Here is a 68,269-nt window from a genome sequence, read left to right as displayed (position 1 = left end):
CCTGGCTCCACGGGCGGACTCTTCTTACCTGAGATGCCGAGGATCCCCAGGCCCAGGACAGCCCAGAGGCCGAGGAGCGCTCGGCGCAGCCCTGGCGAAGGCCCCGGCATCGCCGCCGCTGCCAGGGAGGGGAGAACGCAGGAGGCGAGGGGAGCGCGAGTGATGGAGAACCGGGCTGGGAGGACGGCGCAGCGCAGCGGGTGGAGTGTGGGGGTGGTAGAGTTGCGCCCAGGGATTGGTTTAAACGTTGGTAACTTGGTTTCCAAGGAGGAGGCGGTGGCAGAGGCGGTGATGGGGGGCGAACTGGCGGGAGGCAAGCACGCACTGGGCTGCTCCCGGCCTTAACGCAGACGAGCTGACCAGGCAAGAGCAGTCCCCCGTGGGGGGACGTGGAGGTCGGCCTAATGGTCTAAAGCCTTCCGGGGGCGACCGTGGTCTCCCGCGTCATCTGTGGCGAAGGATGGGAGGGATGCTGTGAAGCCCTGCCCAAACTCCACCATCCTAGGTATAGATTCTGGGATAACGCGCTAGGGCTCCAAGCCACGCCCATCTTCGGCCTCTCCCAGCAGCGCCCCTTGGAGCAAGTGGGGTTGATTCTTCTTGGGGAGTCGTAGTATGCCGAAAGGGTAGTTTTAATTGGAGGGTGTGGGGATTCCTTCCTTAACTGATGCTTCGCTTTGACCTCCAGCAGATTGAGGATGGGAGCCACGCCCCTAAGACCTCCTCCGCGGAGGAGGGGATCAAGTGCCTGCGAGTCGAGGGCACGTGTGCGTGTGCGCAGCGTTCGCGGGCGTCTTCTAAATTAGAGTCGGCTCCGGCACCTGATCTGTATTTACCCAGGGTGCAGCGGGAATGTGTCTACAATGCTGTTGTGAACCGAGTCTCAGATCATCCTCGCCATGGGCACTGCAGCCTCTGCTGGATAACCAGAGCGAGATTCTGCCATCCAAGCTGGACCTGAGATCAACTGGTGACACTTGTGACCTCGCACATGTCCGCAATCTTTGACACCCCTCCCCACATGCATACCTGGCTCGGTGACTACAAACACGTTGCCAGGATGGACGTCTACATGGACGTCGCCCCATGTAGCCCGAGCAATCATCCTTAACTTGTTGCTATGCTGGATTTCCTATCTGGGCATCCGCTTCCTCTACTCCGCGCAGGAGGCCCCGCCCAATCCTTTTTTCCCCCTCCCTCTTCATTAATGGTAACCCCGGGGTATCGGGTCTAGCTCCACCCACTGGTCTCCGTTAGTAACGCGCAAGATCTGTAGTGGAAAAGGAGGTAGGCGAAGGAAAACTTAGCTTCCAATCAGCGCTGTGGTGTGAATCCACGGAGCCAATCAGGAAAAGCCATACCAAGAGCCAGCCCTCCCCCCCAGCCCAGGGCCTGGAGAGGAGGCCAGTTTAGCCCTTCTGACCCGCGGGGATAAATCCAGGGAAAACACTATGTGGAGAGGAACTCCGGTTCTGGGACTCCAGGCCGGTCTGGTAGGAGAAACGTCAGGTGCCTTGAGACACACAAGTGTTGTTTGGAGTGCCGGTTTTTGGAACCAAGGCCAGGCAAACGGACTATCCCCGAGCTACAAATCTTCAGACCCTAGACAAGGAATTTGGAGAAAGCGGAGTCCCCTAAAAGTAAGCCACTTCCTCCAAGAAACGTAGGACAGAGACTGAGGAAGAAGGCTTTATTGATCCAACAAGAGTATCTGAATTAGTTGCTCCGGGCTTCTTTTTTCTCCCTCTTGTCAGGCATCAACACCCGTTTATAACTGAGTCTGCACGGCCTGGTACTTGCGCACGTAGACAACCCCCACAGCCAGGAGGATCCCAACCATGGCTGCGATGGAGGCAGAAGCCAAGGCTTTGGAGGCTGGGCTCAAAGCTGGGAGCGGAAGTGAAAATCAGGAATGAGGAGGTCTGAGGACCTCCAAGAGTAGTGCCCACACCTGTTCTGTGGGCCCTCTTGGAATGGCAGCATCCCCTCTCCCGCACCAATTCCCCGAGGTTGCAGGGTGCCTCACCGAGGACCGTCAACATAACAGGTGCAGAACTGCTGCGCACTACTAGCCCGTCGAGATTGAGACGAGCATGACAGGTGATTGGTTGCCAGAGGTCGTTGGGTCCTGCCCGCATCACGTAGGTCAAAGTGACATTAGCCAGATCTGAACCAGTGAAGCGCTCCAGACTTTCAAAATAAATCACCCGGCCACCTCTCCTTAGGCTCACCACCAAGAACCCCACGGGGAACACGTGTGTCACATAGCAGCGTAGAGTGTACTTGTGGCCCACTAGGACAGGAGGCTCCATGATCACGCTTCTCGGCCGTTCTAAGGCAAGGAGGGTAAGACCTGCAGGCACCTCCTACAACAACTGCAAACTACCCCCTTCCTCCACCCTTTTCCCTTACCCCACCCCGGCCTGAGCCCCCATTTCCCTCACTGTAAGCGGTGATCCTGGCGGTGGCTTCGCGCGTTTCTCCTGCGCAAGTGACGACGCAGCGCACCTTGGAATTCCAGGCCCTCACATCCAGTAGCTGGTAAGATACCCAACCCGAGCCATGGAGTGTCTTTCCCTGCCTCAGCTGAGTGCGCAGGCTGGAACGCACCGGCAGGGGGCAGCTGTGGCTGCAGTTAAGCCACACGGAGCCCCCGGGAGGCACAGCCTCCAGCTCTGGGCTTAAACGCACTGAGAAAGGCGTTGAGGTCCCGGAAGGCATGGGAGGGCTTTGCATCCACTCATGCTGGGGGCTCCCACTCCTCGGATAGGCGGCTACCAGCAAAAGCGACGGGAACAGGACAGACTCCATGGCACAAAGCCCGCGCTGAGGTGCGGAGGCCAGGGAGCTTCAGCTGGCCCCGGAGATAAGGCTCCCTGGCCACGCCCCAGAGTGGGCCCAGAAGCCCCGTTGAAGACACCGCCTCCCCTGGACTCCAGAATGACACATCAGACCCCACAGCCAACCAGAAGTCACTGAACTTTTCTGAACGGGGCTTTCGTTTTCACTTAAGCCCCAAAAGGTCATTAAATAAATTTCAGTGGGTGTAGTAGTGGCTCAGGCCTTTAATCCAAGCATTCAGGAGACAGGCAGGCAGATCTCTGCGAGTTAGAGGCCAGTCCATTCCACACAGCATGTTCCAGGACAGCCAGGGTTACAAAGAGACTTTGTCTTAAAAAAAACAAAGACCGCCGGGCATTGGTGGCGCATGCCTTTAATCCCAGCACTCGGGAAGCAGAGGCTGGTGGATCTCTGTGAGTTCGAGGCCAGCCTGGTCTCCAGAGTGAGTGCCAGGATAGGCTCCAAAGCTAGACAGAGAAACCCTGTCTCGAAAAACAAAAAAAAAAAAAAAAAAAAAAAAACAAGAATTAGTTTGCAGACTCAGGGTTAGGATAACGGCAGCCCTTCAAGGAAGCAGGGGAGTCAGGAATAGGGCTCACTGATGTGATGCCTATCCTCAAACTCACAGGAGGCTGAGAACATAACACTTTATTGACTCAAATGAAAGTCTTCTGAGCTGGGAGTGTTGTACCCCCCACCCCCCAGCTTGCAGGACCCTCCTAAGTAGTTGCAGCATCTTCTTGCAGGCTTTGTTTGAGGTGGAACCAGGCAGGGATTGACCACGATTTCATGAGCATGAGACTCCCCTGTTTAGCTGCCAAGGGTGGGCATCCATATTTGGGTATGGTGGTTGACACGGGGAGCAAAGGTAGGAATGTATGTAGGTGGGGAAGTGGTTACTCCTGATGGTGCTGGAGTCAGGACTCCAAGAGAGGCCTACGAGCAGGGAGCCACTGTTAGATCACTTAGTATTCTTGTGATGGCTCTTTTGGGAAAAGCATCCTGACCAACAGAGGCACCCCTAGCCCTATGTGAACCTCTCTCCGGGCTCTGTTGTATATACAGTCCCTGCAACACTATCCTGACAAGAACCTGCTTGCTGCTCTAGTATCAAGGTACTCAATAAATAGCAGGTAAAACTTTTTTTCTCTTTTTGGAGCTGAGGACCAACCCCAGGGCCTTGCTAAGGGCTCTACCACTGAGCTACATCCCCAACCTCCAGGTAAAACTTTAATAAATACATCATCATGAAGAGTTGGGGACAATGTCCCAGCGTTCCTGAGTCAGAGGAAGTATACTCTTGTGTTCCAACTTTTGCTTGTATCTATTGGATATCACTCCTCCTTAGGCAGAGGCTCCAGCATGGGCAATAGGTAATGAGGTCAGCATTTCCTGACTGGAGGCCCACAGGCTGTGGGTGTGTCCAGTTCACAGAAACACACCCTTGATCTTGTCAGGTCCTCTCCTCACAGTCCTGAGGCCACAAGTGTGAGGCCAAGGAGGTCTGATTGGGTGCATCCCCAGGCCACATCTTGTCTTGTCACAGCCTGAGGTGGTGAGGGTAAACACTGTTTGTCTACCTTTCTGTTCAAAAGCAGCACTAGCTGCTGCCCGCAGGGGACGCCCAGGGAGGTGTTGGTGTTCTTGTGGCTCAGTGAGGCGGGACCTTGAGTTTCATGGCCTCTTCCTGGGCCCTCTGTAGCTTGTATATCCTGATCTTTCTCTGGCGGTTATAAATGTAAATGGTCAGGACCCCCACAAAGACCACAGTAGCCAGTATTACCACAATGATGATGATGGGCCATATCGGAGATTTTGCTGGTGGGGTAGAGACAGAAGGGGATGGTAAGAATGAGGACCTGGCACCCTGCCCACCAGTCACCCTGCCCTATACCCTGGGGCACTCACGAAGCACTTTCAGGAACACTTCCCTGGTGATATTTCCATGGGAGCTCACGGCATGGCACACGTAGGTACCGTTCATGGCCCATGTGACAGTCTTCACTTCCCCGATGGGCAGCAGGGCTCCATCTGTTTTCCGGCTGCAGGTTAGCTTGGGGGGTGGGTTCCCAAAAGCCTGGCAACTCAGATTCTGCTGAGACCCCTCGGGCCAGGTCCAGTTCCCCGGGCAGTCGTTCTCATCCAGCCGGGGCCCATCTGGAGAAATGATAGTGTGAGGACACAGATCAGGGAGGGTTCAGAGGGCACCTGGGTCTTTAGGGGACCACGATCACCACCCCGCAGCCCCACTCACACAGCACGTGGAGTTTCAGGGTCTGATTTTTTAACAGCTCCTGCCCAGCCACCCTCAGGGCCGCAGAGCAAGTGAAGATTCGCTCGTGATCCTCAGAGCTGGCATTCAGCGTGAACTGGACCTGCCCGGGCGGAGCACCACTCAGCCGCACCTGGGCCCCTCCTTGAGCTTCACACTTCACAGTCACCTGGCTCCCTTCTGAGACCTCTTGCTGGCTCAGGGTCAGGACCGGAGCTGAAAAATCTGTGGGCGGTACACACCGTAAGCCCCTCCCAGTGCAAGCCCCGCCCTTGATGGCTCAGCTTTAAATGTGGGTGGGCCTGATTCCAAGGTTCCCTCCAGTGTCAGCCCCAACCTCCAGCATTGGCCATCCCTGGAGTGGGCTCCTCCTTTAGGAAAGCCTAGCGTATTTTTGTTGTTTTTTTTTTGAGACAGGGTTTCACTGTGTAGCTCTGGCTGGCCTCGAACTCATAAGAATCCCAGCGGCCTCTTCCACCCCTGCGCTGGGATTAAAAGCATTTGTCACTACTCCCTGCCGCACTTCTTCCTCGTGAAAGTGCCTTCACTGGCATTAGTCGTGCCCCTGGTGCCAGTCCTGACTCCTGCATGGGCTACCCCACAGTAGGCCACGGCCCCCTGAAGCCCACCCCTGTTCCCCTATACTGGGTCCCTCCCTGCACTGGGCCCTACCCTTTTTTTTTTTTAAGATTTTATTTATTTATTATGTATACAACATTCTGCTTCCATGTATATCTGCACACCAGAAGAGGGCACCAGATCTCATAAGGGATGGTTGTGAGCCACCATGTGGTTGCTGGGAATTGAACTCAGGACCACTGGAAGAGCACTCAGTGCTCTTAACCTCTGAGCCATCTCTCCAGCCCCGGCCCTACCCTTTTAATACCCTTCCTTGGTATCAATCAAGTCTTCATCGATCTCTGAACCAGGCCCCGCCCCTTCTTACTGTAGATGCTCAAAGTCCTCTCTGCCTTCAGGATCTGGTCTGCCAGCTCCAAGACACAGCGCAGCTGCTGAGTTCCCTCCATCTCCGCAGTCACCAAGGCGGTGGCTGACACCAAGTCTCTGTGGTTTGTGCTCTTGGAGGTCAGTGTGTGGCCTCCCAGCTCCAGAGTTATCCGGGCTTCAGCGGCAGGAAACAGGCCTCCGAGGGAGCACATCACTTTCTGCACCGTGCCCACCTCCAGGAGGTCTGGGGTGTCAAGCTTCGGCTCGGTCACAGGAAGGTCTTAAGAGAGAAGGCAGGCATGAGTAAGAGCAATGGCCACCCACAAACCCCTTTTTTTCTTTCTATTCATTTAATGTATTTTCTGTGTATACGTGTACAAGACTCACTTGTGAAGGTCAAAGGACAACTTTCAGGAGTCAGTTTACTCCTTTGGAAGTTGGAAATTGAACTCACATCATCTAGCTTGGATGCAAGCCCTTTACCCAACGAGCCATCTCACCGGTCCCAAAACTTCCACTACCAAGATGACCATTTTCTCAGCACCTCGCCCCCATTACAGGGGTCAGCTTCGTCCCAAAATCCCACCCTCACCTGCATACATTCCCAAGGTATGTAGGACTACCTTGGTTCCTAGTGCCTCACCAAAAGTCCAGAGCTGCCTAATCACAGAGACATTCGGGAACAGTGCTAGCCCTTGTGGCCTGAGGTCCAGTTCTGTGCGACATGAGAAATTGGCTCCGTGGTCATCTCTGCTTGCCAGCACCGTGACTGTGACCTCCTTGGGGTTCCTGGAGTCCACACCCACTGGCTCCTGGTGCAGCACCTCCCCACCTCGGAGCAGCTTGACGGAGAGTTGGCTCCGTGGTGTCCCACCATCCACCAGGCAGCGCAGGGTGAGGTTCTTGCCCACAGGTTGCCAGGTGGGCAGACGGTCCAGCTCCACTCGCTCCGGGAATGCTGCAGGAAGACAGGGGGTTGGGGATCCTGTAAATAGGACCCCTGCAGACAGACCACACCTCTCTGATACCCTCAGTCTCACCAAAACACACCCCACCACCTAAGCAGCCAGGAATGCAGAAGCTTTGGGGAATGCTAGGGAGGAGGCCAGGAGTGTTTGCACAGGGACCACAACCATTCCCAGAGCAATATATGAGAGATGGAAATAAATTCCAAATTCTATCAGCAGAACACTGGGCAAATAAGTAGAATTCTAAGCTCCTGGGTGTGTTAAAGGTTGATCTGACCCCTCAGGAAAGAGGGGGTGGTAGCCCAGTCTTAGAGGCCTTGTCTACCAGGAGAAAGTCCCTGGATTCCATTCCCCAGTCCCACAAATAAAATATGATTAATTTAAATGAAAATGGGTCAGTGATACGGCCCAGTGGGTAAAAGTGTTTGCCACATAAGCTTGAATCCTTGAGTCCAATCCCTGGATCCCATGTAAAGTTGAATAAAAAGAATCAACTCCACAGAGGACAAAGCATCTACTTTGTGGCTCACAATCCCATGGAATCTGGCGCCCTCTTCTGACCTTCTCAGGCACCGGGTAGACACACAGATAAAATAATGAATCTTTTTGTAAAAGTTAACATCTGACATCCACACACATACTGTGCCACCCCATTCACATGCAAAATAAATAAAAGTTAAAAAAAATACAACTTGAGACTGGAGAGATGGCTCTGCAGTTAAAAGAGCACTAGCTGTTCTTCCAGAGGACCTGGGTTCAATTCCCAGCACCCACTCACAGCTGTCTGTAACTTCAGTTTCAGGGTACCCCACACCCTTACAAGGACATAAATGCAGACAAGCACCAATGCTCATAAAAAATAAAAGAAAGGAAAAAATACAACTTGTCTAATTTGAGGTCCTTTCAAACCTAAGTCCCCAAACAGCTGCAGAGCTGCCTCCCTGTCTTAAAACACAGGCCCATGGGGGAGGGCATGGTTCTTCATCGTCCTTCTTGACTCTGAGCTGCAGTCTCTCACCAAGTCCTGGTTGCTCCATTCTTCAAATATTTGTCTGCCCTTCCCATCTTGGATGCTGCAATCACAAACAGCAAGTGCAGACGGGCTATGGCTGGGTGCCAATTGCTGTCCAGCGTCTGGTAATCCAGCTTTCTGTTACCCAGATCTGGGGACTATTCCATACCCTTCATGGCTCCTTGACTCCAAAGGGAGAAAATGTTAGCACCTGAGTCACCATGTGCAGCCTTCTGTCTTCCAGTAGGAAATTCCAGTCTTGCTCTGGTCTGTCCCTTCTGCCTGGAGCACCCCCCCCAGTTGGGGTTTTTTGTTTTGTTTTGCCTTTTGGTTTTTCGAGACAGGGTTCCTCTGTGGCTTTGGAGGCTGTCCTGGAACTAGCTCTTGTAGACCAGGCTGGTCTCAAACTCACAAAGATCCAACGCCTCTGCCTCCCACCTGCTGGGATTAAAGGTGTGTGCCACCACTGCCTGGCACCCCAGTAGGATTTTTGGTTGTTGTTTTTGTGCCCTCCCTACCCCTGCTGACCTGGAAATCACTATGTAGAACAGGCTGGCCTTGAACTCTGCCTCCCAAGCACTGGGATTAAAGACTTGCAACCACCACACCTGGCTCAGGTTCATTGTGTTCATAGGGTAGAAATTAAGGCACAGCTGAACAGCCAAAGTGTCAGATGCAGAAATGCAGCAAAGACAGAGTTCCAGCCATAGCCTGGGCTCCCAAGATCAGGTACCCTGGAAAAGGTCTTCAGAGGCACTTCCTAAGGCCACCAGGAATGCCTGGGGACTTCCCTCCCTCCAGGGCAGCAGTGGCACATAAGCCCACATCCTCCAAACCACATAAGGCTTTTATCCTGACACCAGTAACATTGGCTGCCATTAGGCTTCCCTGTATCAGAACAATCTGAGGAGAGCCGACACAGTGAACAAATAAACCAAGATGCCAAGTGCCCAATGGCTACCCAGTTCCTCGGTGCCAATTCCAAAGCTAAAGCCAGCTGGGTAGAGCCTCTGCCTGGAATTCCCCAGTTAGGGGGTAGAGGCATAGTTCCAGGGAAGAACCCCTGCCTAGAAAACCCAGAGAAGCCGGGAGGTGGGTGGGTTGGTGGTTAGTGCCAGCCCAGCAGGTGAAGCCCTGGGTTCCATGTGCAAATGTAGCCTCCCTCATTCTACCCACACTGCTCCTGAATACAGGACACTGTCACAGCAATTCTCCTCAGCACCCTTTTCCTTCTGAGGTATAACATTCCTCAGTGCTTCTGCTTCTGCTTGCTTTTATACAGTCGAATACCATTCCACGGTATGTCCAAACCAAACTTTATCTTGCCATCTCTCTGGTCCACTATCTTTGAGTGGTTTGTAAATGTTTGACCTTTAAATACAGCTGCACTGCAGATTGGGGGTAGACCTCAGTGGCAAAATGCATACCTGACCAAGTGCCAAGCCCTGATGACTCTATCCTCAACCCAAAGGGACAGAACAACCCTAGAGCCTGACCCATTCCCTGTGGGAAAGGTCCATGCATCAAGGATTTCCAAGACTGTGGAGGTCACAGGACACATATATATCGTTTGTAAAGAACTGATGTGCAGGGCAGTGGTGGCACACACCTTTCATCCCAGCACTCGGGAGGCAGACACAGCCTGGTCTACAAGAGTGAGCTTCCAAAGCCACAGAGAAACCCTGTCTCGAAAAACCAAATAAATAAATAAATAAATAAATAAATAAATAAATAAATAAAATAAAAAGAAAGAAAAATAAAAAAGAACTGATGTTCAACCCAGGCTTGGAAGCACACACCTATGGTCTTGGTGCTTGGAAGGCAGATACATGAAGAGCAAGATGCTGGATGCTTGCAGAAATGGGCTTAGTGGTTAAGAGCACTGACTGCTCTTCCAGAGGATCCAGGTTCAATTCCCAGCACCCACATAGCAGCTCACAACTGTCTGTAACCCCAGTTCTAGCCGAGCGGTGGTGGTGCATGCCTTTCTTCCCAGCACTCGGGAGGCAGTGGCAGATGGATCTCTGTGAGTTTGAGACCAGCCTGGTCTACAAGAGCAAGTTCCAGGAAAGACTCCATCCAAAGCTACACAGAGAAACCCTGTCTCAACAAAACAAACAAACAAACAAAAAAACAGTTCTAGGAGATCCAATATCCTCACACACACATGCAGATAAAACACCAATGCACATAAGATAAAAATAAATAAATAAATTTTAAAAAGACTAAAAAAATAAGTACAAGATGTCAAAGCCAGTTTTTTGTTTTGTTTTGTTTTACGAGACAGGGTTTCCCTGTGTAGCTTTGGAGCCTGTCCTGGAACTATCTCTTGTAGACCAGGTTGGCCTTGAACTCAGAAAGATCCACCTGCCTCTACCGCCCAAGTGCTGGGATTAAAGATGTGTGCCACCACTGCTCGGTGTCAAAGCCAGTTAACCTTAAAAAAAATAAAATAAACATAAAGAAACTGTCTCAAAAAGCAAAATAAATAAATAAATATGGGGGTTGAAGAGACAGCTGCTTACTGTAGAGGACTGCGGTTTGGTTCCCAGCACCTGCGAGATGTCTCACAACCACCTGTAACTCCAGTTCCTGAGGTTTTAATTCATTTTTCTGTCCTCCACATGTCGGTACATTCATACATGCAGCCCTAAATGTTCATACACACAAATTAAAAAAAAATCTAAAAATAAATTAACAGCAGGGCAGGCAAGAGGGTTCAGAGAATGAAGGCACTGCCACCAACTGTGATAACCTGAGTTCCAGTTCTCTGGGAGCTACCTGGTGTAAGGAGAGAAACGATCCCTGCAAGTTGTCCTCTGACCTTGGCACCTGTGCATACACACACAGTCTCACTGTGTAGCCTGGATGGTCTGGAACTCACTATGTAGACTAGGCTGGACTTCAACTCACAAAGATCCTCCTGCCTCTGCCTTTCAGGAGCTAGGATTACAGGCATGTGCCACCTTGCCCAGCAGAATTTTAAAAAATAAACTAAAACTTACAAAGTGCACTGGACAGTGGTGGCACAGGCCTTTAATCCCAGCATTCAGGAGGCAGAGGCAGGCTGATCTCTGTGAGTTCAAGGCCAGCCTGGTCTACAGAGTGAGTTCCAGGACAGGCTCCAGAGCTACACAGAGAAACCCTGTCTTAGGAAATAAATAAATGAATAAATAAAAGGATCAGATCTAGGGCCTCTTGTTTAAAAATGTGGCAAAGGGTGGGCTACAATTCAGGGGCAGAGTCCTTGCCTTGAATCTACTAAGTCCTGTGTTCAATCCCCAACACTGTGCAAAATAGCTAGGGGTATAAACCTATAATCCCAGCCCCCAGCAAGTGGATCAGTTCAAAGCCATTCTCAGTTATGTGTGACCCTGTCTTAAAACAAATAAGCAAACAAACAACAACAAAAACAAAAGACTGTGGCTGGAGAGAAGGCTCAGCAGTTAAGAACACTGACTGCTCTTCCAGAGGACCTGTCCTATTCCCAGCACCACATGGTAGCTCACAACTGTCTGTAACTCAAGTTCCTGGGCACTGACACCCTAACACAGACATACATAAAGGCAAAACACCAATTTGTATAAAATAACAAATACATTTCTTTTGTTTTTTGAGACAGGGTTTCTCTGTGTAGCCCTGGCTATTCTGGAACTTACGTTGTAGACCGGGCTGGCCTTGATTTCACAGAGATCTGCCTGCATCTGCCTCCTGGGTGCTGGAATTAAAAGCCTTTATACCAACCACCACTGCCTGGCTTAAATACATTATTTTTAAACCCAAAACATTAGAAATAAGCAATAATAAATAGAGTACAGTTAAAAGGGTAAACAAAACAGAACAATCCAGGCATCAGATGGTGGCATTCTGGAATGTTCTAAATTCCTGTGGTACATCCTCCTGACAAAAGTTTAAAGAGATCTCTAAGTGACAGTGGGACTTTCCAAGGCTGGCTCCTGGTCCCAGCTGCCATATCCCCTTGGGTCTCCCTATACCCCACCCTTGGCCCTGTCACTTACAGTACAAGACAATGGTGGCAGAGGCTGAGGACTGGATAGGGCCACAGTTCTCAAAGCACAGTGGCTTGCTGTCGTCTCCAATGTCACTCAGTTCAAACAGCTTCCAATTGTGTCCATGATCCAGCTCTACTTTGGGCCACTGAGTCTCCAAGCCCAGGCTGAGGTTCTCGCTGCAGGAGGAAGAGCAGTTCACCTGCATGGATGCACCCCGAGGCAGGAAGGCTTCTTTGGGGTGGATGGATACTTGAGCACTACCAGGCCCTGGAACAGAAAGGAGAGATAAGAGGCCGGTTCAGCCATGTGACTTCAGAGCTAGGTGCTGGGCACGCAGCCTTGAGCTAGGCAGGATGTTGCTCTCGATGCAGGAGGCAGCCATGCTTGAGTACACAAGAGGGGTTGAGGGGGTGCTGGGCATAGTGGACAGAGCACCTGCCTAGCATGCCTGAAGCCCAAGTTTCATCCTCAGCACCCCATAAAATGAGTATAGCGGCATACATCTATCATTCCAACACTCAGGAGGTAGAGGCAGGAGGATCAGGAGTTGAACATTATCCTGGACTAGATATAGAGTTTGAGAGTATTGCCCTCCCCAAACACCAAGTACTGTGTTTTTCTTTCTTTTAAAAAAATATGTATTGCCCAGTGTTGGTGGTGCACGCCTTTAATCCCAGCACTCGGGAGGCAGAGGCAGGTGGATCTCTTTGAGTTCGAGGCCAGCCTGGTCTACACAGCAAGTTCCAGGACAGCCTCTAAAGCCACAGAGAAACCCTGTCTGGAAAAACAAAACAAGACAAAAATATTATTGCTGGAAGGTGGTGGTGTATGCCTTTAATCCCAGGACTTGAAAGGCAGAGGCAGGCAGATCTCTGTGAGTTCAAGGCCATCCTGGTCTACAAATGGAGTTCCAGGACAGCCAGAACTGTTACACTGAGAAACCCTGTCTTGAAAAACCAATAAATAAACACATATTTTAGTGTGTGTGTGAGTGTGTGGGGTGTGTGTGTATGTGTGTGTGAGAGAGAGACATGCATGCAGGTGCCAGAGAGAATTGCATGATGCATGCAGAGAGAGAGAGAGAGAGAGAGAGAGAGAGAGAGAGAGAGAGAGAGAGAGAGAGAGAGAGAGGCAGGCATGCAGGTGCCAGAAGAGATCAGAAGGCTATCTTAACCTCGGGAACTGGAGTTATAGGCGTTGTGAGCTACCATGTGGTCCTGGGATCAGAACCCTGGTACTGCTTAACTGTTGAGCCACTCTCCAGCCAGACACACTACCACACTCAGTTTTAGTTTTAACACAGTGCTAGGGATGGGACCCAGGGTTCCACACCTGCTAAGCAAAGGCTCTGCCCACTAAGGCCAGCCCCAGATACTAGCTGTTGGGTTTTTGTCGTTACTTTGTTTTTGCTTTGGTTTTTCTTCTTTTTTGGTTTTTCCAGACAGGGTTTCTCTGTGGCTTTGGAGTCTGTCCTGGAACTTGCTCTTGTAGACCAGGCTGGTCTCAAACTCACAGAGATCCACCTGCCTCTGCCTCCCAAATGCTGGGATTTAAGGTGTGCACCATCAACGCCCAGCTGTTTGTTTTTTTTCTGACAGGGTCTCATTATGCAGCCCTGGTTGTCCTGGAACTCCCTGTGTAGACCAGGCTGACCTCACACTCACAGAGATCCTCTGCCTCTGCCTCTGGAGTGCTGGAATCAAAGGCATGTGCCACTGCCCAGCTTTAATAGTGGTTTGGTAATAAGAGTTTTGGTAAAACCAAAACAGAGTAGGGTATAGCATATAGTTTTTTGGTGACAGACAGATTTGAGCAGAGATCTGAAGGATAAGAAGACATTGCCTGAACAGGGAAAAAAGAAGCCAATGACGGACAGAAAGAACAGAGAGTGCAAAGGCCCTGAGGCAGGGTGGCAGAGTGGACGGTGGGAGAGAGGAAAGAAAGGAAATGAGAGTATCCTGTGGGTAGGGGTGGGTCACATCCCAAATGTGTCCCTAGGGCTGGAGAGATGGCTCAATGGCTAGGAGCACCTGGGTTCAATTCCCAGCACCCACATGGCAGCTAACAACTGTCTGTAACTCCAAGATCTGACACCCTCACACAGACATACATGCAGGCACAACATCAAGGCACTCAAAATAAGAATAAATTATTTTTTTAAATGTGTCCCTAATGCCAGGTGTGGTGGTGCACACTTTTAATCTCAGCACTCCTCTGCTCCTCTGGCCCATGATCTAGCTAGGAGGTCAGAAGCCTCCTATGAGCAGCTGAGCAAGTTCGGAATCTTCCTCTCATTGGAGGACAGCAGGTGCTGCCCGCAAGCAAGGGAGGGCTCCTGTGGGGAGTCCTCAGCCACCTCACTTCACTTCTCAGCCTCTGACTCCTGAGCACACCAGCCCTGGAATTCCCCAGTGCAGAGCAGCCTGGACTTCCCCCAGGGGTGAGGATGAGGAACAGGCTATCTGTGGGGAGGGAATCGGACCTCAAGACTCAGCTTGGTAGGGGCTGGTCCCCCTACTATCTGCGCCCCCCCCCCCCGCACATTCTGACTGCCCCATGACAATGGCTGTGACCACTGTTCCCATTGAACAGGCCAGGGTCCCAGGTTCTAAACGAATACGTTTATAGAGGAGTAGTGTGTCTCAAGCGGGTGATCCCAGGCTGAAGGGAGAAGGGCGGGGACCATGAGGATGAGAGTTCAAGTCCAGTCTAGGCTAAGTGCCTCAAAACAGGCAAAAAGGGAAGGGAAGAGAGGGAGAAAGGGGGAGAGAGAGAGGGAGAGAAGGAGAGGGGGGAGAGAGAGGGAGGAAGGGAGAGAGAGATGGAGAGGGAGGGAGGAAGAGAGGGGGAGAAAGGGAGAGAGGGAGAAGGGGAGAGGGAGGGAGGGAAAGGGAGGGAGAGGGAGCGGCAGGCAGGCAGACAGGCAGACAGTGTTCTGCAGCCCATCCGCGGGATTTGAACTACTCGGGGCTGATGGTTTTCAACCCTTCGTTTCCACTCCCACTTCCCGTTAACAGACCCCTAAGAACTATCCTCTGCTCCTCTGGCCCGTGCCTGGGTCCACCTGGGGTCCGGAAACTTGTCCCTAAAAGCGACCCCACCTCGGACTCACCTGGAATCACAACGGCCACCAGGGCGAGGAGCAGGGGTGGCGTGGGCCTGGCGCGGGTGGGAGCCATAGCAAGGCCAGCAGAGCGCAGGGAGCACGAGCACCCACGGGGCAAGGGGCACGGAGCACCGGGCGCGGACGGGACGGGACGCGGGCGGCGCGCAGCGCGTCTGACTTTATAGTTGCCGGCCGGCCGCGGGGGGCCGAGGGGCGGTGCTGGCGGGGCCGCTTTCCCGGAAACCTAGCGCCTTCCCCTCCGGAACGCGGACTTCGGTATTTCCGCAAGGAGATCGTGCCCTGGCCTAGAGGGGTGGCCTGCCTCGCTGGGCACCGTGGCCCAGGAATTTCCAGACTGAAGCAATGGCCAATGGGGGCGGGCTGCGTGCGGGAGAGGGTGGGTGAGTTCAGCAGAGGGCTCAGGACCTCTGGAGTCACGTCACGCCTGCAGGGTAATTGGTTAACCGGTGCCTGGTGCCCTGTGCCCTCGGGACTGCCGTCGCCTCGCGGGGTAGCCTCGAACCCCAGCTCCCACAAGCCTCTTTGCCCCCCACGACACGCCTTAGCCAAGCACAACAATTCCCTGGAATCATTCGGGGCGCCATCCGCTCAGAGGGGCCCCTCTCCCAAGGCTCGCACCCCACCCAGTTGACACCAGAGATTTTTGGAGCAGCGGTCCAAGCAGGCCCGGACAGATCCGGCGTGGGCGAGCCCTGCCAGAGAGGCGTCATGCAGTCCCTTCGTCCCTCCTCCCACCCACGAGTGCTCCCGCCCCCGCGGCCTCGCTTCCCCTTTCTACTCTGACCCCTGGGGCGTCTTGACAGCTCCCCAAGAAGGAAGGAAGAGGTCTGTCTGGCCCTGTGGAGCCCTGCGCCACCCTTTCTCAGGCTGGATAAGAAACTGAGGGCAACTCAAGAGAGGCACCTCTCAGAGAGGGGCCTAGCCCCCCACCCCCACCCCCCCCCGCCCCGCCCCTCCCCCGCCTTGAGTCCCCCTCCTTCCTCCCCCGCTCTCTCCCTCCCACCCCCATACCCCCTCCTTTCTGTCTCTCCCTCTTCCCCTCCCATCTCACCCCCACTCCTTCTCTTTTCTGGAGACTGGGTATCAAGTAGCCCAGGCTGGCCTCAAACATTGTGTAGCTAGGGATGACCTTGAACTCCAGATCCTGCCTCGTGCTTCACCAGGCTTGGTTATTTTAACCTTTGCTTTCTTCAGGGAAACTGAGGCAGACCCTGAACTCCAAGGTCGGGCGGAGAGAGATCTCGAACACCGATCTTCTGACCCAGGGGGTTTGGCACCCGAGGCTTCCTGTTGTGGGACGCCCGCACTGTTGCCGTGGAGACCGGTGCTGGGCCAGGAGGTCGTGCTGCAGATGCGGAAGGGAGAGGTTGAGAAGCCTTCTCTCTTCCTCCGGTAGCAGCAGCTCCTGGGACACTCCACAACCCACGCCCCCAGCCTGGACATTCCTAAGGAATTTCCACGGGGATCTTTTGATCTTGGGGGGTCGGGGAGGAGACAATCAGTCCCTGCCCCGGGACGACTTTGGCAGAGTTGCAGGGTGACCACAGGAGGGTCTGGGAAAACCCTCGGAGTGGATCTTTTTAGGGTGTCACTGAGTCTTTTGGTCCCTACTTCATGTGTGGGGAGCCTCCAGCGCCCTAAGTTCCCATTTGCAGCCCTAAGAGCAAAGTTGTTTAAGTGGGTGCCTACTTTGTGCAGGGCACCATCGTTCCCAGAGCTGAATATTGGAAAATCCTGCTGGGATGCTCAGCTGAGCAGTGACACGCAAAACACAACTCTACTGCCACAGAAAAGCTCGGCAGCCTGTGAGAGCGGTACTCAGGAAGTGGGGGTCAGCCTGGGCTACACAGCGAGTGCACGCCAGCCCCACACCAGATGTCTTCAAAAACCATCAAGGAGGCTGAGAGATGGTTTATCAGTTAAAAGCAAGTGCTCTGGTTCAATTCCCATCACCCATATGGCAGCTCACAGCAATCTGTAACTCAAGTACTAGGGATCCACCTGAAGTTCTTTATCTTTTGGCCTCCCTGGGCACCACAGACACACACACACACACACACACACACACACACACACACACACACACTCGAGATACCTTAGCAGTTGATGATCCAAGTTCAGTTACCAGCACCATGTCAAGCAGCAAGCATACATGTGGTACACATGCAGGCAAAGCAATCACATATAAAATAAATTTAACAAAATAATTTAAAAATAATCTTTCTGAGGCTGTAGCTAGTTAGTAGGGTACCTGGTTTTTTTTTTGGGGGGGGAGGGTTGGTTTTTTGAGACAGGGTTTCTCAACAGCATAGAGTGCCTGTTTAACAAGCACAAAGCCCTGGCCAAGTGTGGAGGCACAGACCTTTAGTCCCAGAGGCAGGGAGGCCAGTCTGGTCTATGGAGCTAGTTCCAGGACAGCCAGGGCTACACAAAGAAACCATGTTTCAAAACACACACACACACACACACACACACAAAAAAAAAAAAAAAAAAAAAAAAAAAACAGAAAGAAAGAAAAAGAAAAACAAAAATAAATAAACAAGCACAAAGCCCACATGGAGGACGGAGGATCAGGAATTCAGGGTTATCCTCTGCTACATGTTGAAGGCCAGCCTGGGCTACACGTAGGAGCCGCCCAGATTTAAAAAAGAAAAAGAAAAGTGGAGTATTATTTTGTGACGAGTGGTAAAGTGGAAAGCTAAAGCCAGGGATAGTTTTTGATGGTTAAAAAGAATTGGTGTGGTGACCAAACATTAGCAGGGTGGAGAGACCACCCAGTGGTCAGGAGCACTTGCTTCTCTTCCAGAGGAACTAGGTTTGGCTCCCAGTACTTTTGGAGGCTCACAATTGCTTGTAATCCAAGCTCCAGCAGATCCCATGCTGTCTTCTGGCTTCCACAGACACCTACATGCATGTGGCACACACACAAAGTTTTTTTATTTTATTTTTTTAAAAATTTATTTATCATGTATACAGTGCATGCCAGAAGAGGGCACCAGATCACATTACATACAGATGGTTGTGAGCCACCATGTGGGTGCTGGGAATTGAACTCAGAATCTCTGGAAGAACAGTCAGTGCTCTTAACTCCTGAGCCATCTCTCCAGTCCCACACAAAGTTGTTTTGTTTTTGTTTTTGTTTTTTAATTAAAAGAGGGCCTGGAAAGATGGAGAGAGAAGACTCGGTGGTTAAGAGCACTGACTGCTCTTCCAGAGTTCTTGAGTTCAATTCCCTGCATGGTGAACATGGTGGTTCACAACTATTTACAGTGTGGTCTGATGCCCTCTTCTGGCAAGCAGATGCAATGCATACAGAGCACTCATTTTGAAAAAAAAAACAAAGAAAAAGAAAGCTGGGGGTTGGTGGTGCATGCTTTTACTCCCAGCACTCAGGAGGCAGAGGCAGGCAGATTTCTATGACTTCAAGGCCAGCCTGATCTACCAAGTGAGTTCCAGGACAGCCAAGGCTACACAGAGAAAACCTGTCTCAAAAAAGAAAAAAAAAAAAAAAAAAAAAAGGCTAACCTGGTATATATGAGACCCTGCTTGGGTAGTCCACTGGACATCTCTTAGACTTGGATCCATTCCCAGGCTAGACCCACCGGACTTGTTAAGGCTTGCGTTCAGGTCTGAGATCCTGGGCGGGCCATTTGCTGAGGTGGGAATGGGAAAGTGAGAGGTAGGCAACAGGCACTCAGTGCAGCATGTTCCAGAATTACATTCCTTTGCAGTTCTCCTCCCCTGCCTGTGCTCAGTCTGCAGGAAGGGCATGGCTTCCTCCCTGGTACCAAATGGTCTTACACAAACTAAAGAATGTTCTGAAGCTTCCAGCCTCATTTGCTGTGAGTTCTGGTGGGGACAACTTGCAGCTCCCTCAGCCTGCCCTGCTTTCCCTCTCGTCCCAACATGGGCTTGTCCTCCTTTCAGGAGCCCGAACAGCCTCTGTTTTTATTTCTTTACTTTGAGATATGCTCTTGGTCTCTGTATCCAGGCTGGCCTGGAACTCCCTAGCTTCTGCTCCAGTACACACAAGCTGGGATTGCAGGCATGTGCCACCACACCCTACTAACATTTCCCTTAGCTGTAGGTTGTAGATGAGCACTCTACCAGCTGAGCCACATGCCCAGCCCTGGTGTTTTGGTTTTTGAGACAAAGTCTCATGTAGCTCAGACTAGACTCAGTCTTACTATGTAGCCCAGGGTGACCTTAAACTCCTGGTCCTCCTGCCTCAACTTCCCAAGTGCATTCACCTTGCCTGGCTATGTCCTAATGACTTGAAAGTACATTCCAGATACACTATCACTTTCTTAGGATGCCTTTTGCCCTTGGAGCTGTCGGAGGATCAGTGTGGAGGGACAGGTTCTGGCTTTTTTAAAGATTTATTTATTATGTATATAGTGTTCTGCCTGCATGTATGCTCTGCACACCAGAAGAGACACCAGATCTCCTTAGAGATGGCTGTGATCCACCATGTGGTTGCTGGGAATTGAACTCAGGACCTCTGGAAGAACAGCCTGTACTCTTAACCGCTGAGACATCTCTCCAGCCCTCTGGCTTTTTTTTTTTTTTTTTTTAACCCAGTGGGTGTTGGTGGTCTTACTGCTTCCTTAAAGTTCTGATGTTGGTTGGAACTGCATGTATGTCTAGGTACAACTGTCCCCTTAGGATGGAGCTCCCCAACTCCATGCCTCTAGCTGCACAAGAGGAACAAGAGGAACAGAAACATGTAGTAGTGGCCAGCACACACTGGGCGAACGTCAGCACACCTATAACTTATTCCAGTGGCTTGTTCAATAGGACCTGGGGGGCGGGTTATTGCTGTTGTTTGAGACAGGGTTTCTCTGTGTAACAGCTCTGGCTGTCCTGGAACTTGCTTTGTAGACCAGGCTGACCTTTGTAGACCAGGCTGTCTCTGCTTCCCAAGTGTTAGGATTAAAGGCATGCACCACCACTGCCCGGAAAATTTTTGTGTTTTGTAACCTGGCTGACCTGGAACTCACTTGTAAATCAGATTGGTCTTGAACTCAGAGATTTGCATACCTCTGACTCCTGAGTGCTAGGATTAAGGATGTGTTTACCTTTTTTGTTTTGTTTCTGAGCAGAGGAAACATAGGTTTATTACGGAATAATGAGAAAGAACCCCCAAGGGTGAGAAGGAGTCCACGATAGGAACACTCTTGTTCAGTGTTTGGGTTTTTGTTTTGTTTTTCCTGTTTCAAGCCAGGGCTTCTCTATGTCTTGGAACTCACTGCCTCTGCCTCTTGAGTGTTGGGATTTAAGGTCACTACCCAGCATTGTTTTTGAAATAGGGTCTGTGGCAGCTCAGGCTGGCTTCAAGCTATGTAGCCAAGGGTGACTTTCCCAACCTTCCCTTCTGCTTCTGCCTCAACTACTGGAACGACAGGTGTATACCACCATGCCTACCTGGCCTTACTATGTAGCTCAGGCTATCCTTAAGATTGCGGGCAGTGTTGGTGCATGCCTTTAATCCCAGCACTCGGGAGGTAGAGGCAGGCAGATCTCTGTGAGTTTGAGGCCAGCCTGGTCTACAAGAGCTAGTTCCAGGACAAGCTCCAAAGCCGCACATCCCAGGGTTATTTTCAGCCAGAAGAGGGCTGGTAGCCACAGGGTGTGACTGAGGCTGTCTGGCTGTACATACACCAACAGAAAGCAGTCCTAGTCAACATTGGTCCAAGTACTGAGTGTTCTTTATGGAGCCCCACCCACTCTTATTTTTCCTTTTAAAATATTTTTTATGTGCATTGGTGTTTTTGCCTTTATGTCTGTCTGTGTGAGGGCGTTTGGTGCCCTGCAACTGGAGTTAGACAGTTGTGAGCTGCCATGTGGGTGCTAGGAATTGAACCTAGGTCCTCTGGAATAGCAGCCAGTACTCTTTAACCACTGAACTACCTCTCCAGCCCTCACTTTTCCTTTATAAACCTCTGTTCTTTGCTAAAAATAAGTAACAAACAAACCAGACAGTTATGTGTGTGTGTGCCAGGAGTCTTTGTACTTGGGAGATACAGTTCCTCCCTGGACACCCTAGGAGGGGGGTTCAGGGTTAGAGTGCCTTGACAAGAGACCCTGGACTCTATGCCCAATATCACAGGAAAAAAAATGTTTTTCTTTCAAGCCCCCCCCTCCTTTTGTTTTCCTGTGTCATTTTTGGAGCTTGTCCTGGAACTAGCTCTGTTATCAGGCTGGCCTCAAACTTTGGAGACACCTGCTTGCCTCTGCCCCCCAAGTGCTTAAAAGTGTGTGCCACCATTACCTGGCTTAATTTTTCTCATTTTATGTACTCATGCCTGAGCACCATGTTTGTGCCTGGTGCCAACAGAGGCCAAATGAGGGTGTCTGGCTCTTCTAGAACTGAAGTTGAAGACAGCCATGAGCTGCTGTTAGGTGCTGGGACTCCAACTGTGGTCTTCTGGAGAGTAGCCAGCGCTCTTTACTGCCAAGCCATCTCTCCAGTTCATATTTTTGCTGTTGATTTGTTTCTTAACTGAGAATATAGCCAGGTGGTGGCACACAAGCACTTGGGAGGCAGAGGCAGGTAGATCTCTCCGAGTTTGAAGCCAGTCTGGTCTACAAAGTGACTTCTAGGACAGCCAGGGCTGTTACACAGAGAAACCATGTCTCAGGGAAGATAAATAAATAAATAAATAAATAAATAAATAAATAAAAGCAAAGCTGAGAATACTGGCATGATGTCTTTCAACAAATTTGTTTTATTACAAAAACACAAGATTGTTTGATTCTGGGCCTGAAGAAAGATGTTAGAGTAAGCTTGCATGTCACACAGGTGGCAGACCCTTCCAGAGGGAATACAGGTTGCTGGCTTGGCACCTATGCACACTCCAGCATCTGCCTCAGCAGGAAGAAGGTCCTCTTGGCAACTGGTATTGGCAGCCCCAAGGCTGTCATCAAAGCAGGTTTGAGGCCTGGAGAAGAGGCACCTAGGATCCCCAGCACTAGATGAACAGCCCAAGAGCTGATAGAATCCCATACTCAACGACCAGCTCCATTTTCAAGTCTTGTGAAAAATAGGCTTTATTTTTTTAATGTGACAGGCAGGCAGCCATCTTGGCTCTGTGCAGTTATCCCCTCCTGGCACCAAGGCCCAGCAGCTTCCAGGGAATAGCTTTTTTACAGGAAGGCTGGTATGCTGACTTGGCCCCCAAGTGGGGTGTGCTTCTAGGTGACCAGGGCAGGGTCAGGGGAAGTCATTGTAGGGAAAGCGGAAGGGGTAGAGTGGAGTGTATCTCGAATCCTGCCAGAGTAGCTTGTCCTCCAAGAAGGCGATGGAAGGCAGGGTGAGAACCAGAGTCTGGTGTTTGAGCATGCTGTACACATTCAGGCCTGGGATGTGAGGACATGGTCAGGGTGGGGCTGCCCTCTTCTAGTTCAGGCCAAATCCATGGTATCTGAAGCCTGACCCTTGCCCTCCTCTGAGGTATACTGCTAGTTTTTAGATCCCACATCAACTGCTGAGGAACTACCTGTCTCCACATCTGCCCAGTATGTGACTTTGACCCCCATGAGGAAGACCCCAGGAAGTGATTAAACACACAGTAAGTATCACTGGGAGATCAGAAACAGTGGAAGTTGTTGAGAGGGGAGGACAGACCAGCTTTCACCCAGGTGCTCATGCCTGCCCCCTGCAGGCTACATGTGGAAGAGACTTTAACAGATGTGATCCCAGTGCTTCTTTCAGCTGGGGCAGCTGAAGGCTGGAGGGGTGGCTCTGGGCAGAGCACATGCCTAGCACAGGAGGCTCTGGGCTCTGGCTGCCACCTCAGCACAACTAAATGGTGAATTCTTAGACACGTCATTCAGTCATAGTATGACTGGTACAGGGTTTGAAATGCACAACGGGACTTGTGCTAGTTTGCCCTTCACTTACCAACTGCAGGGATCAGGTTGAAGCTCTTGAGCCTGGAGGTGGCTGCCACAACATTCTTGGGCGCTTCCTCATGTGTCCTGGAACAGATGGAGGCTGAGTGAGCCTGACAGGATACAGGAGACTTGGCCCCCACTTCCCCACCCTGCCCCATGCCCTCACAAGTCTACAAGGAGCACAGAACTCCCCCAGTGTCGGTACTGGGCCAGTTCTGTCAGGTACTGAGGGTCTGCAGTGGGCAGCTCCAGGGAATCCACGATGTGTAGGTCATCCTGTGGAGAAAAACAGGATTTGGGGGTCTGTATTTGGACCCCCAGGCACCAGCTGTTTTCCCTCCCAGCTACACTATACCATACCTGCATCAGCTTGACAGTCAAGGCCGCTTTGAGGCCCAGTGCCCGTACTTTCATGGGCAACATGTAGTAGTAACTTGTAGGACCCCGGGGACCATGGGCTACTCCTCCTGCAGGGACAGTGGTGTGTGAACAGGTGCTGGACACTGCTGAGCTGGGAGGTCAGAGATTAGCCTGATGCCTGAGACAAAGTGGTGGAGCTGGTGATGAACAGTAGCTGGAGGAGCTGGGAGAGGCCAGAGATCTCACTAGGAACCATGGGAAGAGTGGGAAGACTGGACAAGTGGTGGGGAGATGGCCTGTGGACATGCAGGTACAGTCATAGGCATCTAACTCTAGTACAAGAAACTGAAGTAAGAGTTCAAGACCAGCTTGGGATATACAGCAAGACACAATCTCGAAGAAAATAAATGATGAAGTTATCAAAGAGAAGATGAGGGCCAGGGCTGTGGTTCAGTTGGGAATGCTTGCCTAGTGTACACAGAACCTTGGGTCCCACCTCCAACACAGCATCAATAGGCTTGGTGGTGCAAGGTTCCCAATCTCTGTCCCTCACTGGTCAGCATGCTTGAGTGCCAGTGCCACCCAGCCCAGTGGGCTAATAAGCGGGGGACTCGGGTGTCCCTTATTGTGGCAATTGTGGGCACCTGCATGGAAAGGGTCATCTGGGACTCCCTCCCAACTGGGCCCCACTCACCTCCCCGCCATAAGGGGGACCGGATGCTGCCATGCCGGGCACGGCCACTGCCTTTCTGTTGCCAGGGCTTGCGGCCACCACCACTCACCTCAGCCCTGGTCTTGGTTTTAGCATAGCTCTGTGAGTACAAAGAGAGTGGGGGTGGGGTTCAGACAAATGCCAGTGAAGACTGTCTTAGGGAGGGAATGAGAGAGTAAAGGGCCCAGAGTCCCTCCCTTGTGAGGTAGGGCCCTGCTGCCCAGTTCACAGGAGCACCTGCCACTTCTGCGTACGAGCCTGCTGGACTGAGACCAAGGCCTCCCTGTATAGCCCAGGCTGACTCAGAATTTTCAATTTCCCCTCCTCAGCCTCTGCAGTGCTGCAGTTACAGGCATGAGCCATCACACCTGGCTCCCCTGTTGACTCCTCAATGTTCTTGGCACAAAACTCTTTGCTCTCATTGACTAAATGGTAATAGTAGGCCCTGTGTGGTCCTTTCCACAGAGTATTCATACATGCCTTCCCCATCAACCTCCACTCTAGCTGTACTCCCTGTCAGCTAGTTAGGTTAGACTACAGGTAGAGTAAGTTAAATGTCCCTTTATAGATGGAACATGGCTCAACAGTAGAGCACCTATCTAGAATCTCTAATGGGCTGGTGACATGGCTCAATAGCAGAAATTCCCAAGCATGTGTAAGTGTGTGTGTGTGTGTGTGTGTGTGTGTGTGTGTGTGTGTGTGTATTATATATAGAGCAACTGCCCAGCCGCTGAGGCTCTAGGCTCATTACCCTGAACACAGCACTAAGTACCTCTCTCTGAGAGATGATGTGTGCCCAGTCTACCTACTGATTTTTGTTCACTTCTCCCACTAGATTGAGTCCTCAGGACAGGGATCTGCTGACTTGTAAATCCTCTAACATAATACCCACCATGATGAGTGCTGAGATAGGATCTGAGAAGTGACCCTGCCTTTGCATGTACAGGTATACAAGGCCTGAACTGGGCTCTTTCCAGAGCACACTTACAGGCCTCTGAGCCCAGTGGGAAGCTCTGCCATGCTACTCAGGACACTCACAATTCTCTTGAAGTTCTTCTGCCAGGTGGCAACCTGGTGCAGAATGTCCAGCCTGGAAAGAGGGAAGAGAAACCTAAGAGGGACACCCACCCAACTTAAACTCTCCCTCACCTGCATCCCAGTAAAGGAGGCCTGGCTCTCCCATGGATATTCAGGGCCCTATGTCCTCTCTTCCTTGACTACAGCTGACACCTCAACTCAAGCTAGTCTATGCCTGACCTCCTGGTACTCAAGAGGTTAAGGCAAGAGGATGGAAATTTAAAGGCCTGGCTGTGCTTCACGGTAAGAATCTGTCTCTGAAAACCAGAGTGGAGTCGAACATCAGAACCTCTGTACCTGCTCTCTAACTGAAATATTCTTGTCTTGACTGGATCCAGTAGGTTCCAGAGGTGTGTGTATGTGAGGGGAGGGAGGTTGCAGAGATGGCTCAGTGGTTAAGAGTACTTCTGCTTTGGTGGAGGGGCCAGGTCCAATTCCCAGCACCCAAAATAGCTCACAGCTAGTTTTGCTTTGGTGGAGGGGCCAGGTCCAATTCCCAGCACCCAAAATAGCTCACAGCTAGTTTTAACTCCAGTCCTGACCCCTTCCTTCTTTGGGCCTCTGAGAGCACTGCACACAGGTGTACATACACATTCAGAAAAACACTTTACACATAAAATAAAAATCTCTGTGTAGCCCTGGTTGCCCTGGAACTCATTCTACAGACCAGGCTGGCCTCAAACTCATAGACAGCCACCTCATAGACTGCCTCCCCAGTGCTGGGATTAAAGGTGTGTGACACCACAGCCCAGATAAGTCTGGCCTTCTTATCAGTCACTTTTGAAAACGTTAATTCACGATAGTTAATATTTTTACTTTCGCTTATGGTGCCATATAGCCCAGGCTGGCCTGGAACTCACTTTGCAACCTTGACCATTAATTTCCACCTACACAGTGTTGGATTTAGAGGTGTGTGTTCCTAGGACCATGTGTGCAATAGTGGAAGGGAACTAACTCAGGGCCTCACGCACACAAGGCAAGCCCTCCAATCGTGCACATCCACTGCTCTAATAATCAACGTTTCTAGAAAATGTCCTATGTGCCAGAGTAATCTACCTACTTTTCGCCCAACTTCCTGGGGTCTGCTAAAAGGGGGACGAGAGTAAGTAAGGATGTAACAGCCCGGGGTGGCTGTAGTACCCCCGTTCTACGGCACTGCAGCCTGCACTCACCGGGGCGCCGTGGCAAACACATCAGGGTGCAGCTCCGCTAGGCCGACGCGCTCCTGCTCGAAGCCTCGCAGTGACTCGACCCAGGCGTGCACCGGGCGCCGGTGCGCCGGGATTCGGAGCTCGCACTTGCGCACCACGGGATCTAGGAGACCTGGGAGTCGGGGAATGAGTGAACAAGGGTCAGGAACAAAGATCAACGCTCCCGGCGCATCCTCTCCAGCTCTGTGTCTTCAAGGTGCGATCCCCGCCGCCTCACCCGCGGTAGCCCCCGGCTGCGAGCTCTCGGCCGGCCGCGCCGCGCCTTCCGCCAGCGAGCTGAGGACCTGGAAAACGATGGACGTGTGGTTAGGGGTGCTCCCTGAGAGTTCCCAACCTCTGACCTCCGCCCTTGGCCTCAGCTCCGTGCCCTACCCGGGAGCCGGGGGGTCGAACCCAGGCCTGAGAAGCGGCCCGGAACAACCGCAGCATTGCGGGTCACGTCTCCCAGCCGAGAGCCCAAGCCCCTTAGACACTCGCGGCGAGTGCTGATGACGTCGACGGAGACGCAACGTCACCGATGCGACTCCGCGGCCCTCAGCTCCAGAACGCGCAATCTTGCTGATGCGCGCGAGCACCGCTGACAGCGAGAAGCCCCGCCCCAAGGAGCCCCGGAAGCTAACCAATGAGGTTGCTCGGCCCCATAGACGCGCTCTTGCTTCAGCCAATGAACTCAAGGATAGGTTGGGGGCGGGGCGGCAGCCCATATGTGTGCGCTACCTGATCAATAAGCGTTCTTCTCTTTTTCAGTGTTAGGCTTTGGATGAGCCTCCTGCCACACGCTTCTTGTTTTGACTACAACTTTTTCTGCGTCAAACTTTCCCCCCTCTTACCCTTATTGATATGAATTGGTGTTTGTCTCACTCCTGACTAGCTTGGAACTCACTATGTAGCCCAGGGAGGCCTCAAACTCAGAAATCCACCTGATTTTGCTTCCTAAATGCTGAGACGTGTGCCAGAGTGGGTGCAGTGGTGCACGCCTTTAAACCAAGCACTCAGGAGGAAAAGGCAGGCGGATCTCTTGTGAGTTCGAGGCCAGCCTCGTCTATGTAGTGAATTCCAGAACAGTCAGTGAAATTCTGTCTGGGAAAAAAAAAAAAAAAAAAAAAAAAAAGGTGTGTGAACAACATCTGGCTTCTATTCTTTGCTTTTTCAATATATGTGTATTTTAATTTTTTAAATTTATTTTTGTGTATGTGTGTGTAGATCAGGATAACTCAAGGGAATTGGAGCTTTCCTTCCACCTGGTGGCTCAAACTCAGGTCCCTCAGGTTGCCAGTGGCACACAGCACTGTGCTCACATGTTCAGTGGAACCTGCCTTTATGCTTTCCCCTTTTGGTGTGTGATGGGGTCTGATGTAGCCCAGGCCCACCTTGAACTCTATGCAGTCAAGGATAACCTTGACCTGATTCTCTTGCCTCCACCTCCAGAGTCTCTCCTCTTTCTAAACCTGAAGACTCACAGCGGAAAGCTTTCAGTATTTCCTTTTTAAAAGTTAATCTTTATTCCAGCTGGTTGTGGCAAACACTTTTAATCCCAGTACTTGGGAGGCAGAGACAGACAGATTTATGTGAGTTCGAGGCCAGCCTGGTCTACAGAGCAAGTGCCAGGACAGACTCCAAAGCCACACAGAGAAACCCTGTCTAGAAAAACAAAAAACAAAAAAAATTACTAATCTTTATTTTATGTATATGATTGTTTTGCTTGCAGGTAAGTTATGTTTGGTTGTTGCCTTTGAAGTCTAGAAGAGGGTATCAGATGGCCTGGATCTGGAGCTATGATACAGACATCATTGGCCATGTGGGTTGTGGGAACTGAACTCAGGACCTCTGAAAGAGCAGCAGTGTTCTTAACCACTGAGCCACCCCTTCTGCCCACTTTCACTATTTCTTAGGCCTACTTAGACTTTCCAGGGCTGGCTATGACCCTCTGGAATCCCTCCCATCAATTCTTTGCGCCCGCCCCCTCACATCTAATCCAGGATCCTAGCCCCCTCTTAAACCTTCAGGACTCTCCCAGGACAGAAAAAAAGTCACAGGATAAAGAGATTTGGATCACTTCACTAAGATCCTTGCCAAACAATAAATGATCAAGTTTATGGTATTGTCTCTGTTCCACACTTGACCTTCAGAGGGCGCTGAGAGCTCACACATGACTCACTGCCACCCACTCTGAGGTCGGGACAGAACTGAGACTGAACTAGTGGTCTCTGTGCCAACCACCTTTTCATCACCCAGATAATGGGGAAATAGTAATATGTTAGTGAAATGAGGGGTACAAAGGGTGAGATTCCTGACAGGAGATGAGAACGCAGTAACCATCATCAGTGATTCTTATACTGAGGATCCTTGTGATCAGAGAGACAAGAAAAGACCAAGGCAGGTGGATCTCTGTGAGTTCAGGCCACCTTGGTCTGCATATAGAGTTCTAGGCCAGTCACGGCTATACAGTGAGATTCTGTCTCAAACACCACAAAACAAAGCCCCCAAACCTGACCACAAACAACCAAAGTCAAAATAAAAGAAAACAAACAAACAAAAAGCCAACAAGAGCCATGATACACTGGTGGAGCAGACTCTGGGGAATTTAATTATTGAGCTAAATATGTGGAGGTTTATTATTGTTCTTTATCTACTACTAATTTATTTGTTTTGAGACTGGTCTCATGTAGCCCAAGCTAGCCGGGAACTCACTATATAGCTGAGAATGACTGTGAACTGATCATGCTGCTTCCACCTCCCCAGTGCTGGGATGACTGTCTTGTTTACATGGTGCTGAGGCTGGACCTAGGGTCCCCTGCTGGTTAGGCAAGCACCCTACCCAGACCCAGCCTCATTGATGTATTAATTTTTATCGTTAAGATTTGTTTGTTTGGTTGGTTTGGTTTTTTGGACAGGGTTTCTTTATAACTATTTATTTATTTATTTATTTATTTATTTATTTATTTATTTGGGTTTGGGGCACACATGTGGGTGTGGAGGTCAAAAGACAACTGTGGGAACTGGTTCTCTCCCTCTATCGTGGGGGTCCTAGGTCTTGAGAACATTGCCACTGCACCTGGCTTTTATACTAGTGTATACTAGTGTTGGGAATCTGAACTCAGGTCCTTCATGCTTGCACAGCAAACACTTTACTACCTGAATCATATATATATATATATATATATATATATATATATATATATGTTTGCCTGCTGCCAGAAGAGGGCACCAGACTCATTATAGATGGTTGTGAGCCACCATGTGGTTTGGGAATTGAACTCAGAACGGCTGGAAGAGCAGCCAGTGCTCTTAACTGCTTAGCTAACTCTGCAGCCCCTCCCCTGTCCTTTTTAATGTTTAGTTTAAGACAGAGTTTTGAAAGTTTCCCAGATGCTCCTATATCACCCTCTGGCATAACTGAGATTATAGGCCTGTACCACCATACCCTATGCCCACATTTTCTTTATTCATTCATCTGTCAAAGGGTACCTCCTCTGTTGACTTCACATACTGGCTGCAATAAAGAAACTTGAGGAAACCACTCAGCTGGCACAGTGCTTGTAGCTTAGTTGGTAGAGTACTTGTGGTTCAGTTGATGAGTGCTTATAACTTAGTTGGCCCAGTACTGATAGTTCTTTTGACATGGTGCTTATAGCTCATTGGCACGGTGCTTATAGTTCATTGCTAGAGCAGTGCCTACCTGAGCATACATACCTAGAGAGCATACAGGAAGGCTCTGGGTTCAATGCCCAGTACCACATAAAGTGGGTGAGATATAAACCTTTTAATTCCATAGGTAAAAGCAAGACGACAAGCCTTGGCTACACAGTGAATTCCAGGCCAGGCTTAGATATATAAGACCCTGTTCCCCAGTCCCCAGAAGAAGACAGAAAAAAAAAAAAAAAAAAAAAAAAAAAAAAAAAAAAGAGGACACTAACAAATGGTTCAGTGGGTAAAAGCACTCGCTATACTTGTCAGTATTCAGGCATCTGTACTAGCCTGCCCTTGGGATCCTGACAGGATATGCCCTCAGCTGCAGCCACTAAGAGCACCTCCTATACACATTCACTACATTCCCTTATAAAAGGTGGGCCTTGACCACCTCCTGTCTCTTTCTTTCTCTCTTTTTCTCTCCTCTTCCTTTCTCTTTCTATTCTGCCACTCTTGTCCCCAGGGATGGGTCTTTGCTCCCCCCCTTTCCTCCCACTCTGCCCCTCTCTTTGCTTCCTTCTCTGCCCCTTCTCTCTCCTCCTATGTGACATTTGTTGCATGGTGTGACTTACTTTCGAGGAGCTTTTTAAATTACAACAATACCAGCCCAACAACCCAAGTTCGGTCATCAGAAGCCACATAAAGGTGGAAGGAGAAAACTATCCTTACAAAGCTGTCTTCTGATTCCTTTAATATGTGCATCCCTCCCCCACATCACACACACATATAATAATGATAAATTCATTTTAGAATGAGGAATACAGCTAAATAGACATTAACGTTCAGAGATCTCCTTGACACAGCGAGAATTTTTCGTTGCTCATGTACCCAGTATGGGATAGCAGAGTCATATGTTAATGCTATTTTTAGTGTTTTGAGGAACCTTCCTTCTGTTTTCCATAGAAGCCCTGCTCATTTGCATTTTCCCCACTGGTGAGTTCCCCTTTCTCTGCATCCTCAGCAGGTCCCTTGATCTCTGGTCTCTTCTCCTATGGTCCAGCTATCTGAGGATCGATGCCTTCCGCTTGTGGTTTTGATTTACACCTGATTACTGACAGGGAGCACGCTTTCATATATTTTTGCTGGCTTACCTTGTGGTTTATTTCGTTTTATGTATTTTTAGTTTCTTTTCTTTCCCTTTTCTTTTCTTCCTATGTAGATCAGGCTGGTCTTAAACTTACGAGACTTGTCTGCCTCTGCCTCTTACGTGCTAGGATTGAAGGTGTATCTCACCATACTTAGCTATTTTTATTTTTTAATTATGCGTGTATGTGTGCTTCTTTATATACATGAGTGCAGGGGGTACAGAGGACAAAAGAGGGTGAAGGATCTCCTGGAATTGGAGGTACAAGTGGTTTCCAGTCACCTGATGTGTGTGCTAGGAACCAAACTTGTATCCCACAAACTCTGGAAGAGCAGTAGTCACTCTTATTCCCTGAGCCATCTCTTCAGCCCCAATATTTTGTGATTTAAAGGTTCTTTAAGGGTCTGGAGAGAGATGACTCAGCTTTTAAGAGCACTGGCTGCTCTCCCAGAGGACCAGGTTCAGTTCCCAGCACCCACATGGTGGTGCACAGCAATCTGTAACTCCGGTTCCATGGGCTCATGTCCTCTTCTGAGACCCATAGGGACCTTAGGAATGTAGTTGCGCAGACATGCATGCAGGCAAAACACTCATGTATATGAAAGAAATAAATCTAAAACTTTGTTGTTGTCAGTTTTTTTCAAGATGAAGTTTTTCGTTGCAGTCCTGCCCGTCTTGGAACTCGATCTGTAGACCAGACTGGCTTCAAACTCAGAGATCTGCCTGCCTCTACTTCAAGTGCTAGGATTAAAGATGTTTACCACCAATATCCAGCTCTAAAAATTTTTGTTTGGTTTTTGAGACACACAGGATTTCTCTGCATAGCTTTGACTGTCCTGGAATTCACTGTGTAGACTAGGCTAGCCTTGAACTCACAGAGATCCACCTGCCTCTGCCTCTTGAGTGCTGGGATTAAAGGTGGCCCTCTAAAAATGTTTTTCAAAAAAGCTTTTTAATCCTTCATGTTGTGGGATTTCACTTGTTTTGTCTGTTTCTCTGTCATTCTCTGTGTGTAGTTAGTTGTCTGTCTGTCTGTCTGTTTGGATAGGGTTTTGTTTAGCTCAGGTTGGCTTTGAAGTCTCCTGCTTCTTCTTCCCTAGTCCTGAGATTACAGGCATGTACAAATATGCCTTGCTCACTTTATGTAGTCATTGGTATTCACACACCTGATAAAGAACACTGCACAAGCTGGGCATTGGTGGCGGAACGCCTTTAATCCCAGCACTCAGGAGGCAGAGGCAGCCGGATCTCTGAGTTTGAAGCCAGCCTGGTCTCCAGAGCGGGTGTCAGGATAGGCTCCAAAACTACACAGAGAAACCCTGTCTTGAAAAACAAAAAAAAAAAAAAAAAAAAAAAGAGCACAGCACAAGCACAAAAGGAAATGCCTGTGGTGATGCCCACCTGTGAGCCCACCACTAGGAATCAAGGCAGGAGGATGGCATCAAGTTTAAGGTCAGCTTGGTGTAGATGGAGTACTATGTCAGCCTGAGCTGCAGTGTGAGAATCTGTCTCAAAACCCCAAAACAAGAATAGATAAGGCGGCTCAGCAGGTAGAGGTGCTAGCTGCCCAGCCTGATGACCTGAGTTTGATCCCTGAGACTTCTGAGGTAGAAAGGAAAGAACCTACTCTTGCAGTTGTCCTCTGGGCTCCATGTGTACTGTGGCATGTTACCCCACAGTACACAAACAAATAAGAGCAGACAGAAAGTACAAAGAACATGAGTTCAGCATGCACGAAGCCCTGGCCCTCGTGCCAACCCCATCACCACATTGATAGAATGAAAACTCTGTCTCTTATGCTCTAGGACGATATGACAAACAGCCATTAGGTGGCTGCTTAGGCGTGTACCTTCAGATGCACTTGTGTGTTTAAAGGTGTGTATACACATCTGTGTGTGGAGGCCAGAGGTAGACATCCAGTCAGCCTCCAGCTGTTTGTTTACTTTTAAGACAGGGTTTCATATGTAGCCCAAGGTGGGCTCAAACTAGGAAATCTACTTGCCTCAGCCTCTCCAGTGCTGGGATTAAAAGTGCAGTACCACACCCAGCTTCAGGTCTGCTTGTCAGCCACATGTGCCAAGTACTTTACCCACTGTGCCTTCTCCCTCGTTCCCTAGTCTGTGAAAAATTAAAGACATTACTACATGCTTCACAGGTAGGCATTCTGTATTTAACAAAATAAATGTACATATATGAACCTTACAGTCTTATTACATTTATTTCTGTATGTACATATGCAGGCCACAGCATACATGTAGAGGTCAGAGGTCACCTGCGGAAGTCTGTTCTCTTCCACTATGTGTTTCTCAGGGCTGCAGCTCAGCTCATCAAGTTTGAAGCAAGCACTTTCTGTTTTCCTTTGATTTTGAGACAGGGTCTCATGTAGTCCCAGCTGGCTTTAAATGTCTCATCTTCCTGTCTCAACCTCCCCAGTCCTGGGATCAGAGGTGTGCACTACCAGTTCATTTTCGTTGATGTTGGCTTTTGTTTTTTGAAATGGGATCAAGTTGATCTAGGTTGACCTTGAGCTCACAAGATCCTCCTGCCTCAGCCTCCCACACTCTGTGATGACAGGCTGGAGCCACCATGCCCAGTCCCCAGTTGATGTTTCCCAGGCAGACTGGAATGTTTGCCTGGGCTGGGAAAATCTTGCTTTTGTTACACAGTGGAATGTCAACTTGCCGATTAATGACTTACTGGCTGCCTGCTGTGTCCGGCAGGGACAGCTCCATAGAGAAGGAATGAGGGAGCAGAACAGGAGTGAGGGGTTGATGCAGTCTGGGAGCTTCTTCTGAGTGCAGCCCCTGCCTTGGTCATGATTGACAGCTACCTATTAAGGATCTGTGTGAGGACTCCTGTCCACCAACATGGAAATAGTGGGGATGGACCCTAGATACTTCTGCTGCTGGCTCCACTCCCAGCCCTCTGACCCCCTGTCCAGGATGAGGAATTTGACCTGAAGATAAAACGTATGCCCAGCTGAGGGAATGAACACAAGGAGCTGGGCAGGGGTGAGGGGTTGTGGACATGGTCCAGTCAGTAAGAGCACTTGCTCTGCCAGATAAAGACCTCAGGTAAATACCCAGCACCTACACAGAAAGCTGGGTGCGGCAGCTCATGCCTGGAACCCAAGCCCTGAGGAAGAGAGTGGTCCCTAAGAGCTCTCCAGCAGGCCAGCCTAGCGGAAATGGTGAGCTTCCTCTTCAGTGAGAGTTTGTCTCAAGGGAATGGAACAGAGAGAGTGATGGAGGAGGGCACCCAACGTTCTCTTCCGGTCTCTGCAGGTGGGCACATGAGGAAGAACATGAATGCTCATGTATGTACAGACCACACACACACACACACACTCACACACATACATACACACAGACACACACTCATACACACTCACACACACACATACACACTCACACACACACACACATACATACACACAGACACATACACATACACACACATACACACTCACACACACACATACACACACAGATCAATGTATAGGATGAAGAGAATAAAGCCAGGAGTGACAGCACAGGTCTTTATGGTACTCCTCTTGAAGGCAAAGGCAGGCCAGTTTCTGTGGAGTAAGAGGAGAACTTACAGGGGATAGTTCTTTCCTTCCACCATGTGGGACTGGGGATCTAACCCAGGTCATGCTTTGGTGACAAGCACTTTATGCCTCTTTCACCACCTCAAGAATTTGGCTTTAAAACCCTCCTTCACTCTGTTAGACCCCCGAAAACTCAAGTATTCGGGGTCCCAGGCCACGTTCTCGGTCACCCCAATCACCAGGCGGATTCGAGAGCTTGCTGCAAACTGCACGAGGCTTTATTGTAATTTAATGAGCTAACCCCATGTTAGCTCGGGTCTTTCACCCACCCTCCATGGCGGACAGCTAGAAAAGACGGTTTGAAGCCGCTGCGTACAGATCTTTATAGGGCAGCGTAAGGGGAGTGTCTAGGGGTACGCACAAGCTCACGATTGGTGTGCTTCTAGGCTTGGAGGGCTTGCTCTGTGTTGATTGGTCAACTGGTTGTTATGGCCCATAGGCCCTCCCAGGTTGGTTGCTATGCTCTCTACGTCATTGCTGTGCGCTTGTCCGTAAAGCACACCCAGGGTCGTAAAGCATAGCGCCACCAGCTAACTTCTGATTGGTTCCTTGTCACGAGACAGGCATCTGACTTTCTAGTGACTAGGTCAAGGTCATAGAAGCACATGTTCGGCTGTTATGGCTGCCGAAAGGGAAGCTGGTTCCTTCAACTCTGTGGTCATTCAGCAAATAAGATGTGTATAAATTATTTGGGTGTATTTGTCTGTGTACAGTGCACACACGCATGGTCATGAATGTGGTGGTTAGAAGACAGCCTAGGATGTTATACTTCAGACACCTCGTGTTTGAGACGCACTCTCTCATTGGCCCGGAACTTCACCATGCAGGTAGGCATCCTGGTCAGAGAGCTTCCAGGGACCTGTGTGACCCTGTCTCCCTTCTTTGTCATGGTTACATGGGATTACAGGCATGAGCCACTGCATCCATCTTATAGATAGATAGAATGCTTTGTTTACATGTATGTATATGTACACCATGTGGATGCCTGATGCCCTAGGAGGCCAGAAAAAGGCATTGGATCCTCTGGAACTAGAGTCACAAATGTTTGTGGGCCACCATGTGGTTGCTGGGATTAAAATCTGAGTCCTTCAAAGAGCAGCCAGTGCTCTTAACCACTGAGCCATCCCTCCAGCCTCCACACCCAGCTTTACATATGGATTTTGGGATTCAAAATCAAGTCTTCATTTTTGTGAGGTGCTTTATTAATGAGCCAACACCTCACCCAAATGAATTTTGACCCAATAACTCTGGAGTATTTTTTAAGTCTCTCTCTCTCTCTCTCTCTCTCTCTCTCTCTCTCTCTCTCTCTCTCCCCCTTCCTTTCTTTCTCTTTTTTTTTAAGATTTATTTATTATGTACACAGTGTTCTGCAGGTCAGAAGAGGGCACCAGATCTCATCACAGATGGTTGTGAGCCACCATGTGGTTGCTGGGAATTGAACTCAGGACCTCTGGAAAAGCAGCCAGTGCTCTTAACCTCTGAGCCATCTCTCCAGCCCCTTTTTAAGTTTTTCCAGACAAGTTTTTGTTGTTGTTGTTTATTTGTTTGTTTGTTTTTTCGAGACAGGATTTCTCTGTGTAGCTTTGGAGCCTATCCTGGCCCTCGCTCTGTAGACCAGGCTGGCCTCGAACTCACAGAGATCCGCCTGCCTCTGCCTCCCGAGTGCTAGGATTAAAGGCGCGTGCCACCAACGCCAGGCTCCAGACAAGTTTTTTCTTTTTTTTTTTTAAAGATTTATTTATTACATATACAGTGTTCTGCCTACATGCCAGAGGAGGGCACCAGATTGAATTGTAGATGGTTGTGAGCCACCATGTGGTTGCTGGGAATTGAACTCAGGACCCCTGGAAGAGCAGTCAGTGCTCTTAACCTCTGAGCCATCTCTCCAGCCCCTCCAGACAAGTCTTTTGTTTTTTGTTTTTTTCTGTGTAGCCCTGGCTGTCCTCTGTCCTGGAACTTGCTCTGTAGGCCAGGCTGGCCTTGAACTCACAGAGATCTGAGTGCCTCTGCCTCTCAAGTACTGGGATTAAAGGTGTGCTCTACCACTGTCCAGCCTGGCCCTGAAGTCTTAATACACAGATACAAACCTGGGGGGTGGTGGCGTGCTTGTTGACTGGAGGCCTCTGAAAAAGTGACAAGCTTGAGCTCTGGTTGTTTTGTCTGTTTTTAATGTGTTTGTGCATTGCTGAATGTGAGGATACCTCTGTGTGTGTGTGTGTGTGTGTGTGTGTGTGGTATGTGTGTATAGGCGTGCCTGTGGAGGCTGAGGTTGATGTTTGCAGTTTTCCTCCTTGATTCTTCTACCTTACAGAGAGGCAGGGTCTGTCAGTCAAGGCCAGAGCTCTTCGATAGGGTTAGTGTCCCTGGGCAGCTTGCTCTGAGAATTCTGTCACTGCTTTTTGAGGCCTCCAAGCCTACTTCGAATTTGTGTGTGTTCTGGGGTCAAAATCAAGTCTTCAGTTTTGCTGGGCAGTAGTCACTTGCTGAGCCATCTCTTCAACCCTGGCTTCCTAATCTATAGAAGGTCCACTCACAAAGCCTCTCCTGCTGAGCCTTGCCGCTGGCTGAGATCAGAGTCCTCCCTCCCCTCTCTCCTTACCCTGAAGGTCCCTTACCCTTAAGGAGTCCACAAATACTCACATACGTTCACTCATGGCTCCTTCTCTGCAGCCCCGGGGCCCTGCCCTCACCTCCTCCCACCTTCTACTCATCATTCCATTTAGAGCTGAGGCCACACTTAACCTCTGCATTAGCGTTTGTTTCCACCTTAATGTTTGTTTGCACTGGTCCTGGTCCTTCCACTCCTAACCTCCCTAATGGCGGGAACCCAGCCAACCGGACTGAGATCCCTTCCCTTCCTGCCACACCCTCATTCGGAGTCTGCAACACCTCTCTCAAGGGTCTCCATTACATTTTATCAAATAATGTCTTGCAATTCCTTTTTAAGTTGATTTTATGCTTTTAAATATTAGATAGGCTTACTTTTTCTGTTTTTTAAGACAGTGATTCTCTATTTCTGGCTGTTCTGGAACTCTCTATGAAGGTCAGGCTGCTTTAGAACTCACAGAGATCCTCCTACCTCTGCCTCCCGAGTGGTAGGATTAGAGGCATGTGCCACCAGAGCTGGCCTAGGCTTACTTTTTTTTTTTTTTTTTAAGCATGTATTTATTTAGTGTGTGCTTATTAGTGTCATAATGTTCATGTGGAGGTCAGAGGTCAATGTGTGGAAACTGGTTCTCAGGTTGTCAGATTTGGTGGTAAGTGTCTTTACCCACTGAGTCATCTTGCTGATCCTGACTTTGTCGTGTGTGTGTGTGTGTGTGTGGGGGGGGGGGGTTCTCACCAGTGCCATGCCTGGCGTTGTGTGTTTTTCTCTGTTGTTCTTTATCATGCTTTGATCTTATTTGGCTTTTATTTTGTGCGTGTGAGTGTGTTCATGGCTGGCTGTGCACACCATAGCATTTGTTGAGGCCAGAGAACAACCTCTGATGTGCTCTGCTTTTATGTGGGTTCTGGGGATCCAAGCCCAGGTCATCAGGCTTGCTCAGCAAGTGCTTTAACCAGGAAGTCATTGCTCCAGCCCTATCTTATTTTTTTCAAATCAGTCTCTCATTGTATTCAGAGAGTCTCTGTTTGGCTAGAGATCTACCTTCTCTGCTTGCGCTGTGCTGGGGAGATGGGTGTGAACCACCACATCTGGATCAGTTTGGCAGGCTTGTACAGACAACTCTCTACCCACTGAGCCATCTCTCCACCTTTTCTCTTTGTCATACCAGGGATGAAACCTAGGGCCCCGTGCATGGCTGGTGAGTGCTCTGTCAATGAGCATCATCCCCAGCCTGGTCCTCTTCTCCCTATCTTCCAATCTATTTTCACTTTTACTAGGTAGCCCAGGCTGGCTTAGAACTGCTAATCCTCCTGCCTCAACTTCCAGAGTGATGGGACATCAGTCTCTTTGTTTTATTTTTTGTTTTTCAAGGCAGGGTTTCTCTGTGTAACATTAACTGTCCTGGAACTCATTCTGTAGTCCAGGCTGGCCTCAAACTCACAGAGATCCACCTGCCTCTGCCTCCCGAGTGCTGGGTTTAAAGACATGCGCCACCACTAGCATTTCTTTCTGTGTTTTGGTTTTTCTGTTTTTTTGTTTAGCTTCTCCAAAATGGGGATTTTGTTTCTTCTAAGATGGGGCCCGTTGCTGGATAACACAGGTGTCTGGCATCCATTAGGTGCTCAATACAAAGTAATACAGGGTGGTGATGCACACCTGTAACCCTGCTGCTTGGGAGATGAAGACAGGATGAGGAGTCCAGGTCTTGGCTGGAACTTTGACTACCAGGCCAGCCAGGACTACCTGAGACTGTCTCAAACACCAAAATAAGGGCCAGCAAGATGGCTCAGAGTGTTAGGCAGCAAGTTAGGTGACCCGAGTTTGATCCCTGAGACACACATGGAAGAAGGAGAGAACCAAATTATCCTCTGAGTTCTGCACCTGTGAGGTGGTGTGCATGCATCAAGTAAATAAATATATTCAGAATAAAACAAAATGAGAAATGTCATGTAAAAATGCAATGATAATGCTGGGTGGTAGGAGTCCACACTTTTAATTCCAGTACTCAGGAGGCTGAGGCAGGCAGATCTCTGTGAGTTCAAGGCCAGTCTGGTCTACAGAGTGAACTCCTGGAGAGCCAGGGTTACACAGAGAAACCTGTCTTGAAAAACCAAACTAAACCAAACCAAAACAAATAAAAATACAATAATAATAAGCAAGTGTTGTGGATGTGTCTTAGTTGGTGGAGTGTAGGCCTTGTGGGCATGAGATGAGCATGGAGTTCCAGCGTCAGTCCTCATGAACTGGACACTGTGTCACCATCCTATAATCCCAACATATGGGAAGGCAAGGCAGGAAGACCAAGAGCTCCAAGCTATCTTTGGCTACAGTGATTTTCGTGGCCAACCTGGGCTGCATGAGACCCTGTCTCAAAAATATATAAATATGATTAGATGTGGTGGTACACGCCTTTAATACCAGTACTTGGGAGCCAGAGGCAGATGGACCTCTGTAAGTTTGAGGTCAGCCTGGTCTATATAGTGAGATCTAAGCCAGCTAGGAAACAAAACAAAACATCAACAAAAAACACCAAGCATTAAATAGGGGTTGAAGCAATGGTTCTGTAGGCAAAATGCCTGATCCCTAAGCATGAGGACCTGAGTTTGGATCTCCAGAATCCACATAAAAAGCCAGGTGTCACACATGATTGGAATCCCAGTGTTGGTAAAGACTGGAAGATCCCACCAGCCTAGCACAACGGATAGATGGATGGATCAATAGATAAACAAAAACTAAGAGGTGGTGATAGAGACTGTCTCAAAGTTTGACCCCTTTGGTCCAAGCCTGGTAGAGCAGAAGGGAGTTAAAGACTGGCAAGCCCACCTGTCCTTCCGTGAAAGGCTCAAATGCAGATGACCTTTGTTCCATTGGTGTGAGCCAGAACCTACCTGGTTTCTCAGAGAGTGTCCATCTGTGCTGGCTGTTGGCATCACAGCAATTTAGGGGGTGCTAACTGGAGGCTGGAGGGACCCCCCCAAGGTCTGGCCTCTCCCAGCTCCCCTTTATGAAAACCCGAGATCAGAGATGAGACCCTGGGGAGTCAGGGACCAGGTAGAAGGTGAGGGTTCCTTGGGAGACAGTTTGGCCTTAAAGCTCTCCTCCCCCACCAACCACAGGGAACACCTGCTGTGGGTTTGATCTGTGCTGCGTTAGTTGCCAAACCTGGGGAGGAGGAGCCTTCTGCAGGTCAAGAAGCGGAGATGGGGGGCGAGGGATGGGGGCGCTGATTTGCATAATCATTTCCATTGGCTGCGGTTGTCTGAGCAGCTGGCCAGGCGGAGAGGCATCTTAAAAGGCTCTGAGGTTTCGGGAGGCCAGGTGTCCGCAAACAATCAAAGCTTCCTAGGCTGGCGAGCTGATGCGGTGGATAAAGGCACCTGCGTCCCAGCCTGGTGACCCACTGGTGGAAAGAAAGAACCGACTCCAGCAAGTTGTTCTGTGGTACAAGTGTGCCCACACCTACTAAAACCACATAAATAAAAATTTGAAAATGCATTAACTTTTTCTTTTTTCTTTAATTTTTTTTTTTTTTAAGACAGGTCTCTGTGTAGTTCTGGCTAGTCTGAGAAATGACTATATAGCCATAGCCCAGGCTGGCCTCGAACTCACAGAGATACACCTGCTTCTGTTTCCCAAATGCTGGGATTAAAGGCATATACCACCACACTCAGTGTCTGACTTTTTTTTTTCTTTAATTTTTGATACAAGGTCTGAACTTGAACTCTGTATGTAGCCTAGGCTGACCTCAACCTCACAACCCTTCTTCCTCAGCCTCCTCAGTCCTGGAATCACAGAGTGCCAGCCATTCTCAGCTCAGCTGTTTGTATTGTGTAAGGATGATGGAGCCTTACTGGGAACCATGTCCCTGTTTCCCCCACTGCCCACGCCTCCCTGGAATTGAACACAAAATCCCACCCTTTCTGGGCTCCTGGGGCCAAGAACACATCTGGTGCAGACGTGGCAGACTAGTCTCCACCCAGACCCTTCTGCATCCATTCTTCAGCAGAAAATGGGCACCAGGCCCACAGCCGGCTGTAGCCGCCAAAACAGACATCTGGAAGGTTTCTCTGCAGCCCCAGGCCTCTCTCCCCAAGCTGGGGCTGGGATGACCAAGTAGAGACTCATCTCCAGCCAGTTCCTCCCACTGAAAAAAACAAAGCAGGGGTGGGTGGGCCGGGAGCCCCACAGAGGATGGAGAAAAGACTCAGACCCGGGCCTCATGATTTGGAGGAGTTGGTGATAGCTGAACTTGGAAAGGGACTTCAGAAGTCAATGTGCTCCCCACCATTTGGTCTGCTGGGGAGAATTGCCTGACAAAAGTGACTTGAAGGGTTTGTCTTGGCTCCCAGCTGAAGGGTATGGTGTGTGATGGTGGATAAGGAAGGCATAGCAGCAGGGGGCCCTGGCGGCTGCCACAGTCAGCTGACTTTCTTTTCATTCCGTTCAGGGTCTCAGCCAAATGCTGGTGACACTGATGTTTAGGGTAGGCCTTCCTGCCTCAGTTAATCCAGTCTAGAAACCTCACAGCCAAGCCCAGAGGTTTGTCCCCTAAGTGATTCTAGGTCCTGTCAAACTGACAATCCAGATTGACCACTAGCTAGCTGGGTGTGGTGGGGCACGCCTTTAATCCCAGCTCTGGGAAGCAAAGGTAGGCCCATCTCTAGGAGTTCCAGGCCAACTTGATCTACACAAGTTTTGTAACGGTTTTCTCTAAAATTGAAACAGTCTAACTTGCAGGGACGCTCCATAAGCAGGAAGGGCAAACAACTCAAAATAGCTTCAGGAAGTCCCTGAAACTTACCAGATTCACTAGGTCCCTCCTTGCCCTCCTTGCCAGAGTAGGCAATAAAAGCTAAGAATCCCTCAAGTGAAGTAAGCTGACTGCAAAGACGACTCAGGCCAGACCAGCTACCTGGGAGAAGCAGAAACCAGCCGAGCTGCTTGGAGTTGGTTTAGGCCACCTGGGCACCTGGAAAGGACAGGCTCCACCCTGTGCAGCTGCCTGCAGGCTGTGCCTTCTGCTCCGGATTCCCAGCTTTGTGAGTTGTCACTCATGCTGGGGTGGGCCTTGGAGATGCAGCTGTGTTAGAGTCATTTCTGCTCCTGTAAGTGACCCCTCATCCATATGCCTGTAAGTGATCCCAGTAAAACTCATTGGTTCACCAAGTTAGACTTTGGTGGTATCTGTACTTTGGTCTGTGTGGGCTCCCTTTCTGGGGTGAATAGATGTGTGTGTTGCATCTCCCAGGGAATGTTTTCACTGAACAATATAGTTTCAGGACAGCCAAGGCTACATAATTAGAACCCCGTCTCTAAATAAATACATAAATTAGCCATCAAACTTAGATTATGAAGAACATCTCATAGTTTCTTTGTTACCTCACGTGGTCCTGAATGTTAACCACTGCCTTCCTGTTACATTCCACTGGAGAGATGGACAGGAGCCACCAAATGAGACCAGGGTGAGGAAGCAAAGTAAACTGGAGGACAGCGGGTTAGCCAGGGATGGTGAGTTAAAAAGAACCTGGTGGCTCTTCTAATCCAACACCTCTGTGTAACCCAGTGTATTATTCCGTGTAGGGTTACTGTAACAAATTACCTGGGGCAGGATGACTTTTTTCAGTGCTAGAGACCAAACTTAGGGCTTTGTTCATTCAGTGCAAATGTTGTTCCATACAAGAAAGGGGTTCATTCTGGCTCATGGTCAGGATAAAGGCCAGGGCCCTTCATGGGACAATAGCCTTCTCTCTTTTCTTTCTTTCTTTCTTTCTTTTTTCTTTCTTTCTTTCTTTCTTCCTTTCAGATTCATTTTATTTTATGAGATCTGCCTGCATGTCTGTGTGGGCTCTGCATGTGTGCCTGGTTGCTACAGAGGCCAAGGACAGCATCAGATCTTCTGGATCTGGAGTTACAGATGAACCTGGGTCTTCTACAAAATCAGAATTTGTGTGTGTGTGTGTGTGTGTGTGTGTGCCACAGCATATGTAGATGTCAAGGACAATTGGTAGTAATAAGTCCTGTTTTTCTACTATGTGGGTCCCAGGGTATAACTCAGATGAACTGGTCTGACTTGGCAGCAAACTCCATACCTGATGAACCATCTTGCCAGCCCCTTATTGTTTTTTTGGTTTTTTTTTTTTTTTTTTTCTGAGATAGGATCCCACTATATAGCTAGACTGGAACCCACCTCACAGTCATTCTCCTTCAGCTTCCCAAGTACGGGAACTACAGAATGATGGAGTCCCAGTGTAGGGGGCTCAATGTGCGAGAGACGTGAGTGTGTGCCATTCTACTGGTTGGCCTTCTCCCTCTTCTTCCTTCATTTGTATAAACCTTCATGTGGCAGATGAATGCCAGTTAACACAAGCTAGGCTTTCACTTTACAGCTGAACCACCCCCAGCCCCTCACTGGGGAACTCTAGGCAGGGCCTCTTCCCTGAGCCACACCCCCAGATCCTCACTGGGGACCTCTAGGCAGGGCCTCTACCCTGAGCCATACCCCCAGGTCCTCACTGGGAGATTCTAGGCAATTCTACTGCTGAGGTGTTTACTCTGTTTTTCTTTTTTCATAAAGCCACTCAAATTCACTCATAGGGACTATACCCTAATACAGTCTCTAATTCTAGTCACCACCCACAGGCCACACCTATAGAAACCAGTAGGATTGTCTACTGTTTTGACACATTCCCAAAAGTTTGAACAATGAACCCCCAAAAGATTCACTCAAACACATCTGAACCACATACTGCAAATTTTCATTTTATTAATTATTATTTTCAGTGTGTGTGAGCCGTATGCAGGCACACGCTTGTCACAGTGCACATGTGAGTCAATGGACAACTTGTAAGAGTCTTTGTCTCCTTCCATCATCTTGGTTTTAGGGATGGAATTCAGGTCGTAAGGCTTGAGGTAAGTAAGCATGAGGGTTACATGCTTTACCGGCTGAACCCTGTTGCTAGCTCAATTTTCCTCTCTCTTAAAATGGAGTGATGACCCCCCAAAATGGGGGAGAGCAGGTGGTGGTGGTGCATGCTTTTAATCCCAGAACTTGGGAGGCAGAGACAGGCAGATATGAGTTTGAGGCTAGCCTGGTCTACAGAGTGAGTCTCAGAATAGTCAGAGCTACACAGAGAAAGCCTATCTCAAAAAGAACAACAAAAAAGGTGTGTGTGTGGGGGGGTAGGGTCGCTGGGCTGGGAGTGCTAGCTCAGACTTTTAAACCCAGCACTGGGGAGGCAAAGGCAGGTGGGATCTCTGTGAGTTCAAGATCAGCCTTGTCTACCTAGAGAGTTCCAGAATAGCCAGGGTTACATGGAGACACCCTGTCTCAGTAATACAATTAGGGAAAGACAAGAATAAGACCCCCTTAGGTGGGCACTCCATACTTGTCATCCTAGCAGTTGGGAAGCTGAAGCAAGAGGATTGTGAGTTTGAGGCCAGCCTGTGCTACCTAAGAAGAGCTTGTCTCAAAAAACATAGGACAAGGGCCTGGAGAAATGCTCAGGGGTTAAGAGGATTGGCTGCTCTCACAGAGGACCAGGGTTCAGTTCCCAGTACCCACAGGGCAGCTCAAAATCACCTGTAATTCCAGTTCTGGGGAATCCCACACACTTCTTCTGGCCTCTGAGGGCAATAAGCACTAAGGAGATACACAGACATACATGTAGGCAAATATTTATAACAGGCAGATGAGGGACATGGCTCAGTGGGTAAGTGCTTGAACTTGTGGGTTCAATACTCAGCTCCCCATAAACAGGTGTTGGGGAGTACACCTGTGATGCCAGCACTCAGGAGGTGGAGGCAGGAGGATCAGGAGTTGAAGGCCACCCTTTGATACCTAACAGTCTACCTCCTAATTCTGTTGGTGACCGCTTAATTAGTAGAAGCTTCCAGAAGCTCTTGGTTTCTGTTTCTCCTCTCTGAAAGTTATTCATGGATAGAATCCTGCTTGCTTCCTTTTCCTTCACTCTGGCCCCTGGAAAAGGCCTAGCTCCCCCTCTGACCTTCTTAAACTACCCGGAAGTTCAGTCCTCAAGTCTTTTCCTGATGACCTGTGTGAGACCTTGAGTTATCCACAGGCCACGTGCAAGATGGGTAAGGTGCCTAGAGGAACTGTCTGCCTCTCCCTGGGGACATCACCTTTGTCTGAACATCTCCTGCCAGCCAGATATGTCTGCTGTCTTGCCATCACCTCCACCCCCAGGTCTCTAGGGAGACAGTAAATTGCTGAGCCAGCTGAGGCTAGCATGGCTGGGGGCGGGCATTTCCTCCCTGCTATAGCTTCCCGAAGAGGATGCTTCCGTTCAAATTGCTCTTTCTCCAAGGACAGGACCCAGGGTTTTTTTTTTTTTTTTTTTCTTTGCATACCTCTCCCCTCTGATTAACACCTGGATTCTAGACCCTGTCCTTTGAACACGCTTGCACTGGCAGAGGATACACATGTCCATGTAAATGAAAATATGTACAAGTTGTCACCTGAATTTCATGCATGCCATAGCACATGCTGGCTAGATCACATTTGCCCACATGCACACACAAAGCAAAAAAAATAAATGAAATTTTAAAAGATAGACTTTAATTTCTCTTGTTTTCTTTTTCTTTTCTTTTTTTGTTTTTGTTTTGTTTTTTGAAACAAGTTTCTCCTTGTAGCCCTGTCTATTCTGGAACTCACTTTGTAGACCATGCAGGCCTCGAACTCACAGAGATTCATCTGTCTCTGCCTCCTTACTTCTGGGATTAAAAGCCTGTACCACCACCACCTGGCTCTTTTTTTTTTTTTTTTTTTTTTTTTTTTTTTTTCTTTTTTTTTTTTTTTGGTTTTTCAAGACAGGGTTTCTCTGTGTAGCTTTGGAGCCTATCCTGGCACTCGCTCTGGAGACCAGGCTGGCCTCGAACTCACAGAGATCCACCTGCCTCTGTCTCCCGAGTGCTGGGATTAAAGTCATGTGCCACCAACGCCCGGCTGGCTCATCTTCTTTTAAAAAAATATTTATGAATGTTTTGCTTACATGTGTGTCTGTGCCCTGCATACATGCCTGGTGCTAGGAGAGGTCAGAAAAGATCACCAAATCTCCTAGAATTGAAGTTATGGAAAATTGTGAGCTGCCAGGTGGGTGCTGGGACCTGAACCTGGGTCTTTTATAAGACCAACAATTTCTCTTAACCCCTGAGCCATCTTTCCAGCCTCCTGTTTTTGTTTTCTTGAGACAGGGTCTTCTGTAGCCCAGGCTGTCCTGGAATGATTTTTCTGCCCCCATCTCCTGAGTGCTGGGATTACATGAGCCTGCAGCAAGACTGGTTTACACACACACACACACACACACACACTTACTTGCCATGATATTGCTGTACATCCCAAGCTGACCTCAAATTCATGATCCTTCTACATCCTTGAGCGCTGGGATTTCAGGGGTAAGATAACACATCAGGCTTGAAACTTGCTCAGGGCAAGGATTAAAGTCTAGAACCACTAACTCTTTACCTTTTTCTCTCAACTCTCGAATTCTAAGCAGGTGCTCCCCCACTGAGCTACACCCCCAGCCCCTTACTGGGAGATCCATTCTATCAGCAGGGGCTGTCCTTGTGCAGATAACAACCTTATCACTGAGATTTCATGAGTGTAGCTTCCCTGTCATCTCAATGGATGCCCTGGTCCTCTCTGGCTCTCAGTCTTTGCATTCCCTCTTCTGCAATGTCCCCAGAGCTTTGGAGGTAGGAATTGTGTTGTAGATGGGTGGATGGGGGCTGGCACCCTGAGGGCAGGTATTGTCTGCATTTTGACCAGTTGTGGTTTTCTGTGTCAGTCTCTACCTGCTGCAAAAAGAAGCTTCTTCCAAGAGGAGTCAGGTCTTCTTGGTGGGTAGAAGGCTAAGTAAGTATTTAGAAAGCAGTTAGGACTGGGCAGTGGAGGCGCACACCTTTAATCCTAGCACTGGGGAGGCAGAGGCAGATGGATCTTTGTGAGTTCTATGACAGCCGGGGCCACACAGAGAAACTCTGTGACAAACAAACAAGAAGAAAGAAAGCAGTTCTTAGAAATAGTGCTGGTTTAGGAAAGCGGCAGTAGTGGGTTCTGCTCCAGGGTCTGTAGCCTCACCAAACACATAAAGCACAGGTCATAGGTTAAGTTAGAGTGCCAGACATGAATCCCCACCCCACCCCACCCCACCCCCGCCCCCAGACAGGGTTTCTCTGTGGGTTTTGGAGGCTGTCCTGGAACTAGCTCTTGTAGACCAGGCTGGTCTCAAACTCACAGAGATCCTCCTGCCTCTGCTTCCCGAGTGCTGGGATTAAAGGCGTGCGCCACCACCGCCTGATCAGACATGAATTTTCTCCTGTTGAGTGGTCCTTAAGTCCAATTAGATGGCTGGCTATTGGTTACCCCAAGGATGGATGTGCCACTACTGTTCCTTGAGGAATGTCTTAGTGATCTCCTCATTGCTATGGCTCAAAGGCTTTACTGATGGGTAGGACTCTTGATTTGCTTTTTCTCCCTTGCCAGTTTGCCCATTACCTTCCTGTCCTGTGAGAGCCAGTCCTTGAGGAGAAGGCTTCTAGGTCAGTTCCAGCTTGATTCCTTCAAGTCCTATGTCTGAAGTGCAGGTGCAATAGGGACTTACATTCACTATCTGGGCAGCCAACAAGGGCCATGGCAGTAGCCTGTATTTTTTGTATTTTGTATTTTTGGGGGGTCTTGGACTCCCCTGACCAACAACTTGAAGGAAGTTTTCCTACACCTGGCATTGTTTTTGTTGGTGTTGTTGTTGTTTAATCTATGGCTTTTGGGGAGAACATTGTCACTCCAAGTGCTCACACACACACACACACACACACACACAAAATAGTAAGTAAACATGTGACTCCCTATGGCTTTTTCAAACATCTTTAAGGGTATTTATCCTTCTCTCTTTCTTCTTTTGTCTTATACTGTCTTCCATTCCCCAGGTGAGTCTCTCCCAGTCCTGTTTTTAATAATATCTATTTCTTTATTGTTTGTTTATTTTTGTGACGCTGTGGGTAGAACTCAGGCCTTCTCATATCCTAAGTCAGCCTTATACCAGGTCTTTTGTTGTCAATTAAAATATTTTTACTGTAGCAAGATCCTGTCTCAAAAACTTACATAAAACGGGTATTTAATTTAAAAAGTCATATGCATATGAATGTGTGCTGGTGCCCTTTGAGTTTAGAAGAGGACACTGGATTCCCTAAAACTAGAGTCACGGGAGTCTATGATCTTCCTGGTGTAAGTACCTGGGCACTGAACTCAGTTCCTCTGCAAGAGCAGCAAGTGTTCTAAAGTACTAGGCCATCTCTTCAGTTTTAGGATGCTGTTTGTTGAATGACAGTATGTGAATGCTGTTACTAGGCCTGGTGGACTGCTCAATGGGAGAGCACTGACCTAGCGTGTGCAAGGGTCCTGGATTCCATCCCCAGCACTACAAAAAAGCTACTAATTAATATTTGTTATTAATCATTATTGCTACAAATATTTTGCAGCTAGGAGTCTGATAAGCATTTGCTTTTTTGCCTTTTATGGTCTCATAATTTTCTTTGTCTTTGTAATGAAATTATTTTACATTCACATATTTATTTATGCATGCGTGCATGCCCACACATGTACCATGGTGTGGTTGTGGAGGTCAGAGGATGACTTCCAGGAGTTGGCACTTTCCTTCAACCACGTGGGTCCTGGGGATCAAGCCCAGGTTGTCTGGTTTGGTCATCAGCACCTTTACTCACTCTTTGAATCGTCTTGTCAGCCCATATTTGTAAAGTTTGGAGTTAGTATACAAATGAAAGGGTCCTCCAGTGTCCTCAGAAGTGGTTCCTTCTCTGCTGGTTTCCCTGTCATCCCCCCTCTAGGTTCCCCCCCTTCCGTCCCTGGGTAATAATAAGCATGACAAGTATCTGTTGAATTTCCCCTTGCCTGAGTTCACAGGCAAATGTGGGTGTATTTATACCATCCTTATAACTACCCTCACAAGTGGGAGAAGCAATGCATCTTAGTTTGCAGCTCACTTTTCCTGATACAGTCTACTGCACCAGTTTCACTTCCGTCTTTACCCTCTTGTCCATGTGAGGATGGAAGCGAGGGCCCCCACACGTGCCAAGCATACTCTGCTGAGCTACACTTTACCTGCCTCCTGATTAAAAAACAAAACCAAAAAACACTTTTATCGATTGTTTTGAAAGATTTGTTTTTTTTAATTTGTGTATAAATATCTTGCATGCATGTATGTGTGTGCACGTGTCCCTTGCAGGCCAGAAGACGGCGTTGGCTTCCTTGTAACTGGAGTTGTAGGCAGTTGTGAGCTGCCGTGTGGATGCTGGGAATTGAACTAAGGTTTTCTGGAGGAGAAGCCAGTACTTTTAACTGCTGAGCCATCTCTCCAGCCACCTTCTCTCTCTCTCTCTCTCTCTCTCTCTCTCTCTCTGGTGTGTGGAGGTCTGAGAACAGTCGTTCTCTTCTACCATGTGGGGCTTGGGACTAGAACTCAGGCTGTCGAGATTGGCAGCAAGTGCCTTTAGTCTTTCTGCTGTCAAGGCGCCCTATTTATTTTTTTGAGACAGGGACTGATGATGCCAGGTTGGCTCCTAATAGGTTTGTAGACTAGGATGAACTCCTGACCCTCTTCCCTGCTTCCTGAGTGCTAGGATGGCATGTCCAGCTTCAGGTCCCTTCTACTAAAGTTTGGAACTGGAACTCCCTGTTTCGTTGGTTTCCTTGCTTTACCTCGCCTGGGTCCCAGGCTGCCCTCGATTCTTCAGTTTAATTTGTTGCTGGAATATAACATGTATGCACTTGTCAGCAAAGCCAGGAAGCACAAAGGATTTCCATTATGCAGGCAGAGTTGCTTTCCTCCCCTCCCAGTCTCTCAGTTCCTCTTCCAGGACGTCAAATACTTTCTTTTTCCTGTGTGATTGTGGACTCTTCCCACTTACCACACTTACACAGAATCTAAGGTCTGTGGGGACAGCGGTACCATGCTGTTCACTGATCTACCTCCAGCCTTTAGTTGCTGAAGCACTGGCGTGTTTAGATGGCAAATGTGCAGACTCTTTGACTTGTGCTAGTGGTACCTCTTTATTCTATTTCATTTTATCTTATTTTCTATGCTGGGAACATAATCCAGGGCTTTATGCATCACAGGCAGGGGCTCTATCCCTGAACCACACCTCCCCTAGTCCATTGTTCTACCACTTCTTGTACCCTATTGAAAGCCTTCCTCGATCTAGCAAGTCTTGAACCCTAGAACTTGCTGTGTAACAGAAGGTGACATTGAACTCTTGATCCTCCTGCCTCCACTTACTCAAGTGCTTGGATTACAGATTTGCCTCCAGATCAACACTTACTTCTTTATTTTTTCGTGGTTCTGGAGATGGAACACAGGGCTCTGTGTATGAGAGGCAAGTGCTGCATCACTGAGCCACATGCCTCCACAAATGGTTGGTTTTTTGCTGTTGTTTGGTCGGTTTGGTTTGGTTGTGTGTGTGTGTTTCCAGACAGGGTTTCTTTGTGTGAATAGCTCAGGCTGTCCTGTAACTTACTTTGTAGACCAGGCTGGCCTCGAACTCACAGAAATCCCCCTGCCTCTGCCTCCTGAGTGCTGGGATTAAATGTGTGTGCTACCATGCCTGGCCACAAATGTTTTGAGGCAGTTATGGGGCACAATCTTAAATAAATCAAGGGGGAAAATATTCTCTGCTCTTATGGAGCTTATGTTTGGGTGGGCAGTTTACCTTTTGTTTTGTTGTGCTTAAATTTTGTTCTTAATTATGTGTAATTGTGTGTATGTATGTGTGGATATGTGCTTGTGAATGCAGGCAGCCATGAGGCTGGGGGGTGTTGGATACCTTGGGGCTGGAGTCATAGGCTGGAGTCAGGTCTGTGGGTGCTCATTGAGTCATCTCTTTTGCATCTTTAAACAATTTCACTTTTAATTTTATTATTTGTGTGTGTGCACGTGGGTGTATGCAGGTGTCACAGCAGGCCTTGGAGGTCAGAGCACAACTTGTGGGAATTGGTTCTCTCTTTCTTTTATGTGGGACCAGGCATCAAACTCAGACTTTCAGGCCTGTTGGCAAGCAAGAGCCTTTACCCACTGACAGCCTGCTGTTGTTTTTGTCTTTCTTTCTTCTTTTTTTTTTTTTCGAGACAGGGTTTCTCCTTTTTTCTTTTTTTATTAATTAATTTATTTTTTTACATTCCAATCCCAGTTCCCCCTCTCTCTTCTCTTCCTCGTCCCCTCCCCCCCACCTCCCATCTTCTCCTCGGAGTTAGGCCTCCCCTAGGAAGTCTACTAAGTCTGTCCCATCATCCCCTTAAGGCAGGACCAAGGCACCTCTCCACCCCCCACACCCCTGTGTCTAGGCTGAGCAAGGTTATCTCTCCATATAGAATGGGCTCCACTAAGTCATTTATCCTGTTATTGCTTTAAAATGCATTTATTATTATTGTACATGTATCTGTGTATAAATGCAGGTGCGACAATGCCACAGTGTCATGTGGAGGTCAGAGGCCAACTTTGCTTCCAGGGACTGAACTCAGGTCAGCTTCCAGGCAAGCACTTTCCCCTGCTTAGTGAGCTATATAGCTGATCTGTTGTTACTCTTAATTTTGGATTTTTTTTCCGCTCTGAGTTGTTTGGAGGGAAGGAGACAACAGGATCATGTAGTCAAACCTGCTTCTACTTCCCAAGTGCTGGGATGAGAGGCCCAAGCCGCCATGCCCTGCTTCTGCAGTGCTGAGGATAGAACCCAGGGCATTGTGCATGCTAGGTAAGCACTCCACCGCCCGAATCCACATCCCAGCCTGTTGTTTTCCAGAAGGGTCTCACTTGCCCAGCCAGTCCTGGCGAGTCTGAACTTCCTGATCCTCCCAAATCCCAGGTCCCAGGTGCAGGCGCATGTGTCACCACACCCAGTTCTGTTTTGGGGGCTGGGCGCGGCACAAAGTAGGAATTTGTCTCTTGAAGGACCACATAGTAGGTGCTTAATCCTGAGTTGCCGAGCCCTCCCGTAGTAGGTAAGCACGATTTCCTCCATTTCCAGGTCCCAGGCAGAAGCCTGGAGCAAGGCCTTCAGTGTCTTTCGAAGGGAACAGTTGTTTCAGGTCTAGGCCACCTGGGTTAAGAAAGGTGTGACGTCACGCGACCGTGACATCATGAGATGGTGGTTCTCACGGGTGGGGGCTGGGAGGGACAGGACTGGAGGGGGGGGTGCGGACAAAGGGGCCCTGCGCTTCCCCAGCGCGCGCCCTGGCTGACTGGCGGACCACATCTGGAATTCATTGCAAGTCGCCGCCGGAAAGAGGAGGAGAGGAGGGCGGGGCGAGTAGGGAGTGGGGGCCGGAGGCGGCGGCTCTGCCCGCCTCCCTCTTGTCCTGGGTCCCCAACTCCGGGACGTAGACCGAGCCCAGCCAGCAGCCTCCAAACCCTACCACTGGCTGTCCCGGGGCGCAGACGCCGAGGCCACTCAGGCCAGGGCAGGGACCCCGGCCGGCCTAGCCAGGTGAGCTCGCGGGGCCAAGGGGAGGTTCCGATCTGGGCGGGCGGCGCGCGGTCCGCTGAGACGGCGGGGATCCTAGGGGGGGGCCGAGCCCGGGGTCAGGCGCTCACACAGGCTTAGCATGCGCTGCTCCAGGGTCTGCTGCACCGATGGGACCGATCACCCTCCCCCGTGCACCGTGGCCACCGCTCCGGGCAGTTTCCCACCTACTCGGTGGCGCACCCCCAGACAGAGCTCCCCGCCTTCCTCGGGGCAGGAAGTTGGTGTTGAAGAGAAAGGCGGAATCCAAGTACTTTGGGTTGGCGACTTTGCAAGACAGGATGGGGGCTCTCAGGAAGCCGGGTTTGGGGCTGTGGGGTTGTTGAGGAGAGGTACAGCATCTCTTCTCTGTCTCCGGCTTGAGCTAGGACGAAAGGTGCTACACGCGAGCGGCCGCGGCGGACGCTCCGAGTTCATGGGCGGGGTCCCCAGGGAAGGCCGTCGCCCCACCGCCTGTAAGGCTATTTTTTTTTTTGCCTCAGTTTCCCTGAGTTGCCCTCTCCCGCGGTCTCCCCTTCGGGAGCATTGTTTTGTTTCAGACGGAAAGGAACAGTACTGCATAGTCCAGACGCCTCCTTTTCCTATCCTAGCCCAAGGATGGGGCATAGGGGCGAAAGAAGGCACGCGTGGTGTGGAGTCCACATTGTCGCGGGCTACACAGTGTTGGGACCTCGCCCCCTTCTCTGGCACCGGTTGACTCACTCGGGGATTTCCACCTCCCCTCCCCACCCCCGTCTCTGTGCTTGTTAGATGCCCTAGGCGACACTCTTCTGAGCCCACGGTCCCCTGTGGCAGGGCATGGGAGCATCACTGCGGGGGGCGGGGGACAGAGGGGATGCAGCTGCTGCAGCTTGGGTCTTCCCCTCTCTTCAGTGCCCGGGGAATCTAGGTGTGGGGGCCCTCTGATGGGATGCAGAGGTGTCGCCTTCCCCTGTTGCATGGTGCGGGGAGGGGAGCATCCTGCTCGCGTGTCGGTGTCGGGGTCTCGGCTGAGAGATGGCGCCGCCCCAGAGAGTGTGGATACCGCGCATTCCTCGGCCTGATAAGGAGCCGGAGAGTGCTGCCTGGGCCGGGCGGGTCTTACCGTCGTCGCCATGGAGACGCGCCAGGCTTCGCCTAGTGGCTGAGTTGGGGTGCTGCTAAGAGGACTGAGATGTCCCCAAGCTCTCCTGGGAGCCCTTCCTCCAGTTTAGGGCCCTTTCATTCATTCTTGTGTCTGTCTCTTTTGCATCAGGGGTGAACTTGCTAGCCGGCCTCATGGGGTACTGTGGAAAACAAGACAATTTTTGATGATTAAAGCTAGATGCTCTGATAGAATTCGGGGATGGGCTGGGCTGGGCTGTGCACGATGCCCCAGGCCTTTAATCCCAGCACTCCCGGAGACTGGGGCAGGAGGATTCTTGTGAGTTCAAGGCCAGCCTGATCTACATAGAGAGTTCCTGGTCAGTCTGGATACACAATAAGACCCTGTCTCGAAAAGAGAAGGTAGTTTCTGAAGACCTAGAAAGTGGCATTCAAATAAAATCCAAAGATGATATAGTCTGCCAGAAAACATGTTTGAGTGGGGGTGGGGTGGGACGGAGGAGTGTCTGTAGGATATAGGGAAGGCCCTGAGATTCAAATGGGCCTTGGGAGGCTAGTGAGGGTTATCCATGGGAGCAGGAGTTAACCATTGGAGCCCTAGGGAGCCATAGAGTGAGTAGGTGGGGAGTGAAGATTAAGTTCTCAGTTCTGTCAGTTCTCCCCTGCAGGCCCTGCAGGCAGGCGGGGTGGGCAGCAGTAGTGGGAGGGGCTGCAATCACACAGCAACCAAAAGAGAGAAAAGGTGACTGCAGGGTTGAAGTTGGCCAGCTGCTGGGGAGGGATGGGTGAGCTCTGGAACTGGGAAGGAGAGGAGCAGAGCCACTAAGCCACCAGGCCTTCCTCCAGCCTTCCTCTCTCCTAATCTTTAGTCAGGCAGTCATGTCTGGATATCTGCCTTCCCTCTCCAAAACCTCTCACTCGTCTCTTTTCCTTGTGTTCTGTATCCTAAACCCAGGGCTTCAAATGATGCTGTCCCCCTGAATTATATAGAGCTCGCCTTCTTACTTTCAATTATTTATAGACAGAGTCTCACTATGTAGTTCTGGCTGTCCTGAAACTCACTCTGTAGATCATGCTGGCCTCAAATTCACAGAGATCCACCTGCCTCTCTCTCCCAAATCCTGCAATTAAAAGAGCACTGCTACACTGGGCTTTCTAATATATTTACATTTTAAAGGTTACATTTATTTACTTTGTGGGTATGCCTATATGGGCATGTGTGCTTCATGGCATGAGTGAGGAGGCCAGAAGCTTGGTGACAAGTGCTTTTAGCTGAGCCATCTCGACATCTCCCAGCCCACCCCTTTAATTTCTACTTGCCGTCGTGACCCGCACGTCTCAGCCTTAACCCATAAGGTTCGGCCTGAGCGGAGGTGTGTGGACCTGGAAGCTCCTAGCAACCCAGCGGCGGTAAAGCCCAAACACAGGCATCTCGTCATCTTTAGAGAGTTCTCAGTTCCATGTTGTAAAACTAGAGTCTTTTCTTTATTTGCCATCTTTTCGGCTGTTTCTTAACCATGCTTCTATGACCACGAGGAACCCAATTCTGTCCTTCCTCCTCTCCTCTCTGGTCCCTCGCCCCTAACTCTTGTCCTCACTTGTTGCTCACACACCTCGCCCCTCCGCCCAGGTGCAGGTCTATTCAGATGCTTAGGCCCATCAAGATGCAAATAGGAGGCATTCCATACTGAGCTATGGTAAACAATAGTAGACTTGCTGGAATTAGCAATACAATAGTGGGCCAGAGCTTTCCGGCGAAACCCGAGGCTGGATCTCAAAATATTTCATAACAGAATTATTTGGTCCCCCACAACTTGCTTCAAGGTCTCCTCATGCTTCCTAAGCTAACTTTAAAATCATTATGTAGCACAGGTTGGTCTTGAACTCTCCATTTTCCTTTCTCAACTTTCTGTGTAGCTGGGATTATAGGTGTGAACCACCTGGTCAGGCTCATTTTTCAGTTCAGAGTCTAGTGGCAACTTCGCCTACTCCTGAGAAGCAGTCTGGACCACTGTCGTAGAGGGTGACTGGAGATTTAGCCAGGTCTTGGAGTCTGGACAAAGAGAGGAGGCCAGACCAACTTCTATCTGCGTGGAGAGTGACTCTTCCTCCAAGGCACCAGGCCTTGGGCCCAGCTTCCTCTTTCAGGGAGTCCTTAAACTGCTTAAGTTCTTTGGTTAGGAAGGTTCAAAAGGGAAGAGGAGACAGCCTGGACCCTGCTTTCCCTCCTTACTGGACTCTCTCTGTGTGTGTGTGTGTGTGTGTGTGTGTGTGTGTGTGTGTGTGTGTGTGTGTGTGTGTGTATACCCGTGTGTGTGTGTGTGTGTGTGTGTGTGTGTATACCCGTATGCAGAGTCTTACTTAGCCTCTGCACAGCTGTGGATATAGCGCTCACTCACTATCTTCAGCCCCCGGGAAGACAGACTTTCTGGTCAGTCCCTGGGGTGCTCGGGCGGGGCTGGTCACGTTTATTTCTGCAGGAAACGGTCATAATTCTTTCTTTCTCTTCTACAGCGCCAGACTGGAGAAGGGGTGGTGGCTATCCTTGGGAGTCCCAGAGGGGTGCTTCTCGCCTACTAGGCTTGCAGTTGCGGGGGGGGGGTGGGTTGATTCTCAAATATGTACCCTAAGAGGGGCCCAGATGATCAGGGCAGAACGGAGGCGTCTGAGGAAGGGTGACCCAGCGGTCAGGCTGTGGTTCAAACAGCCCCAAAGGGACAATCACAGCTCCCGAAGAGCAGAGTCCCAGCAGCGTTTGTTCAAAAGGGAACCGCTGTAAGATTCTTCTCAGAGCGCCCCCAGCTGGGCCAATCGAATGTCGAGGATGCACCCTGGGGATTGAAAATGAGCCAATCAGGCTCCTGGCTGCTTCGGCCTGAAGACCTGGCTGTGTGGCCTGGGCCAAGCTGGCCTGGGACCGGCTACAACGAGCTGAGGGCATTGGTGCTCCCGCGGCTCTGTCCAGGCAGGGCAAACAAGGGGCCTCTGTGTGAGGATATGGGTGGGGCAGCTGTCCCCGAGGACACGTACAAGCTCTTCTCTGTTCCCAAAGTAGGACGGATGTCCCCTCGCCTAGGGGGTGGGGAGCAGCTGTGTCTGTAAACCCCCTTCAAAGGCCAGAGTGTCCCATCGAGGGGGCATCCGGCAAAGGAGATGGCTGGGTGACCCCGGAAGACCCCCATCGTTCTCAGTGCTCACTAGGAACCGGCTCTACCAGCCAGCTTCTGGAACCTTACTCTTTCTGGGAAACACGTGGCCCTTTTCAGGCCTCTTTCCAAGCCCAGGCTTGGGAGAGTTCTTAGCATGTGGCCCCTCCCTGTAACCAAGGACGGGAGCATTCTCTGTACATTGCGCCACCCTCCTAGATTCCCCCTACCCTACTCTGGCCATGGTGTGCTCAGCATCTCATGTTCTCTGCCCACACAGGTCCCCTCCCCTATCCCTTCCCAGGCTCAGCTTAGTTTTTTTCTCGCAAAGGAGGGGTGGGTGACTCAGACTTTCATGGAAACAAATTTCTAACCCCCTCCCAGCCCCTCTGCACAGACTGCTCCAGGGGGGCCCTTCACAGCTCACATGACTCCTGCAGCTGTCTCATCTTCTTAGCCAGGGCCTCTGAGACCAGGTCACTGGTGATCTCCTCATTCTCTATATCCCCGCCCCCAGACTTGCCCACACCGGATGTGACAAGGGCTCTACCGTGTTTGTTGCAGGGCTTGACACATCTGGATTGCATCCTGGCACTGGAGGGAGTGCCAGTACTCTGCCCACCCGCCTGGGAACTAGTGTCCTTGGGTAGTGTGAGATGGTGGGGACGGCAAACGACTGTTGGAGTGGATTTGCTTGTTTGTTTTCTTTTTTATGGCTAAGTCAGCATCCTTTTCCAAAATATCGAGTCGGTGGAGGTAGCCCCAAAGCTTGTGTGTGTTGGAGAAGGGGACACTGAAGACATTAGTTAGTACTTGTTGGATATTTCCTACGCTCTCTGTATGTGTTTTGTGTGTACACACATGTGGGGGGGACATGGGACCAGTTCACCTATTGCTCCTCAGATTACATCCCACCCCGTTTTGCTTTGTTTTTGAGACAGGATCTCTTGATGGCCTGAAACTCTCCAGGTAGATTAGGCTGAACTACCAGTGGGCCTGGGGATCCTCCTGTCTGCTTGCCCAGTGCTGGGGTTACAAGTTTTACCATCACCCTTGGCTTTTTATGTGGGTGTTGGGGATTGGACTCAGGTCCTCATACTTGCAAGGCAAGCGCTCTACCTACTAAGCCATCTCTTCAGGCCCTGCATCTATCTTTTTCTTTTCCTTTTAATTTTTTCCCTTTGCGCTTCCTGGGGGAATCCACCTGTTTCAGATTCCCACATGCTACTGGTTTTATTTAATGTGGACATCAAACTCTGGTCTTCATAATTAGAAGGCAAGCGCTTCACCAACAAGCTGTCTCCCCAGCTCTGTGTAACTTTCCCCTTCTTGCCTTTTCTTTTTAAAGTTTATTATGTTTATCACTATTGGGGGCATGATGTATGGGTGAGTGTGGGCACGCCTGTGCCACTGGCACCCAGCATGGAGGTCAGAGGTTACTTTTGGGGACTCAGTTCTCCTCTTCTACTTTGGCTGTGGGGAATCCAATCCAGGGCTTCTGTTCAGCAAGCGCTTTTACCCATTCACCCATCTCACGTGATCCTGTTGTCTGTCCTTGCTCTTGCCTAGGCTGATCGTGAACTCTTGGGCTCAAGCTGCCTCCCACCTCAGCCCCTGGGGTGCTGTGATTACAGGTGCATATCACCATCCAGGTTTCACACATCCTTGAAAAGGATTTTTCCATCCCCTATGAAGGGATCTTTTTGTTACCCATTGTACAGATGGATGTGTTGAGGCCAAGAGTCTGAGCCTTCAGCAAGTCAGTCTGAAAGTCAGAGTTGGAGTGGGAACAGATGAAGTGTTCACCCAGATCGATTTCCTTCAAGTTACTGCAGCTCTGGGAAGCGTGGACCTCAGGGCCGTCCTGGTGTCTCCCTAAGTTTTTATCTTTGGGTGTGCCCATGGCCTCAAGGCTTAGACCCAGCCTGGATTCAGGCAGTGGGTGGTAATGACCAGGGGTTGGTGCTGCGGGTAGTAAGAATCTCGCTTACCCAGGTCAGCAGGTGGCATGAAGCCTGAGGTGCCTGTGTGTAGGACAGAAGTGACAAGCTGGCCAAGCCCTACCTCGGACTTGCTCTGTGGAAGGAAGGTGAGGTTTCTAGAAGTCCCAAGAATCTTCTGTCTGTTCCTTTCTTGTTTCTTTTTTTTTTATATTTTATTTATTTATTATGCATACAACATTCTGCTTCCATGTATATCTGCACATCAGAAGAGGGCACCAGATCTCATTACAGATGGTTGTGAGCCACCATGTGGTTGCTGGGAATTGAACTTAGGACCTCTGGAAGAGCAGTCAGTGCTCTTAACCTCTGAGCCATCTCTCCAGCCCTCCTTTCTTGTTTCTTGAGATAGGGTCTTGTAATACAGACCAGGCTGGCAATCCCCCGCTCCCAATCTTCTCTCTCAAATTCATGGCCTCTATTTCTTTAATTGTCTCTCTCTCTCTCCTCTCTCTCTCCCTCTCATTCATATATATATATATATATATATATATATATATATATATATATGTCCCTAAATATACAACCTGTTCAGTCCATGTAATGTTATTTGTATGAATATGATTTCAGGTCATACATGGTGGCACATGCCTTTAATTCCAGCACTTGGGAGGCAGAGGCAGGAGGATCTCTGAGTTGGAGGGTGACCTGGTCCAGGACAGCCAGGGCTATACAGAGAAACCCTGTCATGAAAAAAAACAAAACCTAACTAACTTCTCCAAACATCCTGTCTGTCACGTGGGAGGGGAGGCAGTAATGAATGTGGCTTCCCTGGGGTCACTCTGAGGACTCAGCTAGACCCTGGACCTCTTTAGTATAAGCTCACTCTAGAGTTCCTGCAAAAGCACAGGTCTAACCTGTTGTCCTTTTTCTCTGCAGTTCTCATCCCCATGGCCCCAGCCGGCCACTGAGCCCCACCATGGGTGGCTTATACTCAGAGTACCTCAATTCTGGGAAGGTTCTAGAACACTACAATTACACCAAGGAGACGCTGGACATGCAGGAGACGCTTTCCCGCAAGGTGGCCTCGGCCTTCATCATCCTCCTATGCTGTGCCATCGTGGTGGAGAACCTTCTGGTGTTAATCGCTGTGGCAAGGAACAGCAAGTTCCACTCAGCAATGTACCTGTTCCTCGGCAACCTGGCAGCCTCTGACCTGCTGGCAGGTGTGGCCTTCGTGGCCAACACCTTGTTCTCAGGGCCTGTCACTCTGTCACTGACTCCTTTGCAGTGGTTCGCCCGAGAGGGTTCAGCCTTCATCACTCTCTCTGCCTCAGTCTTCAGCCTCCTGGCTATTGCCATCGAGAGACAAGTAGCCATTGCCAAGGTCAAGCTTTACGGCAGTGACAAAAGCTGTCGAATGTTGATGCTCATCGGGGCCTCTTGGCTGATGTCACTGATTCTGGGTGGCTTGCCCATCCTGGGCTGGAATTGTCTGGACCATCTGGAGGCCTGCTCCACTGTCCTGCCCCTCTATGACAAGTACTATGTGCTCTGTGTGGTCACCATCTTTTCTGTCATCTTATTGGCTATCGTGGCATTGTATGTCCGAATCTACTTTGTAGTCCGTTCCAGCCATGCCGATATTGCCGGTCCTCAGACACTGGCCCTGCTCAAGACAGTCACCATCGTACTGGGTGTTTTCATCATTTGCTGGCTCCCAGCTTTTAGCATCCTTCTCTTAGACTCTACCTGTCCCGTCCGGGCCTGTCCTGTCCTCTACAAAGCCCATTATTTTTTTGCCTTTGCCACACTCAACTCACTGCTTAACCCTGTCATCTATACGTGGTGTAGCCGGGACCTTCGGAGGGAGGTGCTGAGGCCCCTACAGTGCTGTCGGCAGGGGAAGAGAGTGACAGGCCGTAGAGGTGGGACCACGGGTCACCGGCTCCTGCCCCTCCGCAGCTCCAGTTCACTGGAGAGGGGCTTGCATATGCCTACATCACCTACGTTTCTGGAGGGCAACACAGTAGTCTGAAAGGAAGGGGTGAACTGACAGATAGCCAAGCCACAGAGAGAGCTCTGTGGAGAGAGACCAGGTGACCTCACGTGTCCCTCAGTGCCACAGGCTTAGTGGAACTGACCACAGCTCATAGGTCAGTTGGCCAATGGAGCCACTGACTGAAACAGATTGTAGTACCATGACTGCGAGGACCGTTAAGGGTCTAGGGACACAGCAGGCTGGAGCTTAGGGCTAGAGCATTTGCCACTTGGTACAAAGGGTGTCAGTATCCTGTCCTACCTTCCAGCCACCTGGCTCCCTGCCTCCTCCTTTTAAAACAGGGCCTCTCTATGTTGCCCTGGCTGGCCTAGAACTTGCTATGCAGACCAGGCTGGCCAAGAACTCCCAGAGGTCTCCTGTCTCTGCTTTTTGAGTGCTGGAATTTTAAAGCTGTGTACCATCATACCCAGCTCCTGCCACTTTCCATAGACAACCTTAGGCCACTTATTGTGGAAACCCTGTCCCCAGGGGACCCAAGGCTTCCTCCCTGTCAATCTGAGGCCTAAATCCACAGCTTCCTCAATTGCATCAACTCAGTTACTTCTTCCCTTTCCTTTCATGTTCTGGGAAGGGAAACCACTGTGGTGCAGAGAGGAGGAGCCTGGAATCCTCATCTCCATCCTCAGACTTCATTGGCTACTTGCTCTATTGAAGAGTGCAGAGGAATCAGCTGAGGCCTGGGGAAGTCGATGTGGGGCAGATGCCAAGGAGGCTTTGGTCTTCCTCAGGAGAAAACTCTAGAGGGGGGTAGTGGTTATTCCTGGAACTCCCATCCCTGAATCCAGCCTCCCTCCCCACAAACTAGTCCCACCTCCCCACCTTCATTCTACCCCAGGTACCAGGTCCTCTAAGGCAGGGCAGCCTTGAACTCAGTGTGGCCACTTGCAAATTGTCTTTGTTGCTTTTACAGTTGTGACAGCCCAGCCTGACCTCCAACTCACTATGTAGCCAAGGCTGGCTTTGGACTTCTGATTCTCCTGCCTCTACTTCCTGAGTGCTGGTATCACAGGGGTGCACCACAAACACCTCTCTTGCATGTTATCATGAATAACAGAGTTAACAGAGATGTGAGGTGGCTATGGACATTCCTGGGTACTCATATGTAACCTTCCCTTGAAGGACTTTGCTGAATCCTGTGGAGATATAGAAAGTCCAATGCGGTACAAACTGTATTTATATATGTCTGTGTGCCAGTGAGTAGGGTCCATGACATGTCCCAGTGTGGGTGCTGTCTGACCTCTCGTGTTCGCATCTCTGTTGAAACTGCCAGAGAGATATAGGGGGGTGGGGGGAGGGGTCTGGCCATGCACAGGCCCCTTGGGAATTGCTGGTTCATCTCTTCCACACATAGAAACCTCTGCCTCAGATTTGTGAAAGAAAAGGTGGAGGAAGGGGAAATTTGGGATGCAAGGAGCCAGTTGGGAGTGTATCTCCTCTCATATAGCTTCCCAGATATCCTCCTTGTGCTGGAGACCCAGATCTGGGCTAATAAACAGTTCAGTTTCTCTTGCTGCTGGTGGTCATTAGTTTTGTGTGTGTGTTGGAATTAAAGACAGCCATTTCTTCCTATTGGTGTCCTTGGCCTGAAGCAGATGGAGTAAGGGAAGTTATCAACTGCCAAGACACTTCTGCCTTCTCCATTTCTCTACTCCATGCTTCTATCCCCAGCCCTTAGCTGTGCCTGAGCTGGAATTGCTGAGCTGGAATTTGGCTCAGTGACTTCTGGGAACACAGGAGCCAGCCTTGACCTTTTCCCTGGGGCTATTAGGAGGCTGTTTTGCTCCTCACAGTGACTCATTAGGCCCAGGGCCTCCATGTTTTCCTTCAAAGGTATACCTTAGCAGGTGAGATGGGCCTGTTCTCCATTCCAAGTCTGTGAAAGGGAGAGGTGGTTTCAGAGGGAGACAAGCCTAGCTATTCCTTCCCAAAGTCATGGCTGACTGCCATCACTTTCTTCTCCTTCTCCTCCTCTCTCTCCTCCTCCTCCTCCTCCTTTCAAGACAGGAAAGTGTTTCTCTGTGTAACAGTTCTGGCTGTCCTCTGGAACTCACTCTGTAGATCAGGCTGGCCTCAAACTCACAGAGATCCGTCTGCCTCTGCCTCCCGAGTGCTGGGATTAAAGCATGCTCCACCACTGCCCTGCTCACTCAATACTTTCTTTTATAAGATTTTTCAAAATTTTAAAGTGTGTGTGTGATGATGGGTATGTGCATGTAGTGTCTGAGCAGGCCAGGGAAATTTGATTCTCTGGTGCTAGAATAGCAGGCAGTTGTAATCAGCCTGTTGTACGTGCTGGGAACAGAACATAGATCTAGAAGAACAGCAAGCGCTCTTAAGCTTGGAACCATCTATCTCTCCAGCCCCTTTTCCTTCCTCCTCCCTCCTTCCTCCTCTGCTACTGGGGATGTCAAGCCTGTTGGCCAAGCAGTCTACCAGTGTGAAGTAGAGAGGGAGAGAGAAAGAGTGTGTGTATCTTATGTAGCTTAGGCTGGCCTCAAATTCACTATGTAATAGCTGAGAATGACCTCCCACGCTGGAGCTACACCACAAACTGGGTTTATGCTCTGCTAAGGATGGAACCCAGGGCTTCCTGCATGCTAGGCATTGCTCTGTCAGCTGAGTCCCATACCAGCCTCAGTTGTCTAGTTCTCTGTGTTTTTCTTCTGTTTCCCTAAATGGGCTCAAGGGATGATCTTTCCTCCACTGCCAGAGGCAAGGGTCTCAAGAGCCTGATCTAGGGCTGAGGTGACAGCTCAGTGGCTGACATTCCAGAGTTTGCATCTCTAGGACCCACGTGGTAGTAAGAGCCAGGTGGGCTTGGAAGCTGCCTGGAATCTCTGCATTGGGGAGTAGAGACAGACAGTTTTCGGGGTGGGGTAGAGGACCAAGCTAGCTAATCCAGACTAGCCTGGCTGGTGAGCTCCGGGTTGTGATAGAGACCTTGCTTAAGTAAATTAAGAGGAGACAAATGGAGGAAAGACACCTGAAGTCAACCTCTGGCCTCTACACACACCTGCACCTGTGAGCTCAGTTGTGCGCGCGCGCGCACACACACACACACACACACACACACACACACACACACACACACGGGTGGGGGGAATCTGAGCTAGATGTAACCATTCACATCTATAATCCCTGCACTGGGAAGATGAAGGCTCCTGGAGAATTGGAGTTTTGAGTCCATCCCAGATTACATACTGAGTTCCAGGCTAGCCCAAGTTACATACCAAGACCCTATTTAAAATGTGTGTGTGTGTGTGTGTGTGTGTGTGTGTGTGTGTGTGTGCATGCGCGCGTGCGCGTCCATCCACTCCGGCAGCACATATACTAAAATTGGAACAATATGAAGATTAGCATGGCTCCTGCTTGAGAATGACTGGAAAATTCATAAAGTTTCTGTTTTCAAAATAGTTTAAGGAAGAAACAAAAACAAAGGGGGACTGGTGAGGTTGCTCAGCAGGTAAAGGCCCTTGCCAAGCCTGACTACCTGTGTTTACTCCCTAGGACCCCATGGTGGAAGGAGAGAACCAACTACTGCAAATTGTACTCCTACCTGCACGCGTGCACTGCAGCACAGGCATGCACACACAGAGAGGCTCTCCAGCCTGGACTCCAGTCCCAGACAGGGTTTAAGTTACCCAACAGTGGTCATCTCTAAATTGTCCAGAGAGGGGAAATTCCAGTGGGGTGCAGGCCTGTGGCCTCTGTCCTCTTGCAGATTTGTCTAGCCTTCTGACATTGCAACAGACAATTGCCAGAGTTCATGAACTAGAACCAAGCCAACAAGTTGAAAAAAAATACAAAAAAAGGCAGGCAGTGATGGTATATACCTTAATCCTAGTACTCAGGAGGCAGAGGCAGGCGGATCTTTAAGAATCTGAGGCCAGGATGGTCTACAGAGTGAGTTCCAGGACAACTAGGACTATTCAGAGAAACCCTGCTTGAAAAACCAAACAAAAAGAAAAATAAATATGTAAGTTTCTGATTTTGAAAAAAAATTTTTTTTCAGATGGTGGTGAGGGGCCTAATGGGGACGCTGGGGAGTGAACCCAGGCCCTCTGCAAGAGCAGCAAGTGCTCTTGACAACTGAGCCATCTTCCAGGCCCGTTTCTAATTTTGTGTTGGTCTACGTTCATAGCTATCTTGAGATGCATGCAGCCTGTAGGTTGCACATGCCTGTCCTGCCTTTCTTACCACCTTTGTGTACTGGGTGGCCTCCAGCTTCCAGTTAGAATCCTCATCAAGGATATTTCTATCTTAGAATCAAGCCCAGGGCTTTGCACATAGTACAGACACACACAGTGAGTTTAACATACTGAGCTGAAATTTGCTGTGTAGTCTGAAATTTCTCCTCAAATACCCACATGGGCTCTCTCCATTTAGTTCTTAGTCAAATGCTGCCTCCTCAGAGAAGCCTCCCCGGAACACACCTGATTCCCTATTATACCCTCCTCTGCTTCTCAGTCTGTTCCATTAGAATTGGAGCAGTTAGGACTGGGGAGGTGACTCAGCAAAGTGCTTGTTATTCAAGCAGCAGGACCTGAGTCTGGATCCCCAGGTGATTCCATTGTCTCAGACATGGCTCAGTTTGTAGAGTGCTAGCTTGGCGCGTCTAGTCCTGTACTCCATCCCCAGCACGGCATATACAGGCCATGGTGGCCCCTACCTCTAGTCTCAGGACTCAGGTGGTAGCAACAAGAAGATGAGATGGTCAAGGTCAGCCCCAGCCACTTAGTGAGTTCAAGGCTAGCCTGAGCTACATAAGAATCTGTGTTGGGCCTGGAGAGATGGGCTCAGAGGTTAAGACTAATGGCTGCTCTTGAGTTCAATTCCTATGGCTCACAACTATCTATAATGAGATCTGGTGCCCTCTCCTGGCCTGGAGGCACACATGCACGCAGAACACTGTACATAATAAATCTAAAAAAAAAAAAAAAAAAAAAAAAAGTCTATCACAAAACAAATGTAGATTTTTTGTTTGTTTTCAAGACAAACAAATTTTGTTTGTTTCTCTGTGTAATAGCCCTAGTTGGAACTCACTTTGTAGACAAGGCTGGCCTCAAACCCACACAGATCCACCTGCTTCTACCTCCAGAATGGTGAGATTAAAGGCGTGTACAACCATGTCCAGCTCACAAATTTAGATTCTTAAACTCTTGAAGGAAGAATTTCAGATCAAGAAGGTCCGAGTTGACCCAGGAACATGTTTTCTTCAAACATTGCAAACACTTTAAAAGGAGGCTGGAGGGATGGCTCAGTGGTTCAGAGTGCTGAGTGCCCTTCCAGAGGACCCCCCAGTTTTGTTTACCGACACCCACATGGTGGCTCACAACTGTCAGTTATCCAGTCCCAGGGTACCAGTCACCCATGTGGTGCACAGCCATGCATGCAGGCAGAACACTCATACACATAAAAACAAATACATAAACCCAGTGGTGGTGGTGCATGCCTTCAGTCACAGCCCTCAGGAGGCAGAGGCAGTGGATTTCTGTGAGTTCAAGGCCAGCCTGGTCTACAAAGCTAATTCCAGGACAACACAGAGAAACCCTGCCTAGAAAAGAAATAAGAAGGGGCTGGAGACATGGCTCAGTGGTTAAGAACACTAGTTGGTCTTCTAGAGGTCCTGAGTTCAATTCTCAGCTACCACATGGTGGCTCACAACTATCTATAATGGTGCCCTCTTCTGGCCCCTAGGCATACATGCAGACAGAACACTATATATAATAAATAAATCTTTAAAAAAGAAATTAAATAAATGAGTAAATAAAAGTGCACGATCATACCTTTTTTCTAAGATGGGGTTTCTCTGTGTTTTCTGGCTGTCCTGGAACTCACTTTGTAGAACAGGTGGGCCTCAAACTCAAGAAATCCTGCCTGCCTCTGCCTCCAAAGTATTGGGACTAAAGTCATGTGCCACCACATCTGGCAAAGTCATACATTTTTTAAATTAAAAATCCTGGCTGGAGAGATGGCTCAGAGGTTAAGAGCACTGACTGCTCTTCCAGAGGTCCTGAGTTCAATTCCCAGCAACCACATGGTGGCTCACAACCATCCGTTATGAGATCTGGTGCCCTCTTCTGGTGTGCAGATATACATGGAAGCAGAATGTTGTATACATAATAAATAAATAAAATCTTTTAAAAAATTAAAAATCCATGGTCTAGAAAAGTGTCTTTAACCATAACAGCTACTACAGCAGTTTGTCTTGGGCTGGGCTCCAGTTCCATGACACAGTTCTCACCAAGAACACACAAGGCCCCAGGGTCCATCACTAGCACAAGCTGGCAGGTTATAGGGAGGCCTTCCAAGGAGCTAGTTTTGGTTCCTAGTACAAACAACCATTTGTAACTCCAGTTCCAGGAAATCTGGCAACTTCTGACTTCTGTAAGCACCAGGCATGCACATGATACTTACGCTGGCAAAGCACTCATACACATAACATAATAATACAAGCATTCTTTAGTCCTGAGAAGTGAGGTTCAGGGATGCTTAAAGTGTGGTTAGCACAAAGCAGATTGTATTTTAACTTATAATTAACTAGTTAACTTTTTAAATTTCTTTTTTGAGACAGACTATTATTCTGTAGTCCAGGCTAGCTTAGAACTCATTATGTGGCCCAGGCTGGTCTCAAACTCCCAGAAATCCTCCTGTATCAGCCTCCCAAGTATTGAAATTACAGGTCATACATCAACCTGTGTGTATGTGTGTGGTGCTGACAATTGCATTTAGGGGCTCACAAATGCTAGGCAAGTGCTCTACTGAGCTATTCTCCCAGCCTCCTGCTAATTTTAACTAGCATGTGTGAGCATTTGTATCAGGTTTTTTTGTTGTCTTAAAATTTTCACTTATCAGCTGGCTGGTGTCAGTGCACACCTTTGATCCCAGTACTTGGGAGGCAGAGGCAGGCAAATCTCTGTGAGTTCAATGTCAGCCTGGTCTCCAGAGCTACACAGAGAAACCCTGTCTCAAAGAACGAAAAGCATTTTTCCACTTATCATTTATTTACATAAGTGAACAGGGACACATGCATGCCACAGTGGCATGGGTGGAGGTTAAAGGA

At 49.6% G+C, this 68,269-nt stretch overlaps 5 protein-coding genes, 1 long non-coding RNA gene and 1 other non-coding gene across 10 annotated transcripts in view; 2 read left to right on the top strand and 5 right to left on the bottom strand.

Annotated features, from left to right (window-relative positions):
- Icam5 (intercellular adhesion molecule 5) overlaps positions 1–1,152 on the bottom strand; it is an 8,172-nt gene extending 7,020 nt beyond the window's left edge. The window contains exon 1 of one of the 2 annotated variants that reach the window (XM_035443498.1): positions 29–1,152. In XM_035443498.1, the coding sequence (XP_035299389.1) occupies positions 29–110 (82 nt within the window). In that variant the 5' untranslated portion in view covers positions 111–1,152. The remainder of the gene's footprint in view (positions 1–28) is intronic. The other variant, XM_027411478.2, reaches the window with a different exon arrangement.
- A 523-nt stretch (positions 1,153–1,675) lies between these two features.
- Positions 1,676–3,248, bottom strand: Icam4 (intercellular adhesion molecule 4 (Landsteiner-Wiener blood group)). 2 transcript variants are annotated; one of them, XM_027411479.2, is made up of 3 exons: positions 2,445–3,248; positions 2,027–2,353; positions 1,676–1,887 (listed from the first exon to the last, which is right to left on the bottom strand). In XM_027411479.2, the coding sequence occupies exons 1-3, from the start codon at positions 2,809–2,811 to the stop codon at positions 1,769–1,771; spliced, it is 813 nt and encodes a 270-aa protein (XP_027267280.1). In that variant the 5' UTR covers positions 2,812–3,248; the 3' UTR covers positions 1,676–1,768. The 2 variants fall into 2 exon arrangements, with proteins under 2 accessions (XP_027267280.1, XP_027267281.1); XM_027411480.2 differs by having other exon boundaries at positions 2,027–2,332.
- A 226-nt stretch (positions 3,249–3,474) lies between these two features.
- On the bottom strand, positions 3,475–15,392 carry Icam1 (intercellular adhesion molecule 1). The gene is given in 7 exon segments (NM_001246690.1): positions 3,475–4,659; positions 4,750–4,998; positions 5,096–5,338; positions 6,060–6,341; positions 6,705–7,019; positions 12,061–12,321; positions 15,167–15,392. Coding segments are annotated over 7 exon segments (1,584 nt in total). The 5' UTR covers positions 15,234–15,392; the 3' UTR covers positions 3,475–4,492.
- Positions 15,393–21,889: 6,497 nt separating this feature from the next.
- Mrpl4 (mitochondrial ribosomal protein L4) lies at positions 21,890–26,965 on the bottom strand. The gene is made up of 9 exons (XM_027411477.2): positions 26,810–26,965; positions 26,655–26,721; positions 26,399–26,549; positions 25,188–25,239; positions 24,132–24,249; positions 23,438–23,544; positions 23,244–23,353; positions 23,085–23,161; positions 21,890–22,540 (listed from the first exon to the last, which is right to left on the bottom strand). The coding sequence occupies exons 1-9, from the start codon at positions 26,864–26,866 to the stop codon at positions 22,395–22,397; spliced, it is 885 nt and encodes a 294-aa protein (XP_027267278.1). The 5' UTR covers positions 26,867–26,965; the 3' UTR covers positions 21,890–22,394.
- Positions 26,966–51,858: 24,893 nt separating this feature from the next.
- LOC113835258 lies at positions 51,859–57,733 on the bottom strand. The gene is made up of 2 exons (XR_004769565.1): positions 57,632–57,733; positions 51,859–54,240 (listed from the first exon to the last, which is right to left on the bottom strand). It is a non-coding gene; the product is annotated as an uncharacterized LOC113835258 (long non-coding RNA).
- S1pr2 (sphingosine-1-phosphate receptor 2) lies at positions 52,769–62,717 on the top strand. Of its 2 annotated transcripts, XM_027411476.2 has the most exons (3): positions 52,769–52,939; positions 59,200–59,293; positions 60,084–62,717. In XM_027411476.2, the coding sequence occupies exon 3, from the start codon at positions 60,124–60,126 to the stop codon at positions 61,180–61,182; it is 1,059 nt and encodes a 352-aa protein (XP_027267277.1). In that variant the 5' UTR covers positions 52,769–52,939; positions 59,200–59,293; positions 60,084–60,123; the 3' UTR covers positions 61,183–62,717. The 2 variants fall into 2 exon arrangements, with proteins under 2 accessions (XP_027267277.1, XP_027267276.1); XM_027411475.2 differs by lacking the exon at positions 59,200–59,293 and having other exon boundaries at positions 52,771–52,939.
- A 1,793-nt stretch (positions 62,718–64,510) lies between these two features.
- LOC113835271 lies at positions 64,511–64,612 on the top strand. Its single transcript, XR_003484645.1, has one exon. It is a non-coding gene; the product is annotated as a U6 spliceosomal RNA (small nuclear RNA).
- Positions 64,613–68,269: the final 3,657 nt, after the last annotated feature.

Source organism: Cricetulus griseus, chromosome 4 (assembly GCF_003668045.3).
Source record: "Cricetulus griseus strain 17A/GY chromosome 4, alternate assembly CriGri-PICRH-1.0, whole genome shotgun sequence".
NCBI lineage: Eukaryota > Metazoa > Chordata > Mammalia > Rodentia > Cricetidae > Cricetulus > Cricetulus griseus.
This window is presented reverse-complemented; position numbering and strand designations above follow the sequence as displayed.

What these genes read in the sequence shown, in the direction of transcription:
- Icam4 (XM_027411479.2), bottom strand. Translation starts at nt 2,811, where the DNA reads ATGGAGTCTGTCCTGTTCCCGTCGCTTTTGCTGGTAGCCGCCTATCCG. An exon ending in CGCCAGGATCACCGCTTACA is followed by an intron (nt 2,354 to 2,444) that starts GTGAGGGAAATG and finishes AGGTGCCTGCAG; the next exon opens with GTCTTACCCTCCTTGCCTTA. An exon ending in TGTTATGTTGACGGTCCTCG is followed by an intron (nt 1,888 to 2,026) that starts GTGAGGCACCCT and finishes TTCCGCTCCCAG; the next exon opens with CTTTGAGCCCAGCCTCCAAA.
- Mrpl4 (XM_027411477.2), bottom strand. Translation starts at nt 26,866, where the DNA reads ATGCTGCGGTTGTTCCGGGCCGCTTCTCAGGCCTGGGTTCGACCCCCC. An exon ending in GTCCCCCTTATGGCGGGGAG is followed by an intron (nt 23,545 to 24,131) that starts GTGAGTGGGGCC and finishes CTGTCCCTGCAG; the next exon opens with GAGGAGTAGCCCATGGTCCC. An exon ending in CAACCTGATCCCTGCAGTTG is followed by an intron (nt 22,541 to 23,084) that starts GTAAGTGAAGGG and finishes CTCACATCCCAG; the next exon opens with GCCTGAATGTGTACAGCATG.
- S1pr2 (XM_027411476.2), top strand. Translation starts at nt 60,124, where the DNA reads ATGGGTGGCTTATACTCAGAGTACCTCAATTCTGGGAAGGTTCTAGAA.